We start from the raw sequence: 72,089 nt of genomic DNA on the forward strand, positions 1-72,089 counted from the left end.
GACCAGCACAAAAACATCCTGTGGCATTCTGCATTAGCATCGAATAGCCCCCGTGATATGCAACTTGTCAGGGAAATTAGGAACAAATATACACAGGCAGTTAGGAAAGCTAAGGCTAGCTTTTTCAAGCAGAAATGTGCATCCTGTAGCACAAACTAAAAAAGTTCTGGGACACTGAAGTCCATGGAGAATAAGAGCACCTCCTCCCAGCTGCCCACTGCACTGAGGCTAGGAAACACTGTCTCCACCGATAAATCCACTATAATTGACAATTTCAATAAGCATTTTTCTACAGCTGGCCATGCTTTCCACCTGGCTACCCCTACACCGATCAACAGCCCTCCACCCCCCACAGCAACTCGCCCAAGCCTCCCCCATTTCTCCTTCACCCAAATCCAGATAGCTGATGTTCTGAAAGAGCTGCAAAATCTGGACCCCTTCAAATCAGCTGGGCTAAACAATCTGGACCCTCTCTTTCTAAAATGATCTGTCGAAATTGTTGCAACCCCTATTACTAGCCTGTTCAACCTCTCTTTCGTATCGTCTGAGATTCCCAAAGATTGGAAAGCTGCCGCGGTCATCCCCTTCTTCGAAGGGGGAGACACCTTAGACCCAAACTGCTACAGAACTATATCTATCCTACCCTGCCTTTCTAAGGTCTTCGAAAGTCAAGTTAACAAACAGATTACCGACCATTTTGAATCCCACCGTACCTTCTCCGCTATGCAATCTGGTTTCAGAGCTGGTCATGGGTGCACCTCAGTCACGCTCAAGGTCCTAAACGATATAGAAGCGCCTAGGAGGCTGGGACCAGCCTGTGCGCCAACAATCAACGATAGGCTGGTGAGTTTAAACCACGCCCAGTCTCTACTCTGACAGGCCGGCTCGGAAGCAGGAACTACTTCCGTCATCAGAGTATTTTATAATATTTTTGTCAGGAACAAGTCAGTTCTCTGTTTTGCCCTGCGAGGTGTGACAGAGCCCGTATATACGAAAATTGCATTTACCACTTATTGCTTAGCTAATAAAAAATACATAGCATACAATGCGGTGACTCATTGTCATATTTATCCTGATACCAGATTAGATTGACGGAACCCTAACAAGCCTGCTGGTGCCTACCACCGCTCAGTCAGACTGCTCTATCAAATCATAGACTTAGTTAGAACATAATAACACACAGAAATACGAGCCTTTGGTCATTAATATGGTCGAATCCGGAAACTATCATCTCGAAAACAAGATGTTTATTCTTTCAGTGAAATACGGAACCGTTCCGTATTTTATCGAACGGGTGGCGTCCATAAGTCTAAATATTCCTGTTACATTGCACAACCTTCAATGTTATGTCATAATTACGTAAAATTCTGGCAAATTAGTTCGCAACGAGCCAGGCTGCCCAAACTGTTGCATATACCCTGACTCTGCGTGCAATGAACGCAAGAGAAGTGACACAATTTAACCTGGTTAATATTGCCTGCTAACCTGGATTTCTTTTAGCTAAATATGTAGGCTTAAAATATATACTTCTGTGATTTGATTTTAAGAAAGGCATTGATGTTTATGGTTAGGTACACATTGGAGCAATGACATTCCTTTTTCACGAATACGCAACGCATCGATTATATGCAACGCAAGACATGCTAGATAAACTAGTAATATCATACCATGTGTAGTTAACTAGTGATTATGATTGATCTTTATAAGATAAGTTTAATGCTAGCTAGCAACTTACCTTGGCTTACTGCATTTGCGTAACAGGCAGGCTCCTCGTGGAGTGCAATGTAATCAGCTGGTTAGAGCATTGGACTAGTTAACTGTAAGGTTGCAAGATTGAATCTCTGAGCTGACAAGGTAAAAATCTGTCGTTCTGCCCCTGAACAAGGTTGTTAACCCACTGTTCCTAGGCCATCATTGGAAATAAGAATGTGTTCTTAACTGACTTGCCTAGTTAAATAAAGATTAAATTAAGGTGTAAAATTATTATTATTTTTAAATCGGCCAAATCGGTGTCCAAAAATACCGATTTCCGATTGTTATGAAAACTTGAAATCGGCCCTAATTAATCGGCCATTCTGATTAATCGGTCGACCTCTAATCATAACCGCCATCAATAAGAGAGATTACTTGGCAGCCGTATTCACAGACCTGGCCAAGGCTTTCGACTCTTGTCAATCACCACATTCTTATCGGCAGACTCAACAGCCTTGGTTTCTCAAATGATTGCCTCGCCTGGTTCACCAACTACTTCTTTGATAGAGTTCAGTGAGTCAAATCGGAGGGTCTGTTGTCCGGACCTCTGGCAGTCTCTATGGGGGTGCCACAGGGTTCAATTCTCGGACCAACTCTTCTCTGTATACATCAATGATGACACTTGATGCTGGTGATTCTCTGATCCACATCTACGCAGACGACACCATTCTGTATACCTCTGGCCTTCCAGACGAGCTTCAATGCCATACAACTCTCCTTCTGTGACCCCCCAACTGCAAGTAAAACTAAATGCATGCTCTTCAACCGATCACTGCCCGTCCGTCCAGCATCACGACTCTGGAAGGTTCTGACTTAGAATATGTGGACAACTACAAATACCTAGATGTCTGGTTACTGTAAACTCTCCTTCCAGACTCACATTAAGCATCTCCAATCAAAAATGACATCTAGAATCGGCTTCCTATTTCGCAACAAACCACTCATGCTGCCAAACATACCCTCGTAAAACTGACCATCCTACCGATCCTCGACTTCAGCAATGTCATTTACAAAATAGCCTCCAACACTCTACTCAACAAATTGGATGCAGTCTATCACAGTGCCATCAGTTTTGTCACCAAAGCCCCATATACTACCCACCACTGCAACCTGTACACTCTCGTTGGCTAGGTCTCGCTTCATACTCGTCACCAAACCCACTGGCTCCAGGTCATATACAAGTCTCTGCTAGGTAAAGCCCCGCCTTATTTCAGCTCACTGGTCACCATAACAGCACCCACCTGTAGCACGCGCTCCAGCAGTTATATCTCACTGGTCACCCCCAAAGCCAATTCTTCCTTTGGCTGCCTTTCCTTCCAGTTCTCTGCTGCCAATGACTGGAACAAACTGCAGAAATCACTGAAGCTGGAGACTCATATCTCCCTCACCAGCTGTCAGAGCAACTCACAGATCACTGCACCTGTACATAGCCCATCTGTAAATAGCCCATCCAACTACCTCATCCCCATACTGTATTTATTTATCTTGCTCCTTTGCACCCCAGTATCTCTACTTGCACATTCATCTTCTACACATCTACCATTCCAGTGTTTAATTGCTATATTGTAATTACTTTGCCACCATGGCCTATTTATTGCCTTTATTAACTCCCTTATCCTACCTCATTTGCACATGCTGTATATAGACTTTTTCTACTGTATGTTTGTTTATTCTTTGTGTAACTCTGTGTTGTTTTGTGTCGAACTGCTTTGCTTTATCTTGGCCAGGTCGCAGTTGCAAATGATAACTTGTTCTCAACTAGCCTACCTGGTTAAATAAAGGTGAAATAAAAATTGGAGTACATTTTATGCAGCCTATCATATATTTTGCAGTAAAAATGTTTTAAGAATAATTTATTCAACTTTTATAGCGCTATTTATTACATAAGGAATATCAAAGCACTTTAAAGCAACAGTAAAAAAGACAAGCAATTTAGAAAACATAATTCATGAGATGGAAGGTTATAACAGGACAGCTCAAAGACCGGCATCTGCGTCCAAACGCATCGTATGCAGCAAGAAAAAAACACACACTGTATCATCCGTGGACCGGTTCGTACCTAAAACATTCTCTATACAGTCAGTAAAGGCGTTGACTTCCTATTTAACTCAATTTAATGGCGAGAAGGCGGACAAAAATACGGAAATATGTGTATTTTCTATATGAAACCATTTTTTTTCCACCACCATGCTAAAGTGGCTAATGCCTAGGAACGCTTGTCCCATGTTGCGTTCAGCCAATACAGCTGCAGCAGTCTGTCCTGGCTGAATGCAGGGTAGGGTGCAAGTCATCAGGAGGTAGCATTAGCATTGTTGTGGAAAATTGTGTTTTTCTAAAGAAAGTATTGCTATTTTCCCGCCATTAAATCTAGTTATGGATGAAAAACGATGCTTTTGCAGCCTGAATGGATGTTTTTGGTATTAACCGGTCCACGGGGACACGATTGTATTGCCGGCTGCATTGTTTGGGCTAATGAGACGGTCGGAAAGTTCATGACTTGAGTGGTCAAGCAACATCGGAAGGTGGTCAAAGGGGGAGCGCAATGGTCTCTGGAGCAAGTCCAGTGGCAGGCAGCCATTACGGCGCCTTGTCTGTGTTTGGCCTCCATATAGTAGGACTGATGAAGTTTGAGCTCAGCAACTGCAGGTCATGGACTCCGTTGTAGGTGTAGCAAACTAGCTAGGCTTCACTACTACCTAAATGAAACACCTACTTGGGTAGGGCTACGCCAGAAAGCACGCCACATTTCATTAACAATTCAATAGTAGCCTCGTTACTTAGTCCTTACTACAGTGAACACATCAGCCGTCTTGCTTTCGGGCTTTTCTCCATGCTAAACCTCCGGACAGATGGCTGGCAATTCAAATCAAAACAATTGCCAGCGAACCAGCTAACACATTAGCTAGCTTGCCAACTTCAGTTTTGAAACTCCGTGGTGGATTCTGATATTAATTCGCTATATATGTATATTTTTAAAACAATGTTTGCAGGGGGGAAAATGACAAATGTATTAGAAATATTTCCAAAATGTACAGGCGCTCTTTGCCGATGCGACCTCATGGCAAACACGGAATCAATAATTGTGTCAAGGTGTGACTGATATATCGAATGCCTGGCTACCTGGCTATCTAGGCTACAGTGGTTTAGAACTCCACTTAGTTATCGTTTGAATGTTTACACTAAACGTGCATGTATTATCCCTCAGAAATAGGCCTACCCGTGTACAAATAACTTTTACCTAATTGTTGTATGCGGAGTCGCTGTTCTTGCAGAGTCAGCATCGTTGGCTGCTCTGTATCCGCTGGCTGCATACTGCCTTGTCTTTTGCTGTACGACATTTGTGTTTTATCGTCGATTTTCAATAGGTTTCTGTCACGTAGTGATCTATATCATTCTATTGAGATGTCATAATAAAACATAAATACGTGTTTGATAACAGGCACGTGAAGTAGCCACACTAGGTGCGTTCGTAAGTTCACTAACTACTCCGATTTCAGAGCACTCTCGAGTGCCAGGGCGCAGAATAACTAATGCATTTACAAACGCGCAGTAAACGTGGGCAAAAAAAACGTAATTCAATTGTTGCCAAAAACACATTTACAGTCGCTCTAGAAAACATCCAAACCAGCTCTGCTAGGGCGAGTAGAATGGTCAGTGAGGTATTCTCGCATTTGTGTCTGGAAGTAGTTAGCAACCTAGCCAACATTTCAATAGTTTGGGTGCTACACTGCCATTGTGAGGTCAGAACTCTCTGATCAACCTGCCGAACGCTTCGAATTTACGAACAGACAATCTGACAACGCTTCGAATTTACGAACAGACAATCTGACAACGCTTCGAATTTACGAACAGACAATCTGACAACGCTTCGAATTTACGAACAGACAATCTGACAACGCTTCGAATTTACAAACAGACAATCTGACAACGCTTTGAATTTACGAACAGACAATCTGACAACGCTTTGAATTTACAACCCAAAACAGACTGACACACTGGAAGACATTTACGAAAGTACACTACTTCTTATTCATTTGTGTTATTGGAGTACGATTTGGGGCAGCCCAATTTCTCATTTGGGTCTCGAGCTAAAAAAGTTTAAGAACCCCTGGGCTAATGTAATGTAAACAGTAGCTCTGGTTTAGATCTCTGGACGGAGCTGCGTTTACAAAGCTATGTAAACTGCATCATCAAATGCTATGCTGTTATTGATCAACATAAATCAGTGCAATTTATTCTATATATTTTTTTATTAACCTTAATTTAACAAGGCAAGTAAGTTTAGAACAAATTATTATTTACAATGACGGCCTAACCCCAACGACGATGGGCCAATTGTGGGCCACCCTATGTGACTCCCAATCACGGCCGGTTGTGATACAGCCTGGAATGGAACCAAGGTCTGTAGTGACGCCTCTAGCACTGAGATGCAGTCCCTTAGACATCTGCGCCACTCAGGAACCCTGAATGGGTGGTTTGAGCCCTGAATGCTGATTGGCTGAAAGCCAGGTATGACAAATTAATTTGCACTGTTGTAATTTCCTTAGTAACCAGTTTATAATAGCAATAAGGCACCTCGGGGGTTAGTGGTATATGGTCAATATACCACGGCTAATGGCTGTATCCAGACACTCCATGTTGCGTCGTACAGAAGAACAGCCATTAGCCGTGATATATTGGCCTCAAACCACACCTCCTTGGGTCTTATTGCTTAATTATAAACCAGGTGGTTTGAGCACTGACTGGTTCCCTGGTTCTGATGAAACAAAGATTGAACTCTTTGGCTTGAATGCCAAGCATCACATTTGGAGGAAACCTAGCACCATCTCTACTGTGAAGCATGGTGATGGCAGCATCATGCTGTGGATATGTTTTTCAGCTGCAGGGACTGGGAGACTAGTCAGGATTGAGGCAAAGATGAATGGGAGAAACTCCCCAAATACAGGTGTGCCAAGCTTGTAGCGTAATACCCAAGAAGACTCAATGCTGTAATCGCTGCCAAAGGTGCTTCAAGAAAGTACTGAGTAAAGGGTCTGAATACTTATGTGTTTTATAAATTAGCAAAAATGTCTAAACCTGTTTTGGCTTCGTCATTATGGGGTATTGTGTGTAGATTGATGATGGGAGAAAAACAATTGCATCCATTTTATAATAAGCCTGTAACGTAACAAAATGTGGCAAAGTCAAGGGGTCTGACTCTGAATACTTTCCGAAGGCACTGTATGAAGACTGTTTAGTGACAAAAATAAGGGGTTACAGGCATAGAAAACATGTTTTTTTTTTTTTTTTACATATTTTTTATACTGTATCTCTCGGATATCGGACAGACACTTCAGAACAAACTTCCTTTTCATTTTTTGCGGTACTATCTGTTCCATGTAGTGAATATGTTATTCAATGTGTTTATATGGGCTAATGGCAGTAAGCCCCACAATTATTTTTTTATACTTCAAGGCGTCTTATAATTCCAAATCAAATATCTAAATGATGGTATGACCTCATTAAAACAATTCCATATAGCTTAGTACAACCTCCCCGGCTTAGACTGGGCTTAGACTCTTATGGGTTAAATCATCAGTTTTCAAATCATAAAGGACAAAACCATAGTGTTTGCAAAATCATATCAAAGTATGATCTATTTTCTGCTACACTTCCACCTTTTATTCTTAGTAGTGTACTACAGATGTTCCATAACCCTGAGTAAAATGTTCTACTCTGCTAAGGAAAAGTAATCTAAAGAAAGGGAAGGAGAAATAAATACATATACCGTTAGGTATCACACACAAATCCCTGATAATATGGCACTCAACAGTGTCCTTTCTAACAATGTAAATAACAATACATATTCTACATAATTAAAGTAATACATTCACTCTAAAACAACAATACCATGTATAATGTTAATACTAGAAGAATGGTATGATTGTTTTGCAACCCAATCTAATAAGATTGAATATTTCCTTTATCATAGTTGCCCCCAGGTCAGGCTTCCAGCTCCATTAATTCATTATTGGTACTGGCTACAATAAATCACTATCAATCGAATCAGAAAGGAGCTGTTCTGTTACAACCATGAATGTGAAAGGCACACATGGCAGCAAATAAAAGAAGAGTAAAACATTGCTTTGTAAAACATCTCTTCATATAGTTTCATGTAACCAAAAGTATTAAGAATGAAATGTAAATGTTATGACCTTGATTATAATACAACCTAACCTTAACATAACAGCTGAAAAATGATAAACATCCTAACATAATACTAATGTCTAGACTGGCATTGAAGACCACTGTCAATAGTACATCATGAATATGATGGATGTTATGCATCATCAACACTGTCTGAGCGGTTTGGTGGCCGTTTGGTTAGGTGATGTCGGACCCTGATCTGAATCTCTTCATCCTGCGATAGGAAGATGGAGAGAGAACATGAAACAGAATGAAAAGAGGTGAGTAGTTGTAGGAGATTAAACAATGCTTTTGTAAAACTGATCTCTTGACTTTATTATTTTCTTCTTGAGAATTCCTTGGTTCTTTGTTTATTTAGTAGTTAGCATAACTTTAGTAAAGGTAATACTGGATCCTTCTTCAGTGGGTCTGCGTGTGCATTCCGAATGGGAATAGGGGACCAATTGGAACTCAAACTTGTACATACTGTGTCAGTAGTGTCTGCAGTCTCCTCCCCCTCTGTGTGTTCCACTCCACTGTTGGGATTAGACATGTCAAAGTCGGAGAGAGCACTTTCTCTGGCCTCCTCATCATAGTCCGTCTGGTAATCATCATAGTCCGTCTGGTAATCGTCTGATAACTCTGAAGGACGGAGAGCGAAAAACACAGGAATCAGAAAGGTACCGTAGGGGTGTGTGTGTGTGTGTGTGTCCGTCCCTCTCACCTTCCACCAGGACTGGTTTGACAGGCTCAATTCGAGAGACAATCTCTGCCAGGTCAGTGAAGGAGGCATTGGGACATGTGACCACCTGAGAGAGACACAGACCGAGGATCACAAAAGGCAGTCAATAATAGCCTGGTATCAAATCTGTTTCTGCCATCTTGCCAACTCCTTGTCACGGCAAACAATTGGTATGACAATTCAATAGGGAATTGGCAAGAGAGCAGAAACAGGCTGGGACCTAGGCTAAGTCAACAAAGTCCAAAGGAACATTTATTGGCGACTGTAAATTAGCAACGATTATAGTGATATGATGGTTGCAGCCCTGTTCCACCTCTTTATGTTAATGTATTAATATGTGTAAATACAGCTTGTGTATTTATGCAAATTAGATACATATCATTTTCTTTATTTTAACACACAATATTTAAAATTTAAAAAAGTGAAATTTGACAAATGTAATACCTGAATTCCCACCAAAATCCCTGAACTCTATGAATTATTTGTCTGCCAGTACAATGTTTGTCAGTATCTGATGGATTATAAAAATTCAAAAAGTTTGGAGAATCTACATCCATTGTCCAACTGTTGCATTTATTAGAATTGTTTTCAAAATCTTTTAACAATTTTGATGACCATTGCTACTGTAAATTAGTTCATAACTGGTTCCTAACAGCGAGCGTTGGAAGCAATCAGTCAGAAATGACAGTAAAAACCATATCAAAACCCAACATGAGCCAGAGGTGCACAAAGGTCGGAGTAAGGGTTGGAAGAGCTGGTGCAACACATCTGAAATAGAAACTAGGTGTGGTGCAGTTAGGAAGCTGTCTGTGTAACTTGCTAACTCACATTGCAGCTCTTGGTCTTGTGAAATTCCTCTTGATGTCTGTCTTTCATCATCTTATCCACAACTCCACTACGACTCCACATGTCAAACACTGTCTTACCATGCTGGAAGCCCACCTCCTGAGACAGAGACAGAGAAAGGGGGATTAGGTGAGATCATGATGACACATCTAAGGTGTTTATGTCCCAAATGGCACCCTATTCTCTACATAGTGCACTACTTTATGGGCTCTGGTCAAAAGCCAGAGCCCATAATATATATATAGGGAATAGGGTGCCATTTGGGATGCCGCCAGTGAGAAACAGAGGGCTACTCACAGCGATCTCGTCAAACTTGCCAAACTCCAAGGTGCCATAGTGATCGATGGGCGGACGGATGCACTCGCAGTACTCGCTGTCTTTAACCAATTCCAGCTGACGAACGCAGCAGACATAGGCCAACCTGGTCTGGATCTCAGCCATGTTCAGGACCTTTATAGTGAATTAGAGCACACAAATACATGGGAGTGCAGGTAGACATCCACGCTTACGCAAACAAAGTAAAGTAGCAGGGGTGTCCAAACAATGACAGGAATCCAATTACAGGGCTTACCCAGAAAAATGTCCAAAAACGGACTAATACCTGGTAAACAGGAGATGGAGCATTCAAAACCGTCCTCATAGATCTGTTGTGATCAACAACCGAGAGCTTACTCATTGTCAACTAAATAACCCTGAAGTATCCTGGGTTTTCTAGCAGCCCTCTTACTCACCTGGACTTTCTCTGACAGGGGATTGAAGCGTTTCCATAGCAGCCACCAGCCAGACAGCGAGTCGCCATAGTTGGTGAGGTTAGTCTCGTCCTGGCTGCCCACGTCGATGGCAATCACTACTTTGGCCCCCATGGAGCGAGCTACGTCAGCTATAGACAGAGAGCGAGACAGAGGTAAAGACTGACTAATAACCATGGCATCTACTGTGTACTGTACATCACATGCAAGTTAATGTCTCTAACTTGTTCAGTATTACAAGTATGCTGACTTAATTTCATGTTTTATAGTCATTTGAGACATGGTCATATGAAAACTGACCAGGTAGGTTATTGATGTAGCCACCGTCCATGAGTAAGTGTCCGTCTTTGGGGTCACAGAGGGGAGGCATGTACCCAGACAGTGACATGCTGGCACGCACATACCTCCATAGGGAACCTACAAGTGGAGGGAATGCTGAGGTTTAATACTTCAAGAGAGTCAAAGAGCTAGATCATGTGTCCCAAATGGCACCCTATTCCCTATATAGTGCACTACTTTTACCAGGGCACGCATCAAATGATATCCTATCCACTATACTTTAGTTTATTTAGTAAATCTTTTCTTAACTCTATTTTCTTAGAACTGCATTATTGGTTAAGGGCTTGTAAGTAAGCATTTTACGGTAAGGTTGTTGTATTCGGCGCATGTGACAAATAAAATGTGATTTGATAGTGAACTACTTTTAACCAGAACCCTAAGGCCCTGGACACTATATATGGACATAGACAGAGAGTAAAGCCAGACAGACCATCAGTGTGAACCCTCATGGATGAAGCAGTGATATCCGTTGTGACGTTGAAGTAAGGGATCCACAGGTCCTAGGACAGTAGGAGGAGCAAGAGGGGGAAAGGGAAATTAAGAGAGGATCATCTAAAACCACCACACAGAGGATTTCACCTTATCTTGTTTGACCTTATGTAAATTTGAATAGGGTAAGAGCACAATAAACATGTAACTGACATCCTAAGTTTGTACCGACAGATGTAGCCTATTGAATATCATTATAGAAATGCATAAAATGCAGCCTCCAATTGACCCTTCGTTAAGCCCCGCCCCAGAATCTAATCGCAGCGCTCCAATGGATAGCAACTGTCGAAATGGAAGTGTTGCGGTAGCTATTGATAAATAAGAACATCAAGGCGAAACAGCTGCTTTACAAGTGGGATGCACTGTTGAGTGCTACATCCCAAGGGGTTCGTGCAGATTGTACAGAGATTGTGACAGCCGTTTAAATGGCGTCCCTTGAGAAGGCAAGAACAAGATGTATGTCAGGAGAAGTGTAGTATAATCATAAGTAGATGTATACTTGGAATACGGAGGAGGAATAGAGGCAGAGGAGGTCTCAGAGAGACAGAGAGGAAGAGGGTGAGCTTGAGTCGGTTAAAAATGGCAGAAAAAAAGGAGATGGTTTGTTAAAGGGGGAATGGGATATTGTGTGTTGATTGATGAGGGAAAAAAACATTTAATCAATTTTAGAATAAGGCTGTAACGTAACAATTTATGGAAAAAGTCATGGGGTCTGAATACTTTTTGAATGCACTGTAGACATACCAACAATGCAGTGAGCTTGTCTGATGCTTTAAGCGCACTGTTTGAATAAATAATTAAGACACATATGACTCAAGAAGGAGCCAGAGATCAAGATAGCCTAACCAGAAGAAAAAAAACCTGTTCCCGACCCGCCCCTTCCTCCTGCTCCTGTTGGCCTTTGCAGATTCTGCCATTATGCTCTCGAAGTTGCCGGTAATAGACTACACCTATGGTCAGCAAACCTTTCCATGTGGAGTGCCAATTTACAATTTCTACCGATCAATTATAATAACATGTTTTGTTCTCTTGCCAACTAGATAAAAATTGCCTACATAAAGCCAACCAATAAAAACATTTCAGGTAGAAAATCCTGATATACAGTGGGGCAAAAAAGTATTTAGTCAGCCACCAATTGTGCAAGTTCTCCCAATTAAAAAGATGAGAGAATCCTGTCATTTTCATCATAGGTACACTTCAACTATGACAGACAACATTAGGTGCAAAAATCCAGAAAATCACATTGTAGGATTTTTAATGAATTTATTTGCAAATTATGGTGGAAAATAAGTATTTGGTTACCTACAAACAAGCAAGATTTCTGGCTCTCAAATAAGTATTTGGTCAATAGTAGCCTAGTGGTTAGAGCGTTGGACTAGTAACCGGAAGGTTGCAAGTTCAAACCCCCGAGCTGACAAGGTACAAATCTGTCGTTCTGCCTCAGGCAGTTAACCCACTGTTCCTAGGCTGTCATTGAAAATAAGAATTTGTTCTTAACTGACTTGCCTGGTTAAATAAAGGTTAAAAAATAACAAAAGTTTATCTCAATACTTTGTTATATTTGTTATATCCCTTTGTTGGCAATGACAGAGGTCAAACGTTTTCTGTAAGTCTTCACAAGGTTTTCACACACTGTTGCTGGTATTTAGGCCCATTCCTCCATGCAGATCTCCTCTAGAGCAGTGATGTTTTGGGGCTGTCCCACCAAAGTGTCCTATTTCAAATAGGCTTTTCAGCGAAAGCACTACAAACGATTATGTTAGGTCTCCACCAAACCACAATAAGCACAGCCATTTTCCAGCGAAATATAGCCTTCACAAAAAGCTGAAATAAAGATAAAATGAATCCCTAACCTTTAATTATCTTCATCAGATGACACTCATAGGACTTCATGTTACACAATACATGCATGTTTTGTTTGATAAAGTTCATATTTATATAAAAAAATCTGAGTTTACATTGGCTAGTTCACTAGTTCCAAAAACATCAAGTGATTTTGCATAGCCACATCGTTTCAACAGAAATACTCATCATTAATGTAGATGATAATACAAGTTATACACATGGAATTATAGATAAACCTATCCTTAATGCAACCGCTGTGTCAGATTTCAAAAAAAGTTTACGGAAAAAGCAAACCATGCAATAATCTGAGACGCCGCTCAGAACAGTAGCCTCCATGTTGGAGTCAACAGAAACCAGAAAATACATGATAAACTTCATCAGAATGCAGTCCTAGAAATCCCAGGTCTACAATAAATGCTTGATTTGTTCGAAAATGTCTGTTATTTATGTCCAATTAGCTACTTTGGTTAGCGCATTTGGTAAACAACTCCAAAGTCACAAAGCGCATTCACTATAACGTGACGAAATGTCCAAAAGTTCCGTAACAGTCAGTAGAAACATTTCAAACGATGTACTGAATCAGTCTTTAGAATGTTGTTTACATATATCTTGAATAACGTTCCAACCGGAGAATTAGAATTTCTTCAGATGAGCGATGGAACGCAAGTCCTTCCCCTGTGAACGCGCCTGGTGAAAACATGGTCCACTCATGGCTGTGGTGACTATTTTCTGTGTCAATCGACCCCCCTTCACATTAGTCATCAGACAAAGTTCTATTGACTGCTGACATCTAGTGGAATGTGTAGGAAGTGAAAACTCATCCATATCTCGCTGTAATTTCAATGAGACCTTGGTTGAAAATCTCCAGAAAAAGAAAACAGGAAGTGGAATTTCTCAGTTTTTTGCCTGGTATATGAGTTATGTTATACTCACAGACATAATTCGAACAGTTTTGGAAAATTCAGAGTGTTTTCTATCCAATACTACTATAAATATGCAAATATTAGCAACTATGACTTGAGGAGCAGGCTGTTTGATATGGGCACCTTTCATCCAAGCTACTCAGTACTGCCCCTGCAGCCATAAAAAGTTAGTGAATAAATATATAATTAAGCAAATTTGTGTATCTTTGAGTCATCATTTAGACTTGTGTTCGTGCAGATTTGAAATCAATGACGTTCAGAATGAGACTGATATGAGGTAATAAATGATTGAGGGATGACTGGTATGATAACGATATTCAGATATATTCTTCAGTTAATTCGGGAATTGGTAACTCATTAAACAAACTTCCGTGGTGCCCCAAGATTGCTAATGAGTTAAATAACCATCACATTAATGATAGTCACATCACGACATATGAAATGGTGAATTGATAGACAATCAAACTAATAATCACAGGGAAAACAGTTCACACAATGAAGTTATGAAACAAGGAATGCACACAAATTGGCGGTAAGAGTGCATTCTGGAGAGAGATGTGCCTTGTGCATCTAAGCCTTCCTTGACTCAACATTTGAAAATTATACCCAAGAGACATTATCTTCACACATACCGTAGGCTTAAGGAATACTCTCTCTCACAAACGGTGTCATGTCCAAAGTAGTAGCCATTAATGGAGAACCAATGCAATTGAAACAAATGCAATTTCACTTATTTTCTCAATTTTATAAAATGTCTTGGTGTGCAGAGGCAAATACCCTGGCAGCATATGCATGCCTTACTTTGCCAATGCCTGTCTTAGAGTGATGGACTTTGCCATCCCCATGGCCTCCGCAATGGATTAGACAGTCCACTGAGATGGGCACGAATCAGGCAGGTGTCTCGTGTGCCATGATTACATTTTTTTATTTGCGACTGCTCAACTAAAGAAATCTCAGTCGACCACAAGCCTATTGACCAAACAATCAACCACTCAACTAAATAGGGTCAGCCCTAAAACTGAGATATCTGCCACCTTGGTGTCAGAAGGGGGGAAAGAGAAGAGAAGTTGAGTGTTGTCCGCATAGCAATGATAGGTGAAACCATGTGAGGATATGACGGAGCCAAGTGACTTGGTGTAAAAAGAAAATAGCAGAGGGCCTACAATCGAGCCTTGGGGGACACCAGTAGTGAGAGCATGTGGTGCAGACACAGATCCTCTCCACGCCACCTGGTAGGAACGACCTGCCAGGTAGGATGCAATCCAGGAGTGTGCAGAGCCTGATACGGCCAACCCTGAGAGGGTGGAGGAGGATTAGATGGTTTCAAGGGATTTAGCTTTCTGCAGTGTTTAAGAAGTCAACACAATATGATGCTCTGTAACTTTATTAATTCAGCTGTTTAATTAGATAACTAGCAAGTCAAGTTAAGGGGTCGCGTTAACACACAATTCTGTGTTTTTCACGCAAGAAAAAAATAAAGAATAGGAAATATCTTGCTGTGTTTTGTAAAAACAGATCTAAAATGCTTCTTATTGGAATTTCTGGTCAGCATCAGACTCAGACTCTCTTTTCACAAAAAAGACCTTGCTTTTTCATTGTAAGCTCATTTTACTTGTCATCTGTTGAAGATTAAGCTATTTTTGGCCAAATGTGTTGCACTAATGTGTTTTCTTTGAAGGAAAACTATAGTTGCATGTCCCTGATCACTCTATTGAAGCAAAAAAACACTTGACTTTCAATATAAAATGTGACCGCTGTCAATACACAGCTGAACTCACCTGCTCCCACTTTCTCCCATTGTACTATTTATAAACAAACTATCTAAGCTCTGGGGAACTACAGTAAGCTTCATAATGTAAAAGAATGTGACAGGTAAAATGAAGAATGCGATCTGCTTTATCTCCTAACGTATTGCACAAGTTGACTGCAGGTATTTACAAATATAACAATTTATTGAAAAACTTCAAAGAAATAGTTTAAACAGTATTGATAGTATTGAAAAACCATCCCGTGGCTATTTCTAAATACCCCGGTATACGGTACATATGGTATAGCGCCCATGCAACAAAAGAAGCAGACATTGAATATCCCTTTGAACATGGTGAAGTTATTAATTACACTTTGGATGGTGTATCAATAACTCAATTGCCGGAGAGGAATAAAATTGCTTAGGGATTTCCCCATGAGGCCAATGTTGACATTAAAATAGTTACAGAGTTCAATGGCTGTGATAGGTGAAAACTGAAGATGGATCAACACCATTGTAATTACTTCACAATACTAACCTAAATGACAGAGTAAAAAGAAGGAAGCCTGTATAGAATACAAATATGCCAAAAACATGCACCTGTTGGCAATAAGACACTAAAGTAAAATTTTAAAAAATGTGGCAAATAATTTAACTTTATGACCTGAATACAAAGTGTTATGTTTGGGGCAATTCCAACACAGCACATCACTAAGTACCACTCTTCATATTTTCAAGCATGGTGGTGGCTGCATCATGTTATGGGTATGCTTGTCATCGGCAAGAACTATGGAGTTTTTAGATAATATACGGATAAATAAATAAATGAAATAGAGCTAAGCACAGGCAAAATCCTAGAGGAAAACCTGGTTCAGTTTTGTTTCCAAAAGACACTGGGAGACAAATCCACTTTCAGCAGGACAATAACCTAAAGACAAGGCCAAATATGCACTGGAGTTTCTTACCGAGATAACACTGAATGTTCCCGAGTGGCCTAGTTACAGTTTTGACATAAGTCTGCTTGAGAATCTACGGCAGGACTTGAAAATGGCTGTCTAGCAATGACCAACTTGACAGAACATGAATACTTTTTTTTTTCAATTTAAAGTTTTATTAAGTTTTCTTATTTTTCAATCAACCAACAAAACACATTCCACATTCACAGATGTGACAGACTTTAAAAATATATATAATAATAATAATAATAATAATAATAAATATATATATATATATATATATATATATATATATATATATATATATATATATACAAAGAATAATTATTAAAAAAGAAATATTTATAAAACTTGCAGCAGCACTATCAAGGTTCTTATTAGCTATTTCTAGCCTTAGCGGAGACGACGAGCAAATAATTTGTTTTTAGATTTTACAGCACCTTACACAACATGTATCTGCTCATTTCCCTAATCACCCCATTCACTCTGTCCAATTTGAAATATAGTTGAGTAGTGGAGACCAGAGTCTATCAATCTTGGGCTGTCTCTTGTGGAGGTCATAAGTGAGCTTTTCAATTGGGAGAAAGTCAACAATCTGGTCAATCCACATTTTAAATGTAGGAGATGTACTAAAGGCCCACAATAGAATAATACATTTCTTAGCAAAGTATGTAATAGTCATAGGGAAATTTTCTCTGTCATGATCAAGAACAAAGTCCTGTTGGGCATTAAGAAGATAGATACACGGGGTCATATCAAACTATCCATCTAGTATTTTCTGTGCAACAGTATGTATAGATTTCCAAAATCTGGCAATCTCTCTACAGCTCCAAAATACATGCATACAGGTTCCACTTTCAGAGGTACATCTTTTACAGTTAGGAGAAATGTCTGTTTTCATTCTATGGAGTCTCATTGGAGTGTAATAAAATTTGTACAAACATTTGTAATTAGATTCTTTCATTTTTACATTAGTAGAGGAGCAGTATATCCTGTCGCAAACCTCCGCCTATAACTCATCACTGATAGTCAGACCAAGGTCCTTTACCCAGATTATTTTCAAAGGAGTAAAGGAGGAGCCTCCTTTCTCAGAAAGGAGTCTATAGATATAAGAGATTTTGCCTTTAATGGATTGTTCTGTGACAAGAAGGGTTTCAACTTCATTCAGCTGAGTTCTAAACCTCCTCTTGGAAGTAAATGAGGAAATGACATGTCTAATTTGAAGATATAAAAAAAAGGGATCTTGGCACATTGAATTCACTGCAGAGCTCTTGGAAGGATTTCAGTGTAGTGGTTTTCTGATGAAATAGGTCTGAAAAGGTCCTGATTCCTAGAGTATGCCAAAGATTAAAGTTGGCATCACTCGGGGCTTTTGGCAAGTCTGGGTTGCCTACTATAGGCGAGTGAGAACATATTTGGGAGGAAATGCCCAGGAATTTCTTACAGTCCCTCCACGCTAGCTAGTAGGGTGCTGTAAATCACAAAGGTTTTGGCTATGTTGCCCACTTCACTAAAGTTATTAATGAAGATAATTGACCTTAGGGGCAATGAACCACATGATTGGGCTTCTATCTGAATCCACGTTGACTCTTGTCTGTTTGTGATCCATGTTAGAATGTTGCGGATTTGGGCAGACCAGTAGTACAATTGAAGGGAAGGAAGGGCAAGACCACCCTTAGATTCAGGTTACAATAGAGTGGAGAACATGATCCTAGGTTTTTTATTGCCCCATATACATTTGGTGATGCTATGGTTAGTTGTTTTGAAAAAGGAAACTGGGAGATAGCATGGGAGCATCTGAAATAAATAGTTCAGTCTAGGGAGGATGTTCATACGGATTACATAAATTCTTCCTACTAAGCTAATTGGGAGGGAGATCCAGGTTTGGAGATAGTTCTTGATTCGATCCAGGAGTGGAAGATAATTTTCCTTGAAAAGGCCATTCAGATCTGGTGTTCTGAAGATCCCAAGGTATTGAAACCCCTGTGTCTTCCATTGGAATAGACATAGTGTCTTCATAGAGCTGGTGAGTGTAATATTGAGAGGGCAGACAGTGGATTTGTTAAAATTGATCTTATATCCTGAAAACTTGCCATACTGAGCAATTGTGTCTAAAATGGGAGGGAGGAATTTCTCAGGGTTGGATATGTAGAGCAAGACATCATCCTTGTAGAGCGAAATCTTGTGCTGCAGGCCACCTGCAGAAACATCCATAATACTTGGATTGCTCCTTATCAACTCTGCCAGAGGTTCCGCCCCCAACAAGTAGAGCAGGGGGGACAGCGAGCACCCTTGTCTTGTGCCCCGTCCCAAAGGGAATCTGTCAGAGTTCAGTCCGTTAGTAGTCACCATGGCATTTGGATGAGAGTATAGTGATTTGATCCATTTAATAAAGTTTGGGCCCATATTGAACTTTTCTAAGACTGAGAACAGAAAGCTCCACTCCATCCTGTCAAACACCTTATCAGCATCCAGTGAAGACAGCAGGACAGGGGTGTGGAACACCTTCTCAGCATCCAGTGAAGACAGCAGGACAGGGGTGTGGAACACCTTCTCAGCATCCAGTGAAGACAGCAGGACAGGGGTGTGGAACACCTTCTCAGCATCCAGTGAAGCCAGCAGGACAAGGGTGTGGAACACCTTCTCAGCATCCAGTGAAGCCAGCAGGACAGGGGTGTGGAACACCTTCTCAGCATCCAGTGAAGACAGCAGGACAGGGGTGTGGAACACCTTCTCAGCATCCAGGGAAGCCAGCAGGACAGGGGTGTGGAACACCTTCTCAGCATCCAGTGAAGCCAGCAGGACAGGGGTCTTCTGTGCGTTTACTTGATAAATATTATCAAAAAGACGGTGAATGTTATCAGAAGAGTATCTGTCTCTAATAAATCCAGTTTGGTCTGCTTTTATTATTTTGGGAAGAAGAGTGTTTAGTCTTTTGGCGAGCAATTTGGTAATTATTTTGTAGTCGAAATCCAACAAGCTTACGGTCCGGAAGGACGAGCAGGATAGAGGGTCCTTGTCTTTTTTGAGCAACACTGTAATGCGAGCTGTGTGCATTGAGTCTGGTAAAGCTTTGTAGAACTCTCTGGGCAATACATCTGGGCTTATTAGGTGGCATGGAGGTAATTGCCTCCAGGGCCTCCTCAGGAGTGAAGGGGGAGTTGAGATCTCCTTGGTCGGTCTCTGATAATTTAGGTAGCAAGAGTCCCTCTAGGAAGGAGTGGAGTTCTGCCTCCGTGTGTTTTCTCTCGGAGGTATATCGTTTGCAGTAAATATCATGAAAAGTTAAATGTATCTTTTTTGGGTCATATGTGACCTCGTCCTCTGCTATTCGGATAGCCATGATTGTACGCTCTGACTGCTCTTTTTTAAATTGGTAAGCAAGCAATCTACTCGGCCTATTGCTATACTCATGGTATTTCTGTTTAGTAAAAAATATTTTTTTTATCTCCCGAGTATAGTCCAAATTCAATTTGGCTTTGGCTGCTTTAAGTTGACTCCAGGAGGTGCTGTCTGGGGATTGTTTATGTGCTTCTTCACAGCATCCCAGCTCCCTCTCAAGATCTAGCCTGTGTGCTTCCATTGCTTTTTTCTTAGAGGAAGCATATGCAATTAGATGACCTCTTAGTGTGGCTTTAGCAGCGTCCCACATTGTGGCCGGAGAAACAGGAGAATCTTTGTTGTCTTGTGTGTAGTTGTCTATCCATGTAGTTACCAATGTATGGAACGCTTCGTTTGATAACATGGAGGTGTTGAATTTCCAGCTCTTTGACCTCAGGACGTTTTTGCAGAGGTCAAAGCGGAGGTGGACAAAGGTGTGATCTGAAAGTGCTATGGGGTCTGATTGTACACGTGGCTGAATTTATGAAACTCTTTGGGATACGTCTCCCCCTCCCCACCAAAGAAATGCCTCATCCTCTCCGCCCCGCATTGAGTAAATGACAACGTCTCCCCCTCCCCACCAAAGAAATGCCTCATCCTCTCCGCCCCACATTGAGTAAATGACAACGTCTCCCCCTCCCCACCAAATAAATGCCTCATCCTCTCCGCCCCGCATTGAGTAAATGACAACGTCTCCCCCTCCCCACCAAAGAAATGCCTCATACTCTCCGCCCCGCATTGAGTAGATGAGTAAATGACCACATTAAAAGAGGGAGAAAATAAAATCAATAGCCCAGCCTACATATACCTTCCCCAGGGGACATAGGGAACCACAGTAATAATATCAACAAAAAGATGGAAATAAAAGTAGGCTGAAACATTAGTAGGCCTAGGTTAGGCTATAGAGCCTACCCCTCTCAGCTAAAGGAAAATAAATTTAGATTAGACGGCTATAATGACATTTAGCGGGGCGGGTGGGTCTTTGGATGTTGGCTATATGTTGTCTTACCTCCTTTAGTAATAACAGTAATCGCATTTAGTCATTGGTCCATTTCTCATTGACCAGGATTGTCTTTCAAAAAACGCTTTGCCTCTTCGGCAGTTTTGAAGTGTCGCAGGGCTCCTTGGTGAAGAATCCTGAGCTCGTTTGGGTATTTGAATCCCCTAAAGATGCCTCGATCAATGGAATATTTCTTCACCTTGTCAAACTCTCGGCGCATTCCAGCTGACAGGTTCTGGTGTAAAGTGAGTTTGGCATTTCCCACTGTAATGGTGTTGATTTTCGCCGCCTGTAGGACTAGTTCCTTGTCTGTGAATCTCAGGAAACGTATGGTGGTTGTCTGGCTGCTGGTGGGGGCCTCAGTGCTCGTTGAGCTCTCTTGAGTTCTATGGGCCTGTCGGTGGACATGTGGAGCCACCCGGGAAGTTTGTCTTGCAGGTAGCGGATCAGTGGCATGTTTCCCTCTTCTTTTTAGCCCAGATTTAATAGAACACAATTATTCCTTCGCCCCCTGTTTTCCAGGTCCTCTGTTTTCTCTTCCAGATGTTCTATTTTCTTTTTAGCATATGCTATTGTTTCCATGGCGTCTGTCCATGGATAGGATTCACCCCTCTGCCTCAACCATTAACACAGGGCGCCTGGACATCTTGTTGTTGATGTCAGGCAAAGCATTTTCCAGGATTGCCACCTTTCCCCCCCTAACGCACTGAGCTGAGAGTTAATGGCATCTAATCTAATGTTGAGTTCTGTACGCTGGGATCTCAGCTCAGAAAGAATGTCTTCGACAGAGTGCGAGGTTGGCATTCATTGGGCCTCGGGGGGGGGGGGGTCCCTCTTGCTCCTGGCTAATGGTGCTAGCTTTTCCTGAAGCTGCTTCTTGGAGGCTTTTTCCATCGCTAATGCTCGAGGCCGGGTAAAAATGTCACCTGTAGTGTCGCCTTTTGTAGCCGCCATTACTTTTTGACTAAAGCTAAATGAGTTTGAACTTGGAGTGGAGGTAAGATTAGGAATTGGAAACTACTTGTGCGGAGCTCTTAGTTCATGCAGCCATCTCTTCATTGGTCACATGATCCCCATGAATACTTTTTTAAGAATAATGTGCAAATATTGTAGAATCCAGGTATGCAAAGCTCTTAGAGACTTACCCAGCTGTAACCACTGCCAAAGGTGATTCTAACATGTATTGACTCAGGGGTGTGAATACTTATGTCAATTAGATACTTCTGTATTTCATTTAACACATTTGCAAAAATACCTAAAAACATGTTTTCACTTTGTCATTATGTGTATTATGTGTAGATCAATTTTGAATTCAGGCTGTAACACAACAAATGTTTGAATCAATTTTGAATTCAGGCTGTAACACAACAAAATGTGGAATACGTCAAGGGCTATGAATACTTTCTGAAGGAACTGTATATCTTTTCATACGTGCAATGTGAATGCAAGAGACAAGTTGGAATGTCTGACTGAAATACAGGACAAATCAACCTTTTTTTCTAAATTAGTGATGTTTGAATTTGTTGATAAAATGCAGGACATGATTGTTTGGTTGCGGGACAAAGGGCCAAAATTCAGGACTGTCACGCACAATTCGGGACATGTGGTCATATAAACCACAAAATAATCCAGCACGGGGCTTATTCTTTAACCAGTCACTATTAGAAATGGAATCCTGTCATTGGGAGTGGACTACAGTATAACCTACTCAGTCTCACCTCAATCTGTTTGTCCTTAAAGACAGAGCTTATGCTGTTGTTGAAGGAAGCCCCAGAGAACATCGAGGTCACAGGGTACGTCAGGTCGAACACATTCTTGAAGATGGACCCCGTGTTCTAGGGATGGAGAGGGGAGAGAGATACATATTACAGTAAACTTCTCTAATGCATTTAACCCAGTTCCTTGAATTTTATTTGACATATTTAAAATATAGAGTTGTCTCAGCCACTGGAGTACAACAATACATACATAACAAATCCTCAAAAATGCTAAACAAAGTCTACCGACTTATTTTCATTGTGGTCCTGTACCTACTCACCATGGCCCACTCGCGAGCGCGAACCCTCATACGGCTGCTGCTCTTCTCCTCAGCGTACAGCGCCCCCATCAGGGAGCCGATGGAGGTTCCACCCACCATGTCCACAGGGATTCCTGCCTCATTGATCGCCCGCAGGATGCCAACTTGAGAACAGCCCCTGGATAGAGGAACACAGACCACGGTTAGGTTACAGATTTTAAAAAATGACACTGTACAATAAGCACAGTCAGTGTGTGAGGAAAAGCAGGGGAAAGGGGATGTTCAGCCTAAGAAGCCTTTAGTGGACATTCAAGTAGAGCAGTATTTAGGGGACTAGAGTGAGTAGTACCCACCTTGACCCAGCTCCTGGACATGCCAGAGCAGAAAGGAAAGAGAAGCAGAGAGTAGACAAGACAGACAGAAAGGCCATCATCAAAAGACAGGCCTCACAGAAACACAGCAAGGTAGACAGAGGAGAGAGTAATGCAGAGCAAACAGACACTAAGAACACTATACTACAAATGTAAAGTTAGGCAAAAACGTGGAAAAACCATTACATGGGACTAAAATCACAAAATAATGGTCTTTATATAATTGCAGAGTTGTAACAATCTGCAGCATAGAAATCATAATATGACTACTGCAGACTACATATCTAATCAGCTTCAAAAGTCCTACTGATGGTGCTGCATGTTCATGAGCATGTTACACTGGAGTGTGAGGTAAAGAGAGAGTAGTAGTACCTAGCACCCCCTCCCCCTAGCACCAGGGCGATGGTGTTGCCTGTCAGTACTCTGGCCAGACGGCTGAAGTCAGAGTGGCGGTCCGGAGGCTTCTGGAAAGCACGCTCGTACATCTCTCTCTGAGGATGACCACACAGGACCACAACAGGAACACAAGACCAGGGGTAGAGGGAAAGAGTCTGCAAACTAGTGATTCATCCCAATTGGCACCCTATTCCCTAGTACACTACTTTTGAGTGCTATGTAGTACTCTATATAGGAAACAGGGTGCCATTTGGGAAGCAGACTAGGTCAAGGCTGTCCTTTAAAGGCTTCTTTCTGAGACCTACATCATGTGAGCAGTGAAGCAGAGTGAACCAAGACCAAGAAGTAGGTTGAATATTCCCTAGTGAGAGGAGCTGGGATTATTCTGGCTGAGGTGTGTGTGTACCAGCCTGGACACGCTGCTCTTGGAAAAGTGTGTGTGCGTGTGCTTGCGTTGCCTGTGCCTGCCTGTGTGTCTCTGTGCCTGTCTGTGTGTGTGTGTGTGTGTCTGTGTGTGTGTCTGTGTATATATATATATAAGGTACCAGTTTAGGCAGGCTCCTCTTGGAGAAGACCCTGTGTGGACAGGAGAGATGCAGGTGTTTGGAGATCCAGCTCCTCATGTTGAGCCAGTCAACAGTGCCCTGGGGCGGGGGACCATCCTCCCTGTGCAGCAGAACCAGCTGCTTCTGTGCCCGCACAGCACTGCCCTCCAGCATCCGCTCCAACTAGGAGACAGAGGCCAAAGCACAGGGACAACAGGGTCATATCCACAGTGGAGTTAAGGTTGTTTTCCAAATGGCACCCTATTTCCTATATAGGCCATTACTTTGGACCAGAGCCCCAGAGCCATCTGGAACACATCCCCAAGGCATGATGTCACTGACAGCTGGGTGGAAATGTAATCTGGAAATACAAATAGCTGTGAAACTCTAAAGTCTTCTGTCACAAGCTGCATCTCACACGATGTCCTATCCATCATGTAATAATAAACTATTGGACCAGATCCATATGTGTTCAAACATTCGGTAGTAGCTTTATAAGAAGTACACTGTATAAGAGGGATTGGGTGCCCATCAATATTATCCCTTCATAGCAATCAGACAGCAGAGAATGAAATAGTCCAAAAGCCTTTCCTATGGGTATCATGATGAAGAGACTCAATGTAAGACCGTATGCCTGCTCCTTAACAAAGCAGAGTGAGGGTAGAAAAGAGAAAGAAACGTGGATTTTAAAAATCATGAGCTTGCCTTGGGCTGTTTCAATATATCACCTTTTTTTTAATGACAGTTGTGTGTGGAAAAAATATTATTTGTATTTTATTCCGTTATATTCCATTATATTCTTACTATAAAATATATGGGTGTTGACTAATCAGGGTAGGTGTGTTTTGTCTGTTTAAATGAACAATATAACATGATTTCATTTGGATGATGCCGGCATGGCTGCACAGAACCGTAACATAATTAAGCTCAAAATACGCCATTCTGTTATTTTCAAAATGTATTTAATTATTCTTTGAATGTTTCTTAAAACAAATGAATAATGGATTTCTTTCGATGGTGTATATTCAGTTGATTTATTAAAATAGATGTCTGACCACATCGGCTCACGTCTACTCATACTCACATGCCGGCATGTGCACAGGAGACATAAAGGCTTATCCTGGCAAGAATGTGGTAAAAATGGGACTGTATGAATTGGGTTCTAAAAAATATTGCCAGATTTTTTATTTTACAGGCAACATACCGTAAAGTCTTTCTCTAAAGGGTAAAAGAGACAAGCTTTGTAAATCTCCTTCCTCATTAAGCTAGAGCATCAGTCATTCAACCCCTAATTAACAGACTTACTTTAATAGGGGTTAAACCTAACAAAGCTAATTAAGAATCCCTTTACACTTCACTAATCCACACACACACAAACACACTCATTACTCTTTACCAGTAATTCCACTTGATAAGATATTGCTTTCATAGTCCCTTGACTATGCTAATTCCAATTAGGCAGATAAGGTTTTATATGTTGATTCTCTATTCAGCTGCCCTTCTTCAGGTTCCTCTTGTAAAAGAGGTCTTCTGAATGGGACTTCCCAGTTAAATAAAGGTTAAAGACATTTTTTGTTTTAAGGCTGTGCGTTTTGTACCTCGCCCACAGTGGGCTCAGCCTCTCCTAGTCCCACAATGATGATGCAGTCGGCCTGGCGGATGCAGCGCTGGGTCCAGGGGGTTAGGGTATCGTCTGATTGGTAGAGAACGATGCGGTGGATGTCCTCCTGCTGCCCCAGCCAACTGGACAGACGGTACTCATGCACACTATAGAGGAGAGAGGTGAAATGTGTTTGTGTTTTTATCAACTATGACAATGAACTGATCTTGACACTAATGTGCTAAAGCAGATAAGCGAGTGCATGCCTGACATTATTTCTACCTGTCAAGTGCGGCAGCACCCAGTCTCTGTTTGATGATGTCACTGGTCAATAGTAAGGTTGGACCTAAAGGACCAACATAAATAAAAATGGTACATACTGAATGTTGACCAGTAGTTCACTTTATTGTCCCACATTGGGAAAGCTGTTTGAGTCACTGGGATTGGTGGAACTGGAGGAGTACTAGCGTGGTACATACCAATGGCACTGAGTGCATGTTGCAGCTCCAGTGTGAAGGCTGTTAAAGGTACCTCCAATGATACAGGCAGGATGGTCACAGTGGACAGGTTAGAGGCAGGGTTCCCTGAATCCCACTTACTGCTGGGGGTGTGTAGGAACAGGCCACTAGCTACATACAGGGGGAAGGAACACAGTAGCATGGGGGAGACATCATGGGTGGTTAACACAGACAAAATACAAGAACAACACACACACAGACACACATTCCCCATGGCACACACATGTTTTGAATGTACACTAACCTGCCAAGGGTCCGTTAACCTGCTGCATATTCCCCAGGATTTTCTGACCCAGCAGATGGATGAGTCTGGTCACTACCTGTGGATACCTCCTCTTGATGGAGCTGAGGGCCCCTTCAGGCAGCTTGGCTAGCTCAGAGTCCCTGACTGCGTGTACTGTAGTGGCTCGGTTCATATGGGTCAGGGCCTCCACCTGATGACACCACACAAGTTTTATGAACAACAGTAAATAAAGGGTTCTATCTCTGAAATGTCGAGTTAAATTAGTCCTGTCCCAGATGCTATGACAATGGGTGACAATAAATGGACATGATAGCACAAAAAGATCTGGGACCAAGCTAGAGGTAAATACATAACCCATAAATAATATGGGATTCTACAACACTCTCACCACCCCAATGAGGTCACCGCGACCATACTCCCCAGTCAACGCCTTCTTCCCATCATCCTTTGCAATGACAGAACGTAGGCGGCCACTGAGGACGATGAAGGTGCTGTCTGACTTGTCTCCCTGCCTAGGAACGGGTGGGTATAGAGGTGAGACAGAGGAACAGATAGAGGACATGAGTCCATTCAGCAGAGAGAGCCATTATGTCATGTGGCTACGATGCCAATGTCCATTCTAGTGTTCTGTTCAGATGTAGGATCTTAATTTGATCACACTGTTGCAGAATAACTTATATTTGAGGTTTTAAAAGTCTTCTGAAGTATGTAATTCCACTTTGAAATGTCAGACTTGATTTTCCCTTACAAAAAAAACGTATTATCCCCTAAAATAATTCCATTAATTATAATCAACATAATAATTCACATTTCCTGTTGGTGCAGGATTATCTTCTTGCTGTAGACCGGCTCAAATTAAGATCTTACATCTTAGTACAGTATGTACTTTGATGGTATTCAGCAGGTACCTGTAGACAGCGCGGCCGGCCTCCAGAGCCATCCAGTCAAGAGCAAAGTCTATCTGCCTGACGAAGGAGGATACTCTCTTCACCACGGTGTGAGCCACATTCAGCACCACCCTGGGCTCCTCGCGCATGATCCTACATAGACACACATTCGCATGTTCAGATAGCAACTACTGTGCACAAAAACATGCACACCAACAGGTGGGACTCTGGGACAAAGATGACAATTACAGTGACAACACTGCCATCAGACATTGACAGAGAGTGTCTGTGCACTGGGGATACATACTCATAGAAGGCAGCTTTAGAGATAGACAGGAAGGTGCAGTCCCTGTGTGCTCGGACGCTGAAGATGAGGGGTTCACCGGTCAGCACGGCCAGATGACCCACCATCTCCCCCGGGTGGGTGAGAAACAGCAGGGTGTCCTCCTCACGGTCGATCGTCCTCTGGTACACATGGAGCGCCCCCGAGATCACAAACTGCACACTCACATCCTGCCAGAGGGAACAGAGACACAGATGTACATAATGTCAATGGGTGCGTCCTAATGGCTCCCTATTCCCTATGGGCCCTGGTCAAAATCAGTGCACTATATAAGGAATAGGGTGCTACTTGAAACGCATAAATAAACCACTTATAACATGCAGAGACAAACGGACGACTGTTTCTGCCAGTGCTACTGAGAGAGAAGAAGTAAACGTTGTAGTGAGCTGAGCTCTAGCCTCAGGGCTATGGACCACCACCAGCATGCAGACAGATAGACTGACCTGGTCCCCCTGGCTGTTCACCACACAGCCAGCTTTGACCTGACGCAGAGTCACTCTGCCCTCCAACAGACTGAGGTCCTGACAGAGAGAGGCAGAGAAGAGAGGGTCAGAAAATACACATTGGCTCTATGGCAGGAATGTCCAAAGTCTCTGGAGGGACGCAGTGTGTGTCCCGGCTTCTGTTCCAGCCCAGCTACTGATCAAGCAATAACAGTCTTCAATCGGGACTGTAAATAGTTGAATCAGGTGTTAATGCTGGACTGGAACAAAAGCCTGCACATGGTGTGTCTCTCCGGGGCCAGAGTTAGAGTGTATACTGAGACCCAGAGGGAGCCATGCAGTACCTGTAATTGTATGAGACGCTGCAGGTCCTTCTTGGCAGCCTGGAAGATGGTGTTGATCTTGCTGTGGTGGATGTGGGCTGACTGACTTTCTCCAGCCTCACGGTAGTGATACACAGCAGAGGGAGTATGCAGCATAGTCACACTCTTCTTCAGAATGGACTGATGAAGGAGAGAAAGAGAGAGAGAGAGAGAGAGAGAGAGAGAGAGAGAGAGAAGGGGTAGAGAGAGAGAGAGAAGGGGTAGAGAGAGAGAGAAGGGATAGAGAGAGAGAGAGAAGGGGTAGAGAGAGAGAGAGAGAGAGAGAGAAGGGGTAGAGAGTGAGAGAAGAGAGAGAGAGAAGGGGGAGAGAAGAGAAGGGGGAGAGAGAGAGAGAGAGAGAGAGAGAGAGAGAGAGAGAAAAGCCATTCTGATTTTCCATGTATCTTTATAACTTTTTTGTTACTACATAGTGAGAGGTGTCCATTAAGATTCCAGTGGACCATATACCTTGTGAGGGACCTGGGGACTTGCTGGTGGTGTCTCTGCTTTAGCTGCTGCTTCTCGTATTCTGGCTCGCTGATACGTCATGTTGAGGTCAGCAGACGTGACACCTGAGAGTGTGAGGAGAGAGCATTCAGACACACGGAGCAGGGCTTGTACAGTACAGGTGTGTGTGTGTGCATGAGGTAATGGATGCTTACTTGACACTGCCACAGGAGTGGACTGAGAGCGAGACCTCTTTCCTTTAGTGGTGGGGCTGCTATGTAAAAGACAGGACTTCCTCTCCCCATTCTCTGAAACACCACAACCATACAGCAACACCATGAGTATGTGTTTCCAGAAAGCCACCATTGTTCATAGTGACATAACATAACTGCCTCCACATTCATCCATTTGGATCAATCTTTACATGATAAAGTGTTCCAAATGTAATCCAGACATAATCCAGACTAGAGTTTCACATTTCCAGTAGCTTTCCCAAAATTGCCACGTTTTCCCAGAAACCCGAGTTGGAGGATTCCCGGATTTTCTGCTTATACCCTCCTGATTTCAGGAATCTTTCAACTGGGATTTGTTTTTTGGGGAGAAAGTGACCTGAATTATGGAACCCTATGCAAAACCAAAAGGATAAATGATCATTCAATGCAATGATGCTGAGATTGACCAGTGAGATGACCATCCCATAATAACTGACCTGTGTCACTGGGCCCCTTCTCATGGCAAGACTCTTCAGACTGAGCCTGTCTATGAGAACCCCCTCTCTCAGGCCCAGCCTCTTCAGACCGGGAGTGCTGTCTGTGTAGACCCCTGTTAGGGTTGGCCTCACCTATCACACTGTGCACTGCCACCAAGGGGACTGCCTGGCTCTCCTGAAACACAACACACACAGAGAACCATCAGGTTTGTGCATTCCCTTCAAAGATTAAATACCCAGTCATTAATCTCAGGTTAACTCAGAACTAAAGTCTTGAGTAATTGGTCAGCTGCTGGGTCCATACATGTTAAAAGAAGAGATTAAGAGATGCTAGAATGAGGAGCGGAACTGGAACGAGGCGCTCAACCCTCTCTCTTTGCAAGTTATGGGAAAGTCTATGGGCTGAATGTCCCGTCCCCTTCTGAGAATTCAAAATATGCCAAAACATAATTTGTCCAAATAACAAGTATCGAAAAACCCAAGCACCAGACCTATTGCTGCTCGTTAGCTATCGGCAGCCATAGTATAGATACAGTGTCTGTGTCTGTCAGATCTACGATACGATTTATGTTTACGTTGTCTGCCCATGAGATTACCCAGTCATGGATCATCTTTCATTATTGAGGTCTGTGTGTGTGTGTGTGTGTGTGTGTGTGTGTGTGTGTGTGTGTGTGCGTGCGTGCGTGCGTGCGTGCGTGCGTGCGTGCATGTGCGCATGTCTCATACCGCATTGAAGAGCTCGGTGGTGAGACCTAGGTAGTTGTGAAGGGCTAGGAAGGTCACTCTCTGCAGGCGCACCATGATGATCTAGAAAGGACAACAAAAAGTAACAACGGACCCACTGTTTTAGGAGAGCAGAACAGAGTACAGCCAGGCTGTGTCCCTGAAAATAATAAATACTCAGCCATTTTGTATCTTGTGGTTAGCTGTGTAGCTACAAAATAATGTTTCAGTTGCATACAAACCAGTCAGGGGAGTAATCTCCAGTATTTGAGTGAGATTATATAATCGCTGATTTCCCTATCTACAGACCACATCCCAAATGGCATTGAATCAGTTGGGCCCTGGTCAAAAGTAGTGCACTATACAGGGAATAGAGTGCCATTTGGGACGCAGCCTAGGACAGTCTGTCAATGATAGTAACAGTACCTGGATAACGCGGACCAGAGTCTCTGGGTATTTCTCAAACACACACTGGAAGGCAGCAGCTGGAAGACGCAGTATGGTAGAAGGGGCTGCAGCTCTGGCAGATACAGTCTTGTAGGGGGCTGAGTGACCCTGGGATGCATAAGGTGGTAGAGGACGAGAGGAATTCATTCTAGCTTAGTTCAGTGGTGGCTGGTGTCACTTTAAACCAGAGGACGGGCTCCTTGTAATGGCTGGAATGGAATAAATGGAATGGTATAAAATACATCAAGCACATGGTTTTCCATTCCAGCCATTACTATGAGTCGTTTGCCCCTCACCAGCCTCCTGTGTCTTCAGTACTTATCAGAGTGGAGCGGGTATTTAAAAATGCGCTAGTTGAGTCAAAGGGTAAATGACAGAGTGGAAAGCGTAACATACAGTGATGACATCCAGGATACTGAGCAGACTGTGGACACTGTCTCCTGGCAACACCTCCTTCACAACCACATCTGTCCCATCCTATAACAACAAAATACATTTCATTTGCATTTGACTGTCAAATTTGACATTCATAATACATGTAGTTGTAAACGCATCGTAATGTCGGAGATCACTTCACCTCATGACCTTGGGGCGAAATGTTTGTCATAGATTAAATACAATTTCCTTTCAATCACTGCAAATACCTTCGGCATTTTCCTATTCATTGAGGTGAAATAACATTGTCTCCAGCACCAGATAGATATAGCATGTGGAGACCTTACACTCTCATGTATGCAGAGCTCCAGACGGCCATCTTGCACCACGTAGATGCTGTCGTCGATGTCCCCGGGACGGAAGAGAGGCTCCATCTCATGGAGCTGCACAAACACCATGTGACGACACAGCTCCAGGAACAGAGGCTTCTCAAAGTGGCCCAGGACCCTGGTGAGATGGATTACACAGGGGTTATCACTCACAGGCTTTGCTAACACAACTGTTGGTAATGCAACACCTTACAACATGAGAACCCATAATTTATGTGAGGGATACTCAAATCTGGACCTTGAGTCTAGGTACACTTCTGGTTTTATTTTTTATCTGGTAGTTAATTGAACTCACCAGGTGTCCTGGGTTTGTTGTTGTTTAACCATTTTTTTAAAAAATTATAATAATTATCCAGGCGAGTCAATGAAGAACAAATTCTTATTTACAATGACGGCCTGGATTAAAGTGCAAGAATGAGAATTATCAGTGTAACTGGACTCAAGGTCCAGATTTGAGTATCCCTGGTCTAGGTGTAGACGTATGTTTGCGGTTCCCTTACCTGACATTCTTGAGCATGTAGAGCACCTCAGAGGGCAGGTGGGAGTTCTGCACGTCAAACTCTGTGAGGTCAGCCTCCAGAAGAGAGGGAGGGGGCTCCTTAGCCACCAGGGTGGGAGGCTCCTTCCTAATGCGCAGGATTCTGGGACACAGAGTGTTAGCCTTAGTGCGTGGTGTTCAAACTCATCCTAACAAAACTTGGTCAAATTGTTCACCATCAGGAAAGGAGAGGTTATCACTTCAGGTATCATCTGAATACACAATGTAGTCATGACTCACTTTCGTGCTATAGACAGGACTTTAGTTCTCTTCCTGATTCGCTGCTTCTGGGACCCTGAGGTAGAGATAGGGGTTGAGGTAGAGGACAAGGTCTGCACCTGGTATGGAGAAAAACAGGGAGACATATTTTTATTTAAATATACTCTGTGGAACCAGCCTGATCTCGCAGTAGCTCACATTCTGACAAGTGAAGTCAAATGAAACCAGAGCGCAGTGCTCAGTCCGCTTGACCAGGCTACAGTGGAGCCTAACAATCGGACAATCTACTGTATCTCTATGTGCTATTTATACTGACAATAACGCCAAACAGTTATGGGAGACACACTAGACAAAATATGCGAGGGACTGACCTTTCTCATGATCTTTCTGCCATAAAACATAACTTTGTCTCTTTTCCTGAAGCGATAGTGAGGCTGCTCCTCCTCTGGAAAACACATACAGAAACATGCCATGAACATATTAGGCCTAAATGGCTTTTAGAGCTAATCTACAGTTTTTTGGGGGGTTTATTACAATGTTACAAACTTGAACAATGTTCACTATTTTACTGGTTTCAAATATTTTGGTTTCAAATATTTGCTGATACAAGTAGGTAGTTACTGTACAACAACTGACTCTAACAATTAAATAAAATAGTAAGCTCTTAAGTTGTGAGGGAATGGAGGAAGGGAATACAGACTGTACTGTTCGTATCTTCTGTAGAATAAAAACACAACAACGCCTATGAGAGACACTCCCACCACAGCCAGTACAGCTACGATCAGCAAACCAGTCCACTGGGAGGGGAAAAGAAGATGATTATTTGGCGTGAACCAAACCACATCCACACTAATATATTGGCTAGGGGTTTGTCCCAAATGACACCCTATTCTCTATAAAATGCACTACTTTAGACCAGAGCCCTAGTAGGCCTACACTGGGAGCAATTTGGGACGCACAACAGTAGGCTTTTGGCATGCTGGTCTAAGAACAGCCACAAAAGCATTTTTTGCAGAGTAAGTGCTGGAGGAGAAAGTGTTGGGTGGCTATCTAACCAATGGCAATGGCATAGCAGTCTCTGTTCTGTCCTCCACCCAATGTTGCATCCTGGCCTTGATTTCACTGCCAAGAGGCACCAGGCTCTACAAAACAAAAAGGAAACCAACATTCATCTGATGTGTATTCATGACCAGGCATATAGGAGGTTAGATAGAGGAATGGAATCAAAGACTGCATATTAGACAGGGTAATAGAGTAGGTAGGAGACATAGAACTTGGTTTATTACTGGGTATGTAATGCAGCTGTCCTCATCTTTGTCATCCACCTTGTCATCCATTCCTGGCAACAACAAAACAAGGTCACAGTGGAAGAGACTGTAGAAAATATCAGAAAGTCTTTCTCACCCACTTCAATCATTCCATACAGTGATAGGCCTAATCAGAAAGGAATGGGGTTAAATGTGCATTGTGTGAATTATTGAACTCCTAAAAAGTAATTAAGGCAAAACATCCCCTAACAAAACAGATTAGAAATGAGAACACCGGATCACTCACTGGCTGTAGTCACAGAGAACTGCCACAGTGTGACTTTCTGCTGCACTCTGTAACCAGACACCCTCTCGCCACTGCACTTGCATACTTGAATAGACTCACCCACAAACAAGGAGGCTACACTACACACCAACGTAAACAGATTGTTCATGACAGGCATAACAATGGTTTAAAGTCAAATCAAATAAGGCCTGTTCATAAAATACTGTGCAGGTGCACTGCAGGATTGTTTTCAAGAACTGGACTTTTTGCCTAGCTGTGCTTGATCAACAAACTGACAAAACACAGGCATACCACTCTACGAATGTTTCCCCTCCCTTAATGTATCTATGGAAGAAATATGGAAGACTATATTTCCAATCAATTACATTTAACCCCAGATATTAAATTGGTGCTCATAGGTCCAGGCAGTCGACGGCTATATACCGAGGTAAAGTTGGTTTTAGACATTCAACAGACATTCACCAAAAGCCATTTTAAAATGTAAAAATGAATATCTAATTCACCGTTTGTCACATAAACATCAAACTATGTATGATTTATTCTATAAATGTCTAGCATACCTTTACAACCTTTGTTTTGAGTAAACATTATGTAGTCCGTCTAGAGGCCATGTGGTCAAAGTTCTAACGAGTCTGTTATACCCTATTAGAAGGGGCCTGGCATAAATTCTGCATCTTCAGTCATATTAAATTAGATTACAGGAAAAAACTAAGGGGTCAGGCCTGACTAACAAAGAAGACAGGTGGATGGATCAAGAGGACCAAGACAACCAAGAGGATCAACATGGACATTCCACAGTGGAGATAAGGCAATCTAAGAGTGACCCATAACATATACTACCGTTCAAAAGTTTGGGGTCACTTAAAAATGTCCTGTTTTCAACAGTGAAGAGGCGACTCTGGGATGCTGGCCTTTTAGGCAGAGTTGCAAAGAAAAAGCCATATCTCAGACTGGCCAATAAAAATAAAAGATTAAGATGGGCAAAAAAACACAGACACTGGACAAAGATATGTATTTTTCTTTGCAACTCTGGATAGAAGGCCGGCATCCCGGAGTCGCCTCTTCACTGTTGACATTAAGACTGGTGTTTTGTGGGTACTATTTAATGAAGATGCCAGTTGAGGACTTGTGAGGTATCTGTTTCTCAAACTAGACACTCTAATCTACTTGTCCTCTTGCTCAGCTGTGCACCGGGGCCTCCCACTCCTCTTTCTATTCTGGTTAGAGCCAGTTTGCGCTGTTCTCTGAGGGTATTAGGTATTACCATATCCCTTTCAATTCACATTCCTTGCAGAAATAACTATTTGCAAACATTGTGTAACTTAATATTGAACAAATTGCACTTGAAATTAACATTTCTTTAAAGTTATTGCAAATAAATGCATATTTTCACTTTTTTTCTGCGACGATCACTGAATTAGTTATTGATCTCTTCATCTTTAAATGCAATATTTGAGATTTTATGTATTTCAAACAAATCAAAACTGGAATTTCTACTCAAAACAGGTTGTAAAAGTAGGCTAGACATTTATAGAATTTATCATATCTAGTTTGATGATTTTGTGGCAAATGGTGAATTCGTTATTGATTTTCACATTTTTAAATGGCTTTTGGCGAATATCTGTCCGAATGTGTGAATATAAAACCAACTTTACCTCGGTCGGCTATATGGCCATTTGTGTAACAACTGCCACGCGAAGCTCAATGGACTGACAAACAAACATACTATCATCCCGCTATGCAGTTTTGTTGCCATGCAGTCAAATAAACACAAAGGAATTGCACCACACTATATGGTTAAATTAAAATATTATGACTTACTGGATCGTATTACCAAACGTTCCACTTTATTCTCCACTGTCAAAGTCTTGTACACATGTATTTTCATTCCAGTATCTGGAATTCCAATTGGCTACCACTGACTGAATCCAACCAATAACAAAAGGTTTTATTCTGACGTCGGTGTCTTCGTGTGCGCTCTATCTTCCGGTGGGCACTGTTCAAGGTGAGTGTGTAAAATGTCCACGTATTATCGCTAAAGTGAGATTAATCGAAGTCATGTAGCTAGTGCCTATCATCCAAAAGTTGATCTAGCTAGCTACTTCAACAATTAATGTCCGCACTACAGCTGTTTACAAACCGATAGTGTGTTGTTAACCCATGCCATGTGTTTTGCCAGCTACAGCAGCTAACGTTAGCTAATTAACTCGTGCTATCAACATACAAGGGACAAAAACCATATTGCTAGCTAGTTATAACAGCCAGCAACGAAACTATGGACAGGGGACAATGTTTAGACGTTTTCAATTATTAGCCATATCTTCAGGAAGAATCACAACATGGAACATGTGGTAATTCGAGTCGTGCATAACATTAACGGTACAAGCATGATAACATCGACCGTTAACGTTAGTTACTAGTAGCTAGCTAAAAATAGCTAGCGAGAAAGCGAAGCAGTAGTTGCTTAACAATTAACTAATTTGCACAGGGTAGGAAACTGAAGTCAATATAACAATTGATTTCTCATTCTTCATCTTAGTCTCACTTACTTAATTTAAACGAATGTGAAAGAACTGATACCATAAAGGTTGCTAGGTTCACCACGGTGAGGAGCTAACTGCTTAATATTGTTTCCAGAGTAGGTTTAAACTCAGTTGTAATCTCACCCATTTCATTGACTCCATACAGATTTGTCCTCCAGCTCGAGACCAAAACTCTTCGATGCGATGGGTGTATTGAATGCTCTTCGAAGGGGCCTTGTGAGAGGAGCAGATCGTATGGCTGAATTCACCAGCAAGCGTGGCTCAAGGACTCACTACAAAGGCAGAGGGGCACAGCCAACGGGAGTACTGACCTCCAGCAGAAAATTTGTTCCAGTACAGGCAATGATTCCTCAGTTTGTGGTGCCAAACTTGGAGGGATTCAAACTCAAGCCCTACGTGTCGTACCGCACCCCGGCTGGAACGGAGCCCGCTGTCACCCCTGAGGGTCTGTTCTCTGAGACTGTGGCCCCACAGATCCAGAAAGACTTTGAGGAAGGCTCCTTTGATAAGGAACAGCTGGAGAAATACGGGTTTGAACCCACACAGGAAGGAAAGTTATTCAAACTCTACCCCAAGAACTTTATACGATAAGTAGTCCACCAAATCTGATCCATCTGGAACTCTGAGCGTTAAGGATCATTGACTTATTTAGTTTGTGTTGGGAGGTCAAGAGGTTGTTTTACTGGACCCTGGTGTATTATGAATGTGCTTGCTGAAAGTACTAGTATACGCACTTCTTATTTAAACATGTATATTATGTTTTGGTCTTTATTTTTTTTAGACATCAATAAGCATGTTGGCTACAGGTTATTCGAATGTAGTCGAGGTTTGCACTAAGCAAAATCATTGCTTAGTGCAAAATGCTTACTTACGAGTCCTTAACCAACAATGCAGTTTTTTAAAATCCAGATAAGAAATAACAATAAGTAATTAAAGAGCAGTGTTAAAATAACAATAGTGAGACTATATACAGGGGGGTACCAGTACATAGTCAATGTGCGGGGGCACTGGGTTAGTTGAGGTAATATGTACATGTAGTTAGTTATTAAAGTAACTATGCATATATAACAACAGAGTAGCAGCACTGTAAAAGGAGCCATTTGATTAGATGTTCAGGAGTCTTATGGCTTGGGGGTAGAAGCTGTTTAGAAGCCTCTTGGACCTAGGCTTGGCGCTTTGGTACCGCTTGCCGTGCGGTAGCAGCGAGAACAGTCTGACGAGGGTGGCTGGGAGTCTTTGGCAATTTTTGGGGCTTTTTCTGACGCCGCCTGGTATAGAGATCCTGGATGACAGGAAGCTTGGCCCCAGTGATGTACTGGGCCGTTTGCACTACCCTCTGTAGTGCTTTGCGGTTGGAGGCTGAGCAATTGCCATACCAGGCAGTGATGCAACAAGTCAGGATGGTGCAGCTGTAGAACCTTTTGAGGATCTGAGGACGCATGGCAAATTTTTCTGTGTATATATACAAATAAATAAATGTAACATGTAAAGTGGCCCATGTTTTATTCTCTTAAATACAAGATCCCAGAAATGTTCCATACTATCATGTTTGTTGCATAGAATGTTTACAATCTTTTACATTTTTTGTACAGTAATATATACATGGAAGTGCTTTTCCTGAAACATTTCTCAGCACAGTTGTAACAAGCCCATGATGCACTTGTCAGGGAAGCAAGCATCATTTAGGGATAGTTCACTGAACATTGTATAATGTTCATTAGTCCACTGTTGATATGCTCCCCAAAAAATATACGTCAGCAGTAAAGTTTTCAACATATACCACTTTCAGTTTAAAAAATCTAAACGTGTGACAGTTTTTTGTATCACAGTTTTTGCTTTTTACTGTTAGTGCTCTATCTTCAAGATTTGATATTTATAATTAAAAAAATAATAATTGAAACTGGTGCTGGTTGTTTTGTTTGAACATTCAAATAGGCGATGCAGGTACGTTCCTCACAGGTGAAATATTTGCATTCTTCTGTCTCTGCTTCCTGATTTCATGGATTTGACCAATGAGACTAAACAAGTCTCAACTTCTACTTTGCTGGTGCGCCTGCCTGGCAACCATCTCCCTCTCCTGTTGTTCCTCTCCCTCCTAGGCTTTCACAGTGCAAGTGACCTGTGGGTCCAGACACAGTGCTACACATGCAGCATGTGGTCTTAGAAGGGTTGGGACAGGGAAGTGGGCATGCCACAGAGAACAGAGCTAGCAGGTGGTGGGGATAAGCTCTCAGGTACGTAAACACGACGTCCGGCATCATCTTATTGAAGTTGGCAGTGGGAGATTCATACTGAATCCTTAGGTGTCTTCCTGTATGGAACTGTCTTGCTCTGTGGTCTCCAGGGGGGTGGCTCATCCAGGAACAGGCATGACCAGTCGGCCCTATAGGCCAGGGAGTTGTGGAGCATGTAGGAAGCGAAGACGGAACACACTCTGCCCACACCTAGAGGAAGAAGTGAAAAATACTGTTTTGACACAATGACAAAACATTACCCGCTCTTACAATTATATGGTACTTTACTAAACCTTTTTGTTGGAATGCCCCTTTAAAAATCTATCAGACATGGTAGTTGTGGTAAAGGGGTAAGTTTTCATGTGCATGTCATGCCCCTGTCTAGCCCCAGTTCCCACACTTTGCTCGAAGGTGAGGTGTAGTACGTACCATATACTCTGCTGTTGTGATCTCTGTGCCTTTTGATGAAGTGTGTGGTCCAGTAGAGGGTGACAAAATGCCACTATTGACCGTTGTCCCATGATTAAATAGGTTCACAAGAAAATATCAAAATATTTGAGAATCGGCTGTCGTGACGTAATCTGTGTGAGATTGTTGGGTGTGTGTATGTTTGCATATGTTTTACTCAGAATAGATTATTCCCAGATGTTAGTTTTTTTTCTTCACAAGTATGTCATGAATTTTCATAACTCCAAACTGGCAACACTTGTAACGAAGCCAGTTTTACATTCAAAACCTTTCATTGTGCATTCATTTTGTTTGTAGAGATCTTTCACCACACAACCATTGATCCAAAATATGTTTACTGTGAAATATAATCATCATATAAATTAATCATATATCATCATATATATAATATAAGACCATTGGTTTAAGCATCCAAATACAACAATTGAGTGATTTTGAAAACCAGTAAATCCAACAGCAAAACATTTAAGATCCATGTTTTAACATTGTTATTTGAATGTATTATGTGGCAGTACTGTAAATTACTGTACATTACACTGTTTTCACATTAGGCAATACATTTCCACTACCCATTAAAATGGACTGAATATCACATTTCCATCATTTCTATCCCATGTGTGATCATTGAAGACATATTTCACATTTTAAAAAGTAAAGAAACAATGTTTAGCTGGTTGATTTGAAAAGTCATAGTCAATCGATCAATAATATAATAATACTCAGCAAAAATGTTTAGCATTAATTTACAATCTTAGAAACTATGAGAATAGAAAGGTTCAGAACTTTGGTGAAACATCACAGCACAGTTGAAAATTATATGGCAATTAGAAATCAAAACTGGATGGTTTTCAGAGATAGATGAGAGGGGTTGAGGGTAGCTAAACAAAAAATATATAACTAATGTAAAATATACCATGTCCATAAAATTTATATAGCATGTAAAAGCCTAAGTACTGTTGTCCATTACTTTACTCCAATTAGGGGAGGGGTGATAATAAAGAAGGAATATATTTTTTATAAAAACAAATGTTTACACCTCAAAATATGTTAATGTGCCAGAAACAACAATGCAATGCACCCACTAGTGTTTTTGGCACTCCAAAGATACTGTATGGTACACTATTCTGTGGGGGTGAATTACAGTACCATTCGAAATACAGCAATGTTCCCAGAATTAACCATAATTTACAGCCTGCTGCAGTAAAACGTTCCAGAGTTGTTTACCTTTTGGTCTGGATTGAAATCACTGCATGCTTCATCCATGGCCTGAAGGAGGGTGGTACACTTCATGGGGATGTATTTCTTTCTGTTTTGGACTTTCTGTATTATTTACATGTTGGTATTGTATTGATATTGTATAATTGCACTGTAGGAGCTACAAACAATAGCATTTCACTGTACCTGCTGTAACATCTGCTCATCTGTGTACGTGACCAATACACTTTCATTTGATTTGTTGCATACAGTACATCTCTGATCTTGTCAATATCAGATTTGTATAAAACTTACTGTGAAGTAAAATCACAAGTCATCATCATAGTAGTACATTTGAGTACATAAAATACTTTTTGTTTCTTCTTCCCAGACGTATTGCACATTTCCCTAACGGTTTTGTTTCAATCACTTTGGCACATTTTTCAGATGTACAGTGTTAAAGTAAAACAACTCTAAGGTGATAACACTTGTAATGCCCCTGTCTTATGTTTAGAACTTTTAATTGTGCACACATCTTTCACCGCTGAGTCGTTCATGTAAAATCAAGTTTTTCGTGAAATATCATGACCACATTTTGTTTAGTCACCAATACACCAGATAATGATAGGCTCACCATTTAGTAATTTTAACTACCATTTAATACAATAGCAAAAAATGAAAGATACACATTTCAAATCTGTTCTTTTAAAGTGCTGAATGGAAAGAATAGTAGGTGGTAAATATCATTTTCCATTCAGTATGACACTTAAAAAATAATTATCCATTGGCAGGTTGTGAGCAAGTTGGGAAATATGTCAGCCTTACAGTTGAATTGTCCTTATACAGTACATACATAAGACACACTCAGAAGTAGGGGTATTGTAAAGCAGTTGACTACTGTAAAAACTTAGCAACGTGGTGTCTTCCTTTTATGCCCCATGCAACATTGTACAAGATCACCTTTTCTATGTGACTTGTCAACTGATACAGTCTCGCCTGTCTCTCTGCTTGAAATTCATCAGCTTTTAATGTAATTACAGCCATTCAGCAGCAGCCCTGTGCACAACACCTTAGCAAAACCCAAGCTTACTTTATGGCAATAGAGCTCCCTCTCACCTCTAGTGACTGGTTTTGAAGGTATTTCCCGACGTCTTCAGGACTTGGACACGTCCAATTTCGGTGTCAGTCTTGAACGATCTCCTTGTTCTGAAGAAAGCCTGTATGTATTTTCAAACACTAGAAAAGTAAGTCATCTTGGTTTTAGCTGTGAGGAAATGCATGAGAGCATTTCTAAATGAAGTCACTAATCATTCTGAATTTGATACAGAGAAGTAGAGGCTACATCTGACAAGCTCTCCGTTTTATCCTTAACTGAAATGGAAGCTGTAGCTTGGTCTGATTGGATTTAATTTGGTGTCTGTTTTTGTGTGGCCTTCTGTGTGTGTGTGTGTGTGTGTGTGTGTGTGTGTGTGTGTGTGTTTTGTTTATGTATCCTTCTCTGTGTGTGTGTGTGTGTGTGTGTGTGGGGGGGGGGGGGCTATGGAGGGGGGCTATGGACTGGCTATTCCCCGGTCATTCCCCAGTCATTCCCCAGTGTTTCTGGCTGAGGAGCTGTAGTGTGGTCAAAGCAGACTGAGTCAGAGTTTGTTGTGGCAGGCAGACAGGCAGTTCTAAAGGGCCAGTCTGTGTGCTATGGATTTCATGGAGGTGTTTTTTGTCTCTCTTGGCACTGCAGTCATGGTCTTTTATGGAGTGAAAATGGTCCGCTTTGCTAAGATGTTTCATCCCAGAGTTTGGTTCCCGCAGCCAGAGTCCTTCTTTACATCCTTGGGAGAGTGGGCAGGTGAGCTCTGAGTGTGTGTTTAAGCATGTGTGTTGACATGTTTAACTATACTTGTGGGGAGTGTGTGTGTGTGTGTGTGTGTTCACTGAATATTGCCATTGGAGGCAAAAATAAGTTATTTTATAAGTAAGTAATTGGGAAGAATCATCTGTAAGTAATGTCTCATGAAGTGGTTAAACATTTATATGAAAATGTTATACCCTTTCCCTGTAACACCTTGTGGCATCAAACCTCTGACAAGCTGGCTCTAAGGTATTGCACTGGATGTAAAGAAGTGTGGCAACTTGTGATCACAGTGTGATCTCACTGTGCAAATTATACTGAAGGACAACGAGTTCCATCTGGACCCAGATTAAACCCATTCATTTTTTCCCCAGAGCTTTAAATGTCTGGGTGCCTGGGGAACACTCTGTAAGGTCATTCACAGCCCAGTGGTTCAGTTAGGAGATTTTAAAGGGGCAATCAGCAGTTGCTGTATCAATTTTGGACTTATATTATAAATTAATAATATGCACCCATTGATTCTTGAAGAATACAACTTATAAATGCCTCATGAGTTTAGTTCAACGGTCATACCCCATCAGAACCTAAAATATACGCTTTTTATAATCCAATGTTTGTAAACAAAGTAAATGTAAACAAACACTATATAGCCTCAAAACATGGTTAAAACTCAAATGTTGATATCATAGATGGTCAGTCCTTGCATCCATAGCTCAGTCTATGAATTTGAGAGTGGTGACATTTCTTCAGCTGTCAGCTGTAAGGTTTCTTCACTGTTTTATTTGGCGCATGTGACTAATAAAATTTGATTTGATTTTGATTTGTTCCATCAGCTTTTTACTGAAACAGGGGCGGGGATTACGCTTTGTTATTGTTTCTACTGCTAATTGTCCCTTTAAAGAATAGAGGGGAGTTTAGGTGAGTGAATTAAAGTTGTTTTAAACACAACTATCAATGTCATGCCATAACTATCAATGTCGTGCCATAACTATCAATGTCATGACACAGCTATCAATGCCATTTTAATGTCACATTGATGTCATGTTGACACATTGTATTACCTGCTGGGGGTTGACATGTTATCTGACACGGTCATCTGGTAATATTATTGGACTGGCTGACATCATTGATAGTCCATGAAAGTGACTTGCGAAAGTATTCACCCCCTTGGCATTTTTCCTATTTTGTTGCCTTACAAACTGGAATTAAAACAGATTTTTGGGGGGTTTGTATAATTTGATTTACACAACATGCCTACCACTTTGAAGATGCAAAATATTTTTTATTGTGAAACAAACAAGAAATAACACCAAAAAACAAAACTTGAGCGTGCATAACTATTCATCCCCCCAAAGTCAATACTTTGTAGAACCATCTTTTGCAGCAATTACAGCTGCAAGTCTCTTGGGGTATGTCTCTATAAATCCTGTTGATCCTACTTGAGACGCAGACGTCTCAAGTAGGCACCTGGAAATGCAAATGCGCTACGCTAAATGCTAAATGTACTCGTTAAAACTCAAACGTTCATTAAAACACACATACAGGGTATTGAATTAAAGCTACACCCATTGTGAATCTAGCCAACAAGTTAGATTTTTAAAATGCTTTTCGGCGAAAGCATGAGAAGCTATTATCTGATAGCATGCAACACCCCAAAATGCCTGAAGGCGACGTAAACAAAATAATTAGCGTAGCCGGCGCTACACAAATAGCAGAAATAAAATATAAAACATTCATTACCTTTGACGAGCTTCTTTCTTGGCACTCCTATATGCCCCATAAACATCACTATTGGGTCTTTTTTTTCGATTAAATCGGTCCATATATACCCAAAATAACCATCTATGGAAACTGTGTAATTCAGAAAAAAACATAGTTTCAAAATGCTGCGTCATTTTTTAAAATTAAAAAAGGTGACGATAAACTTTCACAAAACACTTAGAAATACTTTTGTAATCCAACTTTAGGTATTAGTAAACGTTTATAATCTATCAAAATGATCATGGGGCGATGTGTATTCAATAGCTCCACGTCTTCAAATCATGGTCGAAAATCTCTCCTCCAAAACATCCTGTCGGAGACCGGAATAAATGGAATGTCTTTCCTTTGTTTGACTAATGCATCCGAGGCCCTATTTAATTTGGTGTCCTTTAAACAATACATGCAAGTGGCGCATGGATATTATTTTCAGCTTTCAGTGACCAGTTTTTCTTGCGCTTTTTGATGAAACACACGTTCTGTTATAATCACAGCCGTGATTTAACCAGTTTTAGAAACTTCAGAGAGTTTTCTATCCACACATACTAATCATATGCATATACTATATTCCTGGCATGAGTAGCAGGACGCTGAAATGTTGCGCGATTTTTAACAGAATGTTCGAAAAAGGAGGGGGTAGACTTAAGAGGTAATTAAGCTTGGCACATCTAGCCGCTAGGATTTTTGCCCATTCTTCAAGGCAAAACTGCTCCAGCTCCTTCAAGTTGGATGGAATCTGCTGGTGTACAGGAATCTTACCACAGATTCTCAATTGGATTGAGATGCCGATGGCAGCATGATCCTGCCACCACCATGCTTCACTGTGGGGATGGTGTTCTCGGGGTGATGAGAGGGGTTGGTTTTGCACCAGACATAGAGTTTCGTTGATGGACAAAAATATCAATTTTAGTCTCATCTGACCAGAATACCTTCTTCCATATGTTTGGGGGAGTCTCCCACATGCCTTTTGGCTTTTTTTTCTCATTAAGCAGTGGCTTTTTTCTTGCCACTCTTCCGTAGAGCCCAGCTCTGTGGAGTGTACGACTTAGAGTGGTCCTATGGACAGAAACACCAATCTCTGCTGTGGGGCTTTGCATCTCCTTCAGGGTTATCTTTGGTCTCTTTGTTGCCTCTCTTTGCCTGGTCCATGAGTTGTGTTGGGCGGCCCTCTCTTGGCAGGTTTGCTATGGTGCCATATTATTTCATTTTTTAAATAATGGATTTAATGGTGCTCCGTGGGATGTTCAAAGATTTGGATATATTTTTTTATAACCCAACCCTGATCTTTACTTCTCCACAACTTCATCCTTGACCTATTTGGAGAGCTCCTTTGTCTTCATTGTGTCAATTGTTTGGTGGTGCCCCTTGCTTAGTGGCGTTGCAGACTCTGGGGCCTTTCAGAACAGGTGCCTTGCGAAAGTATTCGGCCCCCTTGAACTTTGCGACCTTTTGCCACATTTCAGGCTTCAAACAAAAAGATATAAAACTGTATTGTTTTGTGAAGAATCAACAACAAGTGGGACACAATCATGAAGTGGAACGACATTTATTGGATATTTCAAACTTTTTTAACAAATCAAAAACTGAAAAATTGGGCGTGCAAAATTATTCAGCCCCTTTACTTTCAGTGCAGCAAACTCTCTCCAGAAGTTCAGTGAGGATCTCTGAATGATCCAATGTTGACCTAAATGACTAATGATGATAAATACAATCCACCTCTGTGTAATCAAGTCTCCGTATAAATGCACCTGCACTGTGATAGTCTCAGAGGTCCGTTAAAAGCGCAGAGAGCATCATGAAGAACAAGGAACACACCAGGCAGGTCCGAGATACTGTTGTGAAGAAGTTTAAAGCCGGATTTGGATACAAAAAGATTTCCCAAGCTTTAAACATCCCAAGGAGCACTGTGCAAGCGATAATATTGAAATGGAAGGAGTATCAGACCACTGCCAATCTACCAAGACCTGGCCGTCCCTCTAAACTTTCAGCTCATACAAGGAGAAGACTGATCAGAGATGCAGCCAAGAGGCCCATGATCACTCTGGATGAACTGCAGAGATCTACAGCTGAGGTGGGAGACTCTGTCCATAGGACAACAATCAGTCGTATATTGCACAAATCTGGCCTTTATGGAAGAGTGACAAGAAGAAAGCCATTTCTTAAAGATATCCATAAAAAGTGTCGTTTAAAGTTTGCCACAAGCCACCTGGGAGACACACCAAACATGTGGAAGAAGGTGCTCTGGTCAGATGAAACCAAAATTGAACTTTTTGGCAACAATGCAAAACGTTATGTTTGGCGTAAAAGCAACACAGCTGAACACCCTGAACACACCATCCCCACTGTCAAACATGGTGGTGGCAGTGTCATGGTTTGGGCCTGCTTTTCTTCAGCAGGGACAGGGAAGATGGTTGAAATTGATGGGAAGATGGATGGAGCCAAATACAGGACCATTCTGGAAGAAAACCTGATGGAGTCTGCAAAAGACCTGAGACTGGGACGGAGATTTGTCTTCCAACAAGACAATGATCCAAAACATAAAGCAAAATCTACAATGGAATGGTTCAAAAATAAACATATCCAGGTGTTAGAATGGCCAAGTCAAAGTCCAGACCTGAATCCAATCGAGAATCTGTGGAAAGAACTGAAAACTGCTGTTCACAAATGCTCTCCATCCAACCTCACTGAGCTCGAGCTGTTTTGCAAGGAGGAATGGGACAAAATGTCAGTCTCTCGATGTGCAAAACTGATAGAGACATACCCCAAGCGACTTACAGCTGTAATCGCAGCAAAAGGTGGCGCTACAAAGTATTAACTTAAGGGGGCTGAATAATTTTGCACGCCCAATTTTTCAGTTTTTGATTTGTTAAAAAAGTTTGAAATATCCAATAAATGTCATTCCACTTCATGATTGTGTCCCACTTGTTGTTGATTCTTCACAAAAAAATACAGTTTTATATCTTTGTGTTTGAATCCTGAAATGTGGCAAAAGGTCGCAAAGTTCAAGGGGGCCGAATACTTTCGCAAGGCACTGTATATATATACTGAGATCATCTGCCAGATCCTGTGACACTTAGATTGCACACAGGTGGACTTCATTTAACTAATTATGTGACTTCTGAAGGTAATTGGTTGCACTCAATCTTATGTAGGGGTTTCATAGCAAAGGGGGGAATATATATTCACTCACCACTTTTCCATTTTTTTAGACTTACGTGCCTTCAGAACGTTTTCACACCCTTTCACTTTTTCAAAATGTTGTTATGTTACAAAGTGGGATTAAAATTGATTTAATTTAATTGTACAATCTACACAAACTACTCTGTAATGTCAAAGTGGAAGAAAAATTCTAACATTTGTAAAAATAAATATGAAAAATAAAACACTATCTTGATGTTCAACCCTGTGAGTCAGTACATGTTAGAATAACATTTGGCAGAGATTACAGCTGTGAGTTTTTCTGAGTAAATCTCTAAGAGTTTTGCACACCTGGATTGTACAATATTTAACGTTATTCTTTTTTAGATTCTTCATGCTCTGTCAGGTTGGTTGTTGATCATTGCTAGACAGCCATTTTCAAGTCTTACCATATATTTCAAGTGAACAGTGGTACTTAGTGATGTGTTGTGTTGGATTTTCCCCAAACATAACACTTAATTTTAAAGTTAATTTCTTTGCCACATGTTTTGCAGTATTACTTTAGTGCATATTTTTTAAATATGTATATTCTGTACAGGCTTCCTTCTTTTCACTCTGTCAATTAGGTTTGTATTGTGGAATAATAATAATTGTGCACTCTCCTCAAACAATAGCATGGTAATCATTCACTGTAATAGCTACCGTAAATTGGACAGTGAAGTTAAATAAGCGTTCTGCCCATATCTGACACAGTTGAAGTCAGACGTTTACATACACATAGGTTGGAGTCATTAAAACTCTTTTTTTAACCACTCCACAAATTTCTTTAACAAACTATAGTTTTGGCAAGTTAGTTAGGACATCTACTTTGTCCATGACACAAGTCATTTTTCCAACAATTGTTTACAGACAGATTATTTCTCATATAACTCACTGTATCACAATTCCAGTGGGTCAGAAGTTTACATACACTAAGTTGACTGTGCCTTTAAACAGCTTGGAAAATTCCAGAAAATTATGTCATGGCTTTCGAAGCTTCTGACAGGCTAATTGACATCATTTGAGTCAATTGGAGGTGTACCTGTGGATGTATCTCAAGGCCTACATTCAAACTCAGTGCCTATTTGCTTGACATCATGGGAAAATCAAAAGAAATCAGCCAAGACCTCAGAATTTTTTTTGTAGACCTCCACAAGTCTGGTTCATCCTTGGGAACAATTTCCAAATACCTGAAGGTACCACGTTCATCTGTACAAACAATAGTACGCAAGTATAAACACCATGGGACCACGCAGCCGTCATACCGCTCAGGAAGGAGACTCGTTCTGTCTCCTAGAGATGAACGTACTTTGCTGTTGTTCTGGGATTGATTTACACGTTTCGCTCCAAAGGACCCTGTGAAGATGCTGGAGGAAACAGGTACAAAAGTATCTATATCCACAGTAAAATGAGTCCTATATGAACATAACCTGAAAGGCCGCTCAGCAAGGAAGAGGCCAATGCTCCAAAACCGCCATAAACAAGCCAGACTACGGTTTGTAATTGCACATGGTAACAAAGATGGTACTTTTTGGAGAATCATTCTCTGGTCAGATGAAACAAAAATAGAACTGTTTGGCCATAATGACCATCATTATGTTTGGAGGAGAAAGGGGAGGCTTGAAAGCCAACAAACCCCATCCCAACCTTGAAGCATGGGGGTGGCAGCATCATGTTGTGGGGGTGCTTTGCTGCAGGAGGGACTGGTGCACTTCACAAAATAGATGGCATCATGAGGGAGGAAAATTATGTGGATATTATGAGGCAACATCTCAAGACATAACTCAGGAAGTTAAAGCTTGGTCGCAAATGGGTTTTCCAAATGGACAATGACCCCAAGCATACTTGAAAAGTTGTGGAAAAATGGCTTAAGGACAACAAAGTCAAGGTATTGGAGTGGCCATCACAAAGCCCTGATCTCATCTCATCTCATCTCATCACAAAGCCCTGGCCTACAAACCTGACTCAGTTACACCAGCTCTGTCAGGAGGAATGGGCCAAATTTCACCCAACTTATTGTGGGCAGCTTGTGGAAGGCTACCCAAAGCGTTTGACCCAAGTTAAACAATTTAAAGGAAATACTACCAAATACTAATTGAGTGTGTAAACTTCTGACCAACTGGGAATGTGATGAAAGAAATAAAAGCTGAAATAAATAATGCTCTCTACTATTATTCTGACATTTCACATTCTTAAAATAAAGTGGTGATCCTAACTGACCTAAAACAGGGAATTTTTTACTAGGATTAAATGTCAGGAATTGTGAAAATCTGAGTTTAAATGTATTTGGCTAAGGTGTATGTAAACTTCCAACTTCAACTGTAGTTGAGATAATTTTTATGTTAAAATGATGTTAAACACCAAATCATGTTAAACACTTTTGCACACAGCGGGAGTCAATGAAACATATTATGTGACTTGTTAAGCAAATTTTTACTACTGAATTTATTTAAGCCTGCCATAACAAAATGGTTGTATACTTATTGATTCAAGACATTTCAGTTTTTCATTTTGGATGGATTTTGAAAACATAATTTAACTTTGACATCAAGGCTATTGTGTGTAGGCCAGTGATCTAAATTGAATCCATAAAAAATCAGGCTGTAACACAACAAAATGTGGAAAGGATGTGAATACTTTCTGAAGGCAGTTTATATAGTCAGACTTATATAGTCAGAAAGTCTCTGAGTCAGTTTCCTAAAAGATCATATCCTGACCTAATATTATACCACACGGTATGGGACATTGAGCACTACGCAATCCAAATACATACACGCCCACACACCAACTGAAACACACAGGGACACACACAACTAGTCCTGTGGTCCTGAGGGAGCAGTCAACTGGTGTTACTGGGTCCTCTTCTCCTCTGAGTGTGTTCTGCCTCCCACAGTGCTATAAACTGTGGTGTTCTCTTTCCACATAAAGGACCAACAATACACAGCCTGACCACCTCCCTTTTCCCAAGCTCTGCTTCTATTCCATTCCAATCCAGCACAGGGGGGAAAAAAGCAATTAGAACAGTATGTTCTGGAGCGTATTATCCTCTTCCTTCCCCTTAACCTGGAGGAGTCTCTCAAGCTCATTTGAAATCAAATGAACATATGATTGTTTCTCTTTCTCTGTTTCCTTTCACTATCAAGCGTTTTTGAGTGTTCGCGACATGTTTGGTTAGAGTGTGTGAGTATGTGTATTTGTGTAGCCTTCAGTCTGTGTATGTGTGTGTTTGTGTAGCCTTCAGTCTGTGTCTGTGTGTTTGTGTGTGTTTGTGTAGCCTTCGGTATTTGTCTGTTTGTGTAGCCTTCATTATTTGTCTGTTTGTGTTGCCTTCGGTATTTGTCTGTTTGTGTAGCCTTCAGTATTTGTCTGTGTGTGTGTGCTTGTGTAGCCTTCAGTGTGTGTCTTTGTGTTGTGTGTGTTTGTGTAGCCTTCAGTGTCCCATACCGTGTTGTTTCTAATTCTTCCTCTGTGGGAAGTTTTTGGTGCGTCAAGATGTGCTTTGCGTCTGTTCTTGCTTCATCTCTCTGCCCTGAAGCAATGCAGGAGAAGACAAGGGGAGGAAAACAGACAGTCTGGACATTGTACATTCAGAGGAGACTGGATATACTTCCGCTAGCTAATGAGGGAGAAAGACATGCAGGCTAGCTTAGACAGCCCTAAGACCACTCAGTTCTGTTCAGATACTGCTGCCTTTGTTATTTTAAGGTCAATAAACAATGCAGCCTTAACATCCCTCCCTTCCCCTCAGAGTGGAACATACCAGGGCTTCTGTGGTAGAGTTTGATTCGAAGGTTCTCGAAGGCTGGAGTTTTTATTCTGAACTTTTATGTTCACTATCACTGTATGTGTGTGTTTGTGTTCCCAAGCATATGCAATTAGTGAATTGCATTAGTCAAAGACAAACAAGGTTTACTGAGGCATGGTGAAGACGAACATTTTTAGTTTTTGTTCGCTCTTCAAGCCAGGCACTGCCTCATGGTCAGAAAGTATGGATGAGCTTGTTACTGGGACCACAGAGAAATAAACACCGGACTGCAAACACCGCAGCAATATTGAAAACACTCCAAATAATTATGCAATTTATGAAAGTAATGTATCTCTTTTGCTAGCATGACACTGTATAAAAATGAATAGTCCAAATCTGAAATTGTAGTGTTTTGCTTAGTTGCCCAATACAATTAACCCTGAATTCTGTATCTATGGACGCAACCCAGACATTCATTCTAAATGTTCCATTGCCATACTGGCTGACAACGTTCTTATCCCTTGCTTGCTTGATAGCCAACTATGACTAACTTACAGTCACGTCAAACAGTGCAGCCAGAATAATAGTTTAAGCTGTTTTCTAGTGACATTGTTTTGGATACATCCATAACAATGAGCAAATGAAGCACGATTTCGCCTGTGCTCTCTCATTAGGACACTGTTGTTCAGAGGAACTAGCCATCAACACAGCTAACACAATAACCTCAAACTGAAGCTGGAAAGACCGCAAACTAGCTACACTTTGTTTCGTTGACCTTTTTTCAATTGACATTTCTTTGTAAATATCCAGAAAAATGATGCCAGCTGATTCATGATTTCGACTGGCTGAGAAACTCTGCCTGCCTGTCTCGCTCTCGTCCCAACCCCGACACGTTCATTACTATGGGACAGCTGGAGATCCAATTTAAATATTGAAACAATGTTTTATTAAGTGTCAGAGAGACAGAAAGCAAGGTTTGTACAAATCTCCGCTGTTGAAAACTAAATGTTAGTCTAAAAGAAATGTGAGATAATGTCTAGATGTTTTTTATAGTGGAGATCAAGTTTATAAGGTGCCTGGCTGGGCTGATGAGACAGTGGATTGTGCAGTCAGATGGAACAGAGTAAATAGGCATTTAACGTTGTAGATTTAGCCGGTGGTAACTTGTGGAATAGACTCCAGCTGGAATGCAGTTTTAACCAATCAGCATTCAGGATTAGACCCACCCATTGTAAAATGTCAGTGTATAAAACACACAGACAGTTCTAGAATGAGTACATACTGCATGTGTGTGCGTGAACAGAAATCAGACTCATCAGGACAAAGGTCAAATTAAACACACAGAGACTGATCTCCTGTTGGTTCTCTGTCCTTGCGGTCCTTTTATCAGAACTGAGGAACACGCTGTATGTATATGAGTACACTGTGTCAGGACAAGATAGCACATGCAAACAAACACAGAAGAAAATTCCTATTTTTATTGTCTGCAGGAGAGGAGAGGGAAGAGGAAAGGGAAGTTCTAAGTGGAGCAGTACACCCATGCTGTGGTGAATGAAGCCTGTAGTGGTGGGAAATGTTACTGCCTGGTTACTTCTATCAGCTATGTGGAAAGAGATTTCCAGTGACATCCTATCCCACCTTCCTCTGTTGCAGTGGTCACTGGTGGGTCAGACGGAATAGGGAGGGCATATGCCTTTGAAGTAAGTTCCCATTGTTGTTTCTGAATATGCCTGTGACATCCCACCTGTCCATCACTATCTCCTACGGTTTAATGCTACCTGTCTGTCCATCACTAACTCCTGTGGTTCAACCCTACCTGTCTGTCCAACACTAACTCCTGTGGTTCAACCCTACCTGTCTGTCCATCACTGACTCTTGGTTTCTCAAATGATTGCCTCGCCTCGTTCACCAACTACTTCTCTGATAGAGTTCAGTGTGTCAAATCGGAGGGTCTGTTGTCCGGACCTCTGGCAGTCTCTATGGGGGTGCCACATGGTACAATTCTTGGACCGATTCTCTTCTCTGTATACATCAATGATGTCGCTCTTGCTGCTGGTGAGTCTCTGATCCACCTCTACGCAGACGACACCATTCTGTATACTTCTGGCCCTTCTTTGGACACTGTGTTAACAACCCTCCAGGCAAGCTTCAATGCCATACAACTCTCCTTCCATGGCCTCCAATTGCTCTTAAATACAAGTAAAACTAAATGCATGCTCTTCAACCGATCGCTGCCTGCACCTGCCCGCCTGTCCATCATCACTACTCTGGACGGCTCTGACTTAGAATACGTGGACAACTACAAATACCTAGGTGTCTGGTTAGACTGTAAACTCTCCTTCCAGACCCACATCAAACATCTCCAATCCAAAGTTAAATTTAGAATTGGCTTCCTATTTCGCAACAAAGCATCCTTCACTCATGCTGCCAAACATACCCTTGTAAAACTGACCATCCTACCAATCCTCGACTTCGGCGATGTCATATACTACCCACCATTGTGACCTGTACGCTCTCGTTGGCTGGCCCTCGCTTCATACTCGTTGCCAAACCCACTGGCTCCAGGTCATCTACAAAACCCTGCTGGGTAAAGTCCCCCTCATCTCAGCTCGCTGGTCACCATAGCATCACCCACCTATAGCACGCGCTCCAGCAGGTATATCTCTCTGGTCACTCCCAAAACCAATTCTTTCTTTGCCCTTCTCTCCTTCCAGTTCTCTGCTGCCAATGACTGTAACGGACTACAAAAATCTCTGAAACTGGAAACACTTATCTCCCTCACTAGCTTTAAGCACCAGCTGTCAGAGCAGCTCACAGATTACTGCACCTGTACATAGCACATCTGTAATTTAGCCCAAACAACTACCTCTTTCCCTACTGTATTTGTTTTTATTTGATTTATTTTGCTCCTTTGCACCCCATTATTTTTATTTCTACTTTGCACATTCTTCCACTGCAAATCTACCATTCCAGTGTTTTACTTGCTATATTGTATTTACTTTGCCACCATGGCCTTTTTTTGCCTTTACCTCCCTTATCTCACCTCATTTGCTCACATTGTATATAGACTTGTTTCTACTGTATAATTGACTGTATGTTTGTTTTACTCCATGTGTAACTCTGTGTCGTTGTATGTGTCAAACTGCTTTGCTTTATCTGGCCAGGTCGCAATTGTAAATGAGAACTTGTTCTCAAGTTGCCTACCTGGTTAAATAAAGGTGAAATAAAATGTAAAATTAAAATGTAAAAACTCCTGTGGTTCAACCCTACCTGTCTGTCCATCACTAACTCCTGTGGTTCAACACTACCTGTCGTTCCATCACTAACTCCTGTGGTTCAACACTACCTGTCGTTCCATCACTAACTCCTGTGGTTCAACCCTACCTGTCTGTCCATCACTAACTCCTGTGGTTCAACACTACCTGTCTGTCCATCACTGACTCCTGTGGTTCAACCCTAACTGTCTGTCCATCACTAACTCCTGTGGTTCAATCCCACCTGTCTATTTATTACTAACTCCTGTTGTTCCATCCCACTTGTGCAGCTGGCAGGACGTGGGCTGAACGTGGTGATCCTGAGCAGAACCAAGGACAAACTGGATCGGGTGGCACTGGAGATAGGTGGGAGGAACTAACATCCTTCTTCTTCTGGGATGAGCAACATTGTCATTGGGGACTGTTTAGATGTTAGGTCAATGGGATCAATGATGTATCTATTGATCTTCATTCCGTGACATTGCTCTTTCACAGAAGAAACCACGGGTCAGAAAGTGAAAGTGATCGTAGCTGACTTCACTGAGGATGACATGTACGAGTGCATTAAGGAGAAGCTGAAAGGCTTAAATATTGGTGTATTAGGTACGTGGTTTTCAGATTTTTGTAAGTGCAGTAAGTCGTGTCATTCAGTCGTATTTATTGGAAATGTTAAAAATGAGTTTATAAACGGGGTGGTTTGAGCTCTGAATGATGGTTGGCTGAAAGTCATGGTATATCAGACTATATTCCACGGCTATGACAAAAAATATCTATATTTTGAAGGTTCTAATTACGTTGGTAACCAGTTTTTAATAGCAATAAGGCACAATAAGGGTTTGTGGTATATGGCCAACATACCACAGCTAACGGCTGTATCCAGGTATTCCGTGTTGCATTGTGCGTTCAGAACAGCCCTAAGCCTTGGTACATTGGCCATATACCACACCTCCTTGGGACTTATTGCTTAAGTATAGTATTATAAATAAGTCAAGGAGAAATAATGATCTCCAAAAATGGTCTACCTAATGTCAATGAAAGTTAACATTTTATCCAATCCACACAGTGAATAACGTGGGGATTCTACCCAGTCATATTCCCTGCAAGTTCCTGCAGACTAAATACCTGGAACAGGTGAGAGGAGTCAGACACTATTGGTTATCTATTAGCCTGTCCTCGTACCTCACATGTCCTCTCACCTACATTGATCTTACCTGGTGGGAGACGGAAGACAAGGAAAGGGAAACACACTTCACTATTGTATTTTTTTTTCATTCCAGAAAATTACTAAAGTGATCAACTGCAATGTGAAAGCCTTGGTCAAGGTGGGTAGACTTACTGCTATTGAATTGCATCAGGTGTTTATGCATAAAAAGGTATACCTCAGGATGTTGGCAATGACGCCCTTTATCCACTTCCCCAGAGTCAGATGAACTCTTGGATACCATTTTTATGTCTCTGTGTCCTGTATGAGGGAAGTTATAGGTTGTTTTGCGAGCCAATGATAAGTAGCGTTAGCGCAATGAGTGGAAGTCTATGGGTATCGCTTTAGGTGTCTTCTTGTTTTTAACGGACTTGTCTTATACTTTATCCCACAGATGTGCCAAATAGTCCTGCCAGGGATGGAGATGAGGTGTTTTTGGAGAGAGGTTTTCCTCAATATAATATTGAGACGTCACACCGTCAATTAATCAAAAGTCCAGTTTACTGAAATTGTCTGTTGATTGCTTGATGAACATATGTTGATGAATGTTAGGAGTAGAGCTTGAATAGTCCTGACCAGAGCCATGTATTTGGATGTATATTCTCTTATGCCCTTACAGAGGGAAGGGAATGATCGTGAACATCTCCTCTGGTGTGGCCAGTGTTCCTTCCCCCATATACACCATGTACTCTGCATCAAAGGCTAGTACAGATCTGCTCTGTCTTTCACTTTGAAATCGCTTCTCTTAGCTTAATTTAAGTACAGGATGATCAGTAAGTTGTTGAAAAATTATTCTGGAATTAGTGTAACAAATAATCAAAGTGATTTCAATGTTTCTATGTGTCGGTCTTTGTCCAGGTGTTTGTGGAGAGGTTCTCTCAAGGTCTGCAGGCTGAATATAAAGCTAAAGGAGTCATGATACAGGTGCAGTGATACATCTAAGCATCAGTGTGCATGGATCTATTTTAGATTCATACGAAAGGGGGAAGGGTGCTCAAATGATCCGTATGTGCACTGACTGTGCACTGGGGATCTGCTATCAGAGCTGGGGTGAATTCTATAGAAATTCAGTCAGTTTAGCTGGTGAATTTAAATTCTAGCTTAATCAATAATTTAAAAAAGTACTCAAGGGAAAAAAATGCCACTTTTCAATTGGAAGTTGAATTCACTTCCACACTTGACTGATTTGAAATGGAACTGAGCTCTGACTTTGTCTTCTCTATTTGTCTGATTTACTCTATTCATCTTTCCTGTATCTCTGTGTCACAGGCAGTGGCTCCATTTGGCGTGTCCACCCCCATGACAGGCTACCAGAAGCCCAACATGGTGACCCTGACAGCAGAGGACTTCGTCAGGTCGTCCCTGGAGTACCTCCTAGCCGGGGACAAGACCTACGGCAGCATTTGTCACACAGTACTGGTAAAACACATGAGAACATTTACAGATTTGGAAAGGAGAAGTATTTACAGTGTATAGTCAGAGCCATCACTGAAACCATGCCACTTGCCTCTCTCCCTCCTACAGGGTTGGATGGTAAAGACTGTTCCCAAGCAGATCCTCCATAGTGAGAGCATGCAGGACAGTCTACTGGAATATGTGAAGAAAAGACTGGGGAAATAGGTGATAGATCACACATACAGTGCCTTGCGAAAGTATTCGGCCCCCTTGAACTTTGCGACCTTTTGCCACATTTCAGGCTTAAAACATAAAGATATAAAACTGTATTTTTTTGTGAAGAATCAACAACAAGTGGGACACAATCATGAAGTGGAACGACATTTATTGGATATTTCAAACTTTTTTAACAAATCAAAAACTGAAAAATTGGGCGTGCAAAATTATTCAGCCCCTTTACTTTCACTGCAGCAAACTCTCTCCAGAAGTTCAGTGAGGATCTCTGAATGATCCAATGTTGACCTAAATGACTAATGATGATAAACACAATCCACCTGTATGTAATCAAGTCTCCGTATAAATGCACCTGCACTGTGATAGTCTCAGAGGTCCGTTAAAAGCGCAGAGAGCATCATGAAGAACAAGGAACACACCAGGCAGGTCCGAGATACTGTTGTGAAGAAGTTTAAAGCCGGATTTGGATACAAAAAGATTTCCCAAGCTTTAAACATCCCAAGGAGCACTGTGCAAGCGATAATATTGAAATGGAAGGAGTATCAGACCACTGCAAATCTACCAAGACCTGGCCGTCCCTCTAAACTTTCAGCTCATACAAGGAGAAGACTGATCAGAGATGCAGCCAAGAGGCCCATGATCACTCTGGATGAACTGCAGAGATCTACAGCTGAGGTGGGAGACTCTGTCCATAGGACAACAATCAGTCGTATATTGCACAAATCTGGCCTTTATGGAAGAGTGGCAAGAAGAAAGCCATTTCTTAAAGATATCCATAAAAAGTGTTGTTTAAAGTTTGCCACAAGCCACCTGGGAGACACACCAAACATGTGGAAGAAGGTGTTCTGGTCAGATGAAACCAAAATTGAACTTTTTGGCAACAATGCAAAACGTTATGTTTGGCGTAAAAGCAACACAGCTCATCACTCTGAACACACCATCCCCACTGTCAAACATGGTGGTGGCAGCATCATGGTTTGGGCCTGCTTTTCTTCAGCAAGGACAGGGAAGATGTTAAAATTGATGGGAAGATGGATGGAGCCAAATACAGGACCATTCTGGAAGAAAACCTGATGTAGTCTGCAAAAGACCTGAGACTGGGACGGAGATTTGTCTTCCAACAAGACAATGATAAAAAACATAAAGCAAAATCTACAATGGAATGGTTCAAAAATAAACATATCCAGGTGTTAGAATCGCCAAGTCAAAGTCCAGACCTGAATCCAATCGAGAATCTGTGGAAAGAACTGAAAACTGCTGTTCACAAATGCTCTCCATCCAACCTCACTGAGCTCGAGCTGTTTTGCAAGGAGGAATGGGAAAAAATGTCAGTCTCTCGATGTGCAAAACTGATAGAGACATACCCCAAGCGACTTACAGCTGTAATCACAGCAAAAGGTGGCGCTACAAAGTATTAACTCAAGGGGGCTGAATAATTTTGCACGCCCAATTTTTCAGTTTTTGATTTGTTAAAAAAGTTTGAAATATCCAATGAATGTCGTTCCACTTCATGATTGTGTCCCACTTGTTGTTGATTCTTCACAAAAAAATACAGTTTTATATCTTTATGTTTGAAGCCTGAAATGTGGCAAAAGGTCCCAAAGTTCAAGGGGGCCGAATACTTTCGCAAGGCACTGTACACTATTTTGTCATCATATACTGTGCTTTCAGAAAGTATTCACACCCCTTGACTTTTTCCACATTTTGTTGTGTTACGGCCTGAAATTGATTAAATTGAGATTGTGTAAATGGCCCATAATGTTTTTAGACATTTTTACAAATGAATAAAAATTAAAAGCTGACATTTCTTGAGTCAATAGGTATTCAACCCCTTTGTTATGGCAAGCCTAAATAAGTTCAGGAGTACAAATGTCCTTAACAAGTCACATAAGTTACATGGACTAACTCTGTGCTCAATAATAGTGTTTAACATGATTTTTGAATAACTACCGCATTTCTGTACCCCACACATACAATTGCCTGTAAGGTTCAGTTGAGCAGTGAATTTCAAAACACAGATTCAACCACAAAGACCAGGGAGGCTTTCCAATGCCTCGCAAAGAAGGGCACCTATGGTCGATGGGTAAAAATAAAAAAGCAGATATTGAATATCCTTTGAGCATGCTGAAGTTATTAATTACACTTTGTCACTTCAAATTAAAACTTCTTAGGGCTAGGCCCCTTTTTCTCCACTTCCTGTCTGAATGACGTGCCCAAAGTAAACTGCCTGTTGCTCAGGCCCTGAAGAAAGAATATGCATATAATTGGTACTATTTGAAAGAAAACACTTTGACGTTTGTAGAAATGTAAAAATAATTTAGGAGAATAACACAACATATATGGTAGGAGAAAATAAAAAGAAAAACCAACCAGAAATGTCTTGTTTTGAGAGACCATCCTCTTAGAATGGCAAGTACGAGGCATTTTGAAAATAAGCTCCCTGGATGCAATTCCCATGGCTTCCACATGGTGTCAGTAGTATATGTTCAAGGTTTCAGGCTTGTGACTTCAAACATGAAGAAGAAATATCAATTTTAGTACAGGGACACAGTCTTGGAAATTCGTGTTTGCATGCCATGAAGACAGGACGCACCTGATAAAATCGGTTTCCTGTTGAACATACTTCTTTCCGTATATTGTAGTTTGATTAAATTTTAGGGTATCTAAGGGGTAAATAGAAACTTTTAACTTTTGACTGATTTTCGGATTCCTTTCTCTGCATGTTGAACGAGTGGATTACTCAAATTAATGGCGCTAACTAAACTGACTTTTTGGGATATAAAGAAGGATTTTATCTAACAAAACGACACTACATGTTATAGCTGGGACCCTTTGGATCACAAATCAGAGGAAGATTTTCAGAAAGTAAGTGAATATGTAAATCGCTATTTGTGAATTTATGAAACCTGTGCCGGTGAAAAAATATTTTGATGTGGGGCACCGTCCCCATACAATCACATGGCATGTTTTCACTGTAATAGCTACTGTAAATCGGACAGTGCAGTTAGATTAACAAGAATTTAACCTTTCAACAGATAGGTTTAATATCCATGATTTTTATGATTATTTATTTGAATTGCGCGCCCTCCAGTGTCACCGGAAGTTGTCCCGCTAGCGGGATGCCTAGCCCCTTACACCCAGTCACTGCAAAGATACAGGCGTCCTTTGTAACTCAGTTGATGGAGAGGAAGGAAACCACTCAGGGATTTCACCATGAGGCCACTGGAGACTTTAAAACAGTTAGAGTTTAATGGCAATGATTGAGGATGGACCAACAACATTGCAGTTACTCCACAATACTGACAGAGTGAAAATAAGGAAGCCTGTACAGAATAAAACATATTCCAAAACATGCATCCTGTTTGCAAAAAGGCACTAAATACTGCAAAAAATGTGGCAGTTAACACTTTGTATTCAGGAAAGAAAGTTATGTTTGTGGCAAATCCAATACAACACATTACTGAGTACCACTCACCCACCATATTTTCAAGTGTAGTGGTGGTTAGATCATGTTATGGGTATGCGCTTGTAATTGTTAAGGACTGGGAGTGCTATAAAGTCAAAAAGTTATGACCGAGTCAGAAAGTTGGCTGTCAGAAGTTTTACAATATAGGTTCACCTTTAATCCATCTACAGTATGTGCATATTTCAAGATATGGCATATGAGGGTGTAATGAGATACCCAATGGGTTTGACCGTATTTCTCTCAACAATCATTTGGAAAAAACTTTTTCTTAAAAACTGGAAATCAAATGACCATCCATCATTAAGACAGTGGATGAATCAAATGCATTAATATCTAAATACAACATTACAAAAACATTACAAGTACCAGAGATATTCAAATGATGAGGAATGAGAGAAATTATGGAATGTGTGTGTGTAAGGGGGGGGGGGGGCTGTGAGTGTGCACAGAGACTGTGCTAAAATAAAAAGTTGAAGTTACAAGTAGAACTCAGATAGTCCACATAGCCATTTTGATAGCAGATTTTACAGGTCTTCCTACTACACCGCCTGATATAGATGTCTTGGATAGCAGCGACCTCGGCTCCAGTGATGTACTGGGCTGTCTGCACGACCCTCTGTAGTGCCATGCGATCGAGGGCAGTGCTATTGCCATACCAGGCAGTGATGCAGCCAGTCAAAATGCTCTCTATGGTTTTGCTGTAGAACTTTGAGGGTCTGAGAGCCAAACTTTCCTCCTGAGGGGGAAGAGCCGAGGTCACGCCTTCTTCACGACTGTGTGAGTGTGTTTGGACCATTTAAAGTCTAGTGATTTGGACACCGAGGAACTTGAAGCTCTCGACCTGCTCTACTGCAGCCCCGTTGATATGGATGGGGGTGTGCTCAATCCCCCTGTTTCCTGTAGTCCATGTTCAGCTCCTTGGACTTACTGACTTTAAGGGAGAGATTGTTGTTCTGGCACCACACTGACAGGTCAATGACGTCCTCCCTGTAGGCTGACTCATCATCGCCTTTGATCAGGCCTACCACTGTCGTGTCGTCAGCAAACTTGATGGTGTTGGACTAGTGCGTGGCAACACAGCCATGGGTGAACAGGGAGTACAGGAGGGGACTAAGCACACAACCCTGTGGGGCCCCTGTGTTGAGGGTCAGAGTGGCAGAGGGGATGTTGCCTACCTTCACCACATGGGGTCAGTCAGTTAGGAAGTACAGGATCCAGTTGCAAGGGAGGTGTTCAGACCCAGAATCCTAAGCTTGGTGACAAACTTAGAGGGGACAATGGTGTTGAACTCTGAGCTGTAGTCAATGAACAGAGTTCTCACATAGCTATTCCTCTTATCTAGGTGGGTGAGGAAAGTGTGGAGAGCAACTGAGATTGTTTAAGAAAAAAGTGAAGTAAAAAAATAAGTAAATCATTTACAAATAAATTAAAAGAGCAGCATTAAAATAACTGTAGCGAGGCTATATACAGGAGGTTTCGGTACAGAGTCAATGTGCGGGGGCACAGGTTAGCATTCACTGTAAGGTCTACATCTGTTGTATTTCGTGCATGTGACAAATACAATTCGATTTCAAAACTGAAACCTGAAGGTAACAGCACTCACTTTTGCCCCTAGTGGCAGGTTTCCACATCATCGCCCAACATCCTCAGAGAAAGTCCCTACGTGGAATACCGACTTGTATCACGTGTGACCTGGTTGTAAAGAACACTCCTCATAAATGTAATTGAAGAACAGAGTGAAGACGTGAGACTGGAGCCATATCTCCACACACACACAGAGTGTGTCTGTAACTCGTATCAGTGTAGTCTCATCCAGGGTGCGAGACAGACAGCCAGTCTGTCTCGCACCCCAATGTCTACGCTTTTCAGTAAATCACTAAAAATATTAATATATAAGCTTTAAAAAATATAAGCCTCAACTGTGGGATGATGTGAACAACAGCTAATCAACAAGGCCACTTATAAGAATAAGAAGCAAATATAACTTTCCATCCCACTTACCGGAAGCTGATGTTGTTCCAGCTTGTCAGAGCAGGTTGACTGGCTAAGCACAGTGTGACTGGAGTGATTTGACATGATGCATTATCTTCATATGGTAAGGGAGAAAGACGGGAATAGAGTCAGAGAATATACATTAGATAGAGGAAGAAAGGGAGAGATGAGAAGGAGAGATGATAGATGTTGAGAGGGAGGAGGTTAGATTGACCGAGAACAAAATCTTCGCTAGTTCTGCATATTACTGTCGGAGTCCCTTCAAGACCGAGACAGAGAGAGAAAGAGATTGAGCGAGAGGAGGGTAAACAAACAGTTAACTCATTATCAACACACAGCAAGACACAGGGGAGAAAGACAGACACACACACATATGCACGCACTCGCAAAAGGCAGGCAGGCAAGAACACACACACACACCCCCATATTGTTCAGCATGTCGTGTGTTTCTCACTGATAAACCACAGTAATGGGAGCATATCAGGATGGCTATCATTATTTCAAAGAATGTAACATGCATTGTTTTTAGTCTGTGTCACTATCTAGTGGCAGTTTATCGTCATCACAAGCAGAAACACAGGAAGTTATGATTATGTTACATTTTATCAGGAAAAAATTATTACACACACATATATATATATATGGTCCAATTGTTCGCCACCCTATGCGACTCCCAACCACGGCCGGATGTGATACAGCCTGGAATCAAACCAGGGACTGTAGTGACGCCTTTTGCACTGAGAGGCATTGCCTTAGACCGCTGCCCAAATTGATCCAGAGATGCCCAAAGCCTAGTTCCTGCACCTTGGCTCCAAAGAGGAGTAGGATGACAGTGCTAAGCCTAAAATGGTAATACATTGTACAGCCGTTACCTTAAAGCTAGCCCTGAGCCAAACCCTACCCAGATAACAAAATGTATCTGGGCTGGACCTGGCCCTCAATGACCACCTTCTTCCGGTCCACATTTGGTTTGGAATTACAGTCCTGAAGTGGCCCAGATGCAGCTGCCTTAAGACAGCCAGAGATGACCAAATGTGTAACCTCATGTCAGCCAGCAATTCAACAATGGATCCCTAGATTAAAACTAGACATCTACCATTAGAAAGCCTCATTTGGGACAACAAATTCCCTGAGCCACCTTCATTGGGCCAGAGCTTCGCCTGAATTAAGTGACCTGTACACACATGAGACATAATTACAGCAATAAAAAGAAGACATTACTAGCCTGTTCAACCTCTCTTTCGTATCATCTGAGATTCCAAAGATTGGAAAGCTGCCACATTCTTCCCCCTCTTCAAAGGGGGAGACACTCTAGACCCAAACTGCTACAGACCTACATCTTTCCTTCCCTGCCTTTCTAAGGTCTTCGAAAGCCAAGTTAACAAACAGATCACAGACAATCTAGCAATCTAGCTTCCGAGCTGGTCATGGGTGCACCTCAGCCACCCCCAAGGTCCTAAATGATATAACTTCCATCAGTAATAGACAATACTGTGCAGCCATCTTCATCGACCTGGCCAAGGCTTTCGACTCTGTCAATCACCACATTCTTATTGGCAGACTCAACAGCCTTGGTTTCTCAAATGATTGCCTCGCCTGGTTCACCAACTACTTCTCTGATAGGGTTCAGTGTGTCAAATCGGAGGGTCTGTTGTCCGGACCTCTGGCAGTCTCTATGGGGGTGCCACAGGGTTCAATTCTCGGGCCGGCTCTCTTCTCTGTATACATCAATGATGTCGCTCTTGCTGCTGGTGATTCTCTGATCCACCTCTACGCAGACGACACCATTCTGTATACCTCTGGCCCTTCTTTGGACACTGTGTTAACAACCCTCCAGACGAGCTTAAATGCCATTCAACTGTCCTTCCGTGGCCTCCAACTGCTTTTAAATGCAAGTAAAACTAAATGCATGCTTTTCAACCGATCGCTGCCCGCACCTGTCCTCCCATCCAGCATCACTACTCTGGACGGTTCTGACCAAGAATATGTGGACAACTACAAATACCTAGGTGTCTGGTTAGACTGTAAACTCTGCTTCCAGACCCACATTGAGCATCTCCAATCCAAAATGAAATATTTTGCAACACAGCATCCTTCACTCATGCTGCCAAACATGCCCTCGTAAAACTGACTATCCTACCGATCCTCGACTTTGGCAATGTGTTATGAGAATTATGTTCTCAAGGTTCATAACCCAATTCAATTATACTACTCAGTCTGCAACTCAGAATTTGTAAGATACTGGTCGAATGAAACAGACGGAGGCCCAGCTAAAATGGTCAAAAAGGTTTATTCACGAGAGCGCTGGTCTGTTGTTCAAAACCATTAATTTTATACTGGCTTCTTACGCACATACTTTCACACACAAACATTAGGTATCCTACGCACACACTGTCCTGCTACCCAGCTGACAAAGATTTGGGGAGTCCGTGAGAATCACTCCCCGTCCTCCCTTAAGATAGGGAGACCCTGGGAAGTACTCTCAGCGGCCCCCAGCCAAGGTCGGCACCGAATCCTGCTCAAACAGTCTGTTTTTAAGATACTATAATATATTGTACAGATATATTGTTATACCCTAATTCTGACTAAAAACTACACTCACGGATATATAATTCTACTGACTAAAACCACACACACATCATTAGAATAATCTCATGATTCTAATCAATTTCATACAATCATATGGTTTCAGGGTGGAATATTCTAATAATTAATTTAAACATATGAATCCCATTGACACAATGTAATTTACAAAATAGCCTCCAACACTCTACTCAACAAATTGGATGCAGTCTACCACAGTGCCTTCTGTTTTGTCACAAAAGCCCCATATACTACTCACCACTGCGACCTGCATGCTCTCGTTGGCTGGCCCTCAAAAACATTACGACCAGGAATACGGCTTTCCCGAAGCGGATCCTCTGTTTGGTCCACCACCCAGGACAATGGATCAGATCCCAGCTGGCGATCCTAAACAACGGCGCCGTAGAAGGGGCAGACGGAGCGGTCTTCTGGTCAGGCTCCGTAGACGGGCACATCACGCACCGCTCCCGAGCATACTACTCGCCAATGTCCAGTCTCTTGACAACAAGGTGGACGAAATCCGAGCAAGGGTAGCATTCCAGAGAGACATCTAAGAATGTAACATTCTTTGTTTCACGGAAACATGGCTCACTCGAGACACGCTATCTGAGTCGATACAGCCACCTGGTTTCTTCACGCATTGCGCCGACAGAAACAAGCATCTCTCTGGTAAGAAGAAGGGCGGTGGTGTATGCCTTATGATTAACGAGACGTGGTGTGATCATAACAACATACAATAACTCAAGTCCTTTAGTTCATCTGACTTCGAATTCCTCACAATCAAATGCCGACCGCATTATCTACCAAGAGAATTATCTTCGATCATAATCACAGTCGTGTATATTCCCCCCCAAGCAGACACATCGATGGCCCTGAAAGAACTTAATTGGACTCCATGTAAACTGGAAACCACATAACCTGAGGCTGCATTTATTGTAGCCGGGGATTTTAACAAGGCTAATCTGAAAACATGGCTCCCCAAATTCTATCAGCATGTTGAATGTGCTACCAGGGTTGGTAAATCCCTAAACCACTGTTATTCTAACTTCCGCGACGCATATAAGGCCCTCCCCTGCCCTCCCTTCGGAAAAGCTGACCACAACTCTATTTTTTTGCTCCCTGCCTATAGACAGGAACTAAAACAGGAAGCACCCACGCTCAGGTCTGTTCAATGCTGGTCCGACCAATCGGATTCCACGCATCAAGATTGCTTCGATCATGTGGACTGGGATATGTTTCCGCATTGTGGCAAACAACAACATTGACGACTACGCTGATTCGGTGTGCGAGTTCATTAACCTTTTGTGTGTAGGGGGCAGTATTTTTGTTTTTGTCTAAAAAACGTACCCATTTGAAACTGCCTATTTCTCAGCCCCTGAAACTCGAAACTCTGAATATGCATATAATTGTCAGATTAGGATAGAAAACACACTAAAGTTTCCAAAACTGTAAAAATATTGTCTGTGAGTATAACAGAACTGATGTTACAGGCGAAAACCCGAGGAAAATCCAATCAGGAAGTGCCTCTTATTTTGAAACCTCTCTGTTCCTATGCAAGCCTATCCTCCATTTAAAGGGCTATCAACCAGATTCCTTTTTCTATTGCTTCCCTAAGGCGTCAACAGTATTTAGACAAGTTTCAGGCTTTTATTTTGAAAAATGATCGTGAAAGATCACATTGCGTAAGTGGATAGGTGGGGGCTCTCAGAGTGAGTTTTGCGCTACAGATTAAAGCGGCCATTGTTTCTCCCGGTGTTATTGAAAAACCTACACACCCGGTTGATATACACTGCTCAAAACAATAAAGGGAACACTAAAATAACACATCCTAGATCTGAATGAATGAAATATTCTTATTAAATACTTTTTTCTTTACATAGTTGAATGTGCTGACAACAAAATCACACAAAAATGATCAATGGAAATCAAATTTATCAACCCATGGAGGTCTGGATTTGGAGTCACACTCAAAATTAAAGTGGAAAACCACACTACAGGCTGATCCAACTTTGATGTAATGTCCTTAAAACAAGTCAAAATGAGGCTCAGTAGTGTGTGTGGCCTCCACGTGCCTGTATGACCTCCCTACAACGACTGGGCATGCTCCTGATGAGGTGGCGGATGGTCTCCGGAGGGATCTCCTCCCAGACCTGGACTAAAGCATCCGACAACTCCTGGACAGTCTGTGGTGCATGGATGGAGCGAGACATGATGTCCCAGATGTGCTCAATTGGATTCAGGTCTGGGGAACGGGCTGGCCAGTCTATAGCACCAATGCCTTCCTCTTGCAGGAACTGCTGACACACTCCAGCCACATGAGGTCTAGCATTGTCTTGCATTAGGAGGAACCCAGGGCCAACCGCACCAGCATATGGCCTCACAAGGGGTCTAAGGATCTCATCTCGGTACCTAATGGAAGTCAGGCTACCTCTGGCGAGCACATGGAAGGCTGTGCGGCCCCCCAAAGAAATGCCACCCCACACCATGACTGACCCACCGCCAAACCGGTCATGCTGGAGGATGTTGCAGGCAGCAGAACGTTCTCCACGGCGTCTCCAGACAGTCACGTCTGTCACATGTGCTCATTTCGGTTACTAGTCCAGCGCTCTAACCACTAGGCTACTCTGCCGTCCCAGAGACAACGATTGACAGCAGCCTCTGATTGGGAACCATACCAGACCAAAAGCAGAAATACAACACATAGAACAAAAACATTGAATGCCCACCCCAACTCACACCCTGACCAAGCTAAAACAGAGACATAAAAAAGGAACTAAGGTCAGGACGTGACAGGTTGTGTGTGAGTGTGTGGTGTATGTATAATATATATATATATATATATATATATATATATATATATATATATATATATATATATATATATATATATATATATATATATATATATATATATAATCCAGTCCATTTAAAACATTAGAGGCCTCTTACACTTGAGTGTTGTGATGCAAAAATTCTAGCTAAATGTTTGGCACATGGAATTAAAAAGTTATTGTCAGATTTTATTCGTTCTAATCAGACCATTTTTTTTACATGGACGATACATTGTTGATAGTATAAGACAAGTACTGGAAACAATAGAATACTATGAAATATCGGGGACACCTGGCCTGGTTAGAATTATTTGAGTAATGTGAGGTTCCGCATTAATATTTTTTGAAAATATGTAGTGTATGCCAGGCATTAGTCTGACATGAGATAGAACTTCTTAAAGGTTAGGAACCAAAGTGTGTTGTGTTCTCTCTCCTTTTATCGCACGCACATGCAGAGGTGATAAATAAATGAAATACCTGAGTAAGGTTTTATCGATATTACGATAGTATGGTCTATCAAGGATGATTGACAGCCATCGTCAATGGTGAGGACATCATGATATGACAGACGATAGCCTAGCCCAGGGATATCAACCTCCAGATGTCATGCCTCTCCCGAGCCATCAGCCTCCAGAAGACACGCCTCTCCAGAGCCATCAGCCTCCAGAAGACACGCCTCTCCGGAGCCATCAGACTACAGAAGACACGCCTCTCCGGAGCCATCAGACTACAGAAGACACGCCTCTCCGGAGTCAACACAATTCAGAAGTTATGCCAGCCCTACTTGCTGGACACAAAAGGAATATGTTGGCCAATGTGGTAGGAATATGTTTTCAATTGGCCTTCAACTTAATTTGAATTAATTTACAATTAATTGCAGTTGCAGTTCCTGCAAGAGGAAGGCATTGATGCTATGGACTGACCCGCCCTTTCCCCAGACCTGAATCCAATTGAGCACATCTGGGACATCATGTCTCGCTCCATCCACCAACGCCACGTTGCACCACAGACTGTCCAGGAGTTGGAGGATGCTTTAGTCCATGTCTGGGAGGAGATCCCTCAGGAGACCATCTGCCACCTCATCAGGAGCATGCCCAGGCATTGTAGGGAGGTCATACAGGCACGTGCAGGCCACACACACTACTGAGCCTCATTTTGACTTGTTTTAAGGACATTACATCAAAGTTGGATCAGCCTGTAGTGTGGTTTTCCACTTTAATTTTGAGTGAGACTTCAAATTCAGACCTCCATGGGTTGATACATTTGATTTCCATTGATCATTTTTGTGTGATTTTGTTGTCAGCACATTCAACTATGTAAAGAAAAAAGTATTTAATAAGAATATTTCATTCATTCAGATCTAGGATGTGTTATTTTAGTGTTCCCTTTATTTTTTGAGCAGCGTATTTAATTTTTTTTTATACAGAACACAGCCTACCTAATTCAGTTGGAAAAAAAACTCTGAACAGCTTACTTGCGCACCAAAGTCACACATAGACCAACAAATACCAGTAGGAGATTCAACCCTGTTAAATTATTTAGCTAACTACCGTGACAGCTAAATAATTTAAGTTGACAGTCTGCAACCAAATAGCGAGTGTCCTCTCGAAACAGCAGGGGTCTTAAGTCTTAAACCGGGGTACAATTACTTTTATATTGAATATTCGGTTTTAGAGCCAAATACACTGATATAAGTCACCTTGTCCGAGAGTGATTTACAGTTGTGGCCAAATATTTTGAGAATGACACAAAAATAAATTTTCAAAGTCTGCTGCCTCAGTTTGTATGATTGCAATTTGCATATACTCCAGAATGTTATGAAGAGTGATCAGATGATTTGCAATGTCGCTATTTGCCATGCAAATTAACTGAATCCCCCAAAAACATTTCCACTGCATTTCAGCCCTGCCACAAAAGAACCAGCTGACATCATGTCAGTGATTCTCTCGTTAACACAGGTGTAAGTGTTGACGACGACAAGGCTGGAGATCACTCTGTCATGCTGATTGAGTTCAAATAACAGACTGAAAGCTTCAAAAGGAGGGTGGTGCTTGGAATCACTGTTCTTCCTCTGTCAACCATGGTTACCTGCAAGGAAACACGTGCTGTCATCATTGCTTTGCACAAAAAGGGCTTCACAGGCAAGGATATTGCTGCCAGTAAGATTGCACCTAAATCAACCATTTATCGGATCATCAAGAACTTCAAGGAGAGCAGTTCAATTGTTCTGAAGTAGGCTTCAGGGCACCCAAGAAAGTCCAGCAAGTGCCAGGACTGTCTCCTAAAGTTGATTCAGCTGAGGGATCGGGGCACCACCAGTTCAGAGCTTGCTCAGGAATGGCAGCAGGCAGGTGTGAGTGCATCTGCACGCACAGTGAGGCAAAGACTTTTGGAGGATGGCCTGGTGTCAAGAAGGGCAGCAAAGAAGCCACTTCTCTCCAGGAAAAACATCAGGGACAGACTGATATTCTGCAAAAGGTACAGGGATTGGACTGCTGAGTACTGGGGTAAAGTCATTTTCTCTGATGAATCCCCTTTCCGATTGTTTGGAGCATCCGGAAAAAAGCTTGTCTGGAGAAGACAAGGTGAGCGCTACCATCAGTCCTGTGTCATGCCAACAGTAAAACATCCTGAGACCATTCATGTGTGGGGTTGCTTCTCAGCCAAGAGAGTGGGCTCACTCACAATTTTTCCTAAGAACACAGCCATGAATAAAGAATGGTACCAACACATCCTCCGAGAGCAACTTCTCCCAACCATCCAGGAAAAGTTTGGTGACAAACAATGCCTTTTCCAGCATGATGGAGCACCTTGCCATAAGGCAAAAGTGATAACTAAGTGGTTCGGGGAACAAAACATCGATATTTTGGGTCCATGGCCAGGAAACTCCCCAGACCTTAATCCCATTGAGAACTTGTGGGCAATCCTCAAGAGGCGGGTGGACAAACAAAAACCCACACATTCTGACAAACTCCAAGCATTGATTATGCAAGAATGGGCTGCCATCAGTCAGGACGTGGCCCAGAAGTTAATTGACAGCATGCCAGGGCAGATTGCAGAGGTCTTGAAAAAGAAGGGTCAACACTGCAAATATTGACTCTTTGCATCAACTTCATGTAATTGTCAATTACGTAAAGACTTGACACTTATGAAATGCTTATAATTATACTTCAGTGTTCCATAGTAACATCTGACAAAATTATCTAAAGACACTGAAGCAGCAAACTTTGTGGAAATGAATATTTGTGTCATTCTCAAAACTTTTGGCCACGACTGTACATGGTTATCAAAACGTCCTGCCAGGGTAAGCCTTCCAAAGCACAGCCCTTATTTTAAGAGTTTACAAAATACCCTATGGGCAAAATGGTGGTAAAATTATTGGAACCATTTCCCTGTTTGACTGCTAAGTTTAATGGGTTCATGACATCTCCACTGTGGGGTTCTATTGCTAAAAACCCATCCACATCTGCCCAACTTTGTGATGAAGTGAAAACTGAGGCATGCATCCTAGCCTAACCGGCTAATAGAGAACATAAGCTATAGTATAGACAGAGACAGCCGATCAATTTTTTACATAATTTTGCCTGATTTAGATATGTTTCTGCTTATATTTACCAACATTTTGGTAGGCTGTTAGTCAACATGTCTATAATTAGACAGGCCTGCATTCAGCTTCTGTTCTTCCCTAATATGTTTCCCTAGAATACTACATAAACCCTTGCTCACCAGAATAATGACACAAATCAATAGAATGAATGCCTCAATCTATTTGACATCTGTAAAGTTCTCTGTCATCTCTGCTTTCGTGGAGCAAAGACGTTTAGGGGCCAGGGAGAAAATGCCACAACAAAAAAAAAAACGGAAATTTTGCACAGAAAACCTTTCTAAATGACATCAGTTTGACTGGTTCTAAGGAAATAGAAAGCTGTGAAATGACCAACATGTTTCTGATAAGATTTCCATTTGGCTTGGATGCATCATTTATGTGGTTGAAATACTATCAGCTTTTATGATGCTGATTGAAATTATTAAGATAGCACCCCTACAGAAGGCATCTAACTCTGCATTCATTCTCATTTCAAGATGCTGAAAGAAAGAAATTGTATT

General features: G+C 41.7%; 4 protein-coding genes across 13 annotated transcripts in view; 2 read left to right on the forward strand and 2 right to left on the reverse strand.

Annotated features, from left to right (window-relative positions):
- Positions 1 to 5,505, reverse strand: part of LOC110536290 (coiled-coil domain-containing protein 183) — a 17,257-nt gene extending 11,752 nt beyond the window's left edge. Inside the window, exon 1 of the mRNA XM_021622013.3 lies at positions 4,991 to 5,505. Coding sequence (XP_021477688.3) covers positions 4,991 to 5,090 — 100 coding nt within the window. The 5' untranslated portion in view covers positions 5,091 to 5,505. The remainder of the gene's footprint in view (positions 1 to 4,990) is intronic.
- Positions 5,506 to 7,390: 1,885 nt separating this feature from the next.
- Positions 7,391 to 36,866, reverse strand: LOC110535100 (patatin-like phospholipase domain-containing protein 7). Of its 10 annotated transcripts, none has more exons than XM_090191059.1 (35): positions 36,728 to 36,866; positions 33,794 to 33,846; positions 33,563 to 33,649; positions 33,208 to 33,304; positions 32,879 to 32,952; positions 32,529 to 32,626; positions 32,251 to 32,391; positions 31,709 to 31,868; positions 31,383 to 31,463; positions 30,966 to 31,094; positions 30,543 to 30,623; positions 29,817 to 29,991; positions 29,323 to 29,415; positions 29,129 to 29,232; positions 28,643 to 28,801; positions 28,299 to 28,376; positions 27,820 to 28,025; positions 27,534 to 27,665; positions 27,014 to 27,137; positions 26,626 to 26,815; positions 26,343 to 26,492; positions 26,146 to 26,209; positions 25,862 to 26,030; positions 24,264 to 24,446; positions 23,695 to 23,813; positions 22,973 to 23,129; positions 22,653 to 22,769; positions 11,024 to 11,093; positions 10,555 to 10,671; positions 10,237 to 10,385; positions 9,803 to 9,955; positions 9,488 to 9,604; positions 8,642 to 8,726; positions 8,405 to 8,559; positions 7,391 to 8,152 (listed from the first exon to the last, which is right to left on the reverse strand). In XM_090191059.1, exons 1-35 carry the CDS (start codon positions 36,729 to 36,731, stop codon positions 8,072 to 8,074), a joined length of 4,152 nt encoding a protein of 1,383 aa, XP_090047185.1. In that variant the 5' UTR covers positions 36,732 to 36,866; the 3' UTR covers positions 7,391 to 8,071. The 10 variants fall into 10 exon arrangements, 8 of the variants coding, with proteins under 8 accessions (XP_090047185.1, XP_036792092.1, XP_090047184.1 ...); XM_036936197.2 differs by having other exon boundaries at positions 23,695 to 23,873; XM_090191058.1 differs by lacking the exon at positions 36,728 to 36,866 and adding an exon at positions 35,883 to 35,992.
- Positions 36,788 to 38,094, forward strand: LOC110536291 (large ribosomal subunit protein mL41). The gene has a single exon (XM_021622014.3). It carries the CDS (start codon positions 36,788 to 36,790, stop codon positions 37,193 to 37,195), a length of 408 nt encoding a protein of 135 aa, XP_021477689.2. The 3' UTR covers positions 37,196 to 38,094.
- Positions 38,095 to 42,085: 3,991 nt separating this feature from the next.
- LOC110536292 (17-beta-hydroxysteroid dehydrogenase type 3) lies at positions 42,086 to 58,927 on the forward strand. Its single transcript, XM_021622015.3, has 11 exons — positions 42,086 to 42,343; positions 52,680 to 52,726; positions 54,571 to 54,646; positions 54,776 to 54,883; positions 55,344 to 55,411; positions 55,558 to 55,602; positions 55,876 to 55,910; positions 56,101 to 56,182; positions 56,340 to 56,405; positions 56,751 to 56,900; positions 57,006 to 58,927. The coding sequence occupies exons 1-11, from the start codon at positions 42,193 to 42,195 to the stop codon at positions 57,099 to 57,101; spliced, it is 924 nt and encodes a 307-aa protein (XP_021477690.1). The 5' UTR covers positions 42,086 to 42,192; the 3' UTR covers positions 57,102 to 58,927.
- Positions 58,928 to 72,089: the final 13,162 nt, after the last annotated feature.

The sequence above is a fragment of the Oncorhynchus mykiss genome, chromosome 11 (assembly GCF_057628025.1).
Source record: "Oncorhynchus mykiss isolate SJ-2025 chromosome 11, ASM5762802v1, whole genome shotgun sequence".
In the NCBI taxonomy this organism is placed as follows: Eukaryota; Metazoa; Chordata; class Actinopteri; order Salmoniformes; family Salmonidae; genus Oncorhynchus; species Oncorhynchus mykiss.

Bases quoted from the DNA above. Each gene is read 5' to 3' on its own strand.
- LOC110535100 (XM_036936194.2), bottom strand. From the start codon at position 34,218: ATGCCTGTCATGAACAATCTGTTTACGTTGGTGTGTAGTGTAGCCTCC. The intron at 23,130-23,694 runs GTACTACTACTC...TCCTCTATCCAG, and splicing joins CTAGGGGGAGGGGGTGCTAG to GGGCTGTTCTCAAGTTGGCA. The intron at 8,153-8,404 runs GTATGTACAAGT...TTCCTATCGCAG, and splicing joins CTGCAGACACTACTGACACA to GATGAAGAGATTCAGATCAG.
- LOC110536291 (XM_021622014.3), top strand. From the start codon at position 36,788: ATGGGTGTATTGAATGCTCTTCGAAGGGGCCTTGTGAGAGGAGCAGAT.
- LOC110536292 (XM_021622015.3), top strand. From the start codon at position 42,193: ATGGATTTCATGGAGGTGTTTTTTGTCTCTCTTGGCACTGCAGTCATG. The intron at 54,884-55,343 runs GTACGTGGTTTT...CAATCCACACAG, and splicing joins CTTAAATATTGGTGTATTAG to TGAATAACGTGGGGATTCTA. The intron at 56,183-56,339 runs GCTAGTACAGAT...GTCTTTGTCCAG, and splicing joins CCATGTACTCTGCATCAAAG to GTGTTTGTGGAGAGGTTCTC.